The sequence below is a fragment of the Cornus florida genome, unplaced genomic scaffold (assembly GCF_030987335.1).
Source record: "Cornus florida cultivar Cherokee Brave unplaced genomic scaffold, ASM3098733v1 CherokeeBrave_3.0.0_Hap2_Chr01, whole genome shotgun sequence".
In the NCBI taxonomy this organism is placed as follows: Eukaryota; Viridiplantae; Streptophyta; class Magnoliopsida; order Cornales; family Cornaceae; genus Cornus; species Cornus florida.
In genome coordinates, this window is record NW_026775571.1 from 115,196,300 (window position 1) to 115,249,960 (window position 53,661).

At 37.8% G+C, this 53,661-nt stretch overlaps 1 protein-coding gene and 1 long non-coding RNA gene across 2 annotated transcripts; one reads left to right on the forward strand and one right to left on the reverse strand.

Annotated features, from left to right (window-relative positions):
• Window positions 1-28,309: 28,309 nt before the first annotated feature.
• LOC132268321 (glutamate receptor 2.8-like) lies at window positions 28,310-47,735 on the forward strand. Its single transcript, XM_059769197.1, has 4 exons — window positions 28,310-28,743; window positions 45,896-46,196; window positions 46,395-46,735; window positions 47,042-47,735. The coding sequence occupies exons 1-4, from the start codon at window positions 28,390-28,392 to the stop codon at window positions 47,399-47,401; spliced, it is 1,356 nt and encodes a 451-aa protein (XP_059625180.1). The 5' UTR covers window positions 28,310-28,389; the 3' UTR covers window positions 47,402-47,735.
• Window positions 47,736-47,812: 77 nt separating this feature from the next.
• On the reverse strand, window positions 47,813-48,255 carry LOC132268413 (uncharacterized). Its single transcript, XR_009469297.1, has 3 exons — window positions 48,235-48,255; window positions 48,083-48,148; window positions 47,813-48,000 (listed from the first exon to the last, which is right to left on the reverse strand). It is a non-coding gene; the product is annotated as an uncharacterized LOC132268413 (long non-coding RNA).
• Between the last annotated feature and the right edge of the window lie 5,406 nt (window positions 48,256-53,661).

The following is a 53,661-nucleotide window of genomic DNA, read 5'->3' on the forward strand; positions in this document are numbered from 1 at the left end:
ATCAGCCTAATCCACTTTGAGGGTTGTTGCCTGACACGTCGTGGTTGAGATGTTTTGTTTGAAAGGGAAGAGCATGATAGAAGATCAGAAAAGACACGACATCTCAGATGCACCAACAGCATTACATCAATGGTCAGCTAAATCCGCTTCTTTCTCTTTACCTGACCTGGATTTTCGAACTAGCTTAGCTTCTATTCTTTGACGACTCTACTTAAACAATTCCCAATGTCATTTCCAGAAAGCTGAAACAATCAATTAAAAGGGGTAGTCCGCTGGGCTACGAAGGAGTGCGCCAAAGATCTCCGATCGAGAAAGCGTTGTTCGATCAAAAGCAAACAAAGCGATGTTTTGCCCTTCTATCAGCACTAAGGCAGGGAAGATCCAATGAAACAGCTTCTCTCCCTAAAGCAAAACCTATTCTTTGATCATCTATAGCATCACTAGTGAGATGGGTATAACAGGCCTTACAGCTAAAGGAACCTAGCCTACTTTGTAATGTTTGATCTTGTGGAAAGCAAGCTAAATGAAGGATCAGAAGTTTGTGTACTTTTTCCTTAATATTCTATATTCTTAAAGTATATACTTTATATTGTATAGATTAGAAGCTGGGGTTCTGAATATGATATGTATTTGCTATAGTTAAGAGTCTTTCTTTTCCAATACTTCTTTCTTGGCCTCTGACTCAATCCCTTCCGTAGGCTTACATGAATCAATTCCGTAGGCTGAAAGGTTACCGGATCTGTAAAGAGTCCCTCATTGCTTTTGTTCTTACTAACCAGGTTGCAATAGAGGAAAACCTCCGCATTGATAAGATAAGGGTGATTCCCCAAAAGATGTATTTAACTGCGGTTTATCCCCTTGGAACCACAGCCATAGCTACAATGTTTTCTTGATGGGGTTGTGCATCTCTTAGCGACCGAAGATACAAGGGTTGGGTTGAAAAAGAAGAAACGTACGCACCACAATACGGGTGTTATTCCCTGAATGCGTTAGGAGAGCCGGGCCGAGGGTAAAGGTTTGTTCACCCATCCTTGAACCATTTAACCCCTTGGTCTTGTACTGGGACCTCATAACCCGTCCCTTCCTTTGGGGGTTCTCTAAGCACCCCCCTTAGAACTAGCTTTAAACCCACACCTTACCCCGTACGTCGGTCGAGCTTACGCCCCATTTGCAGTCAGCTTTGGCAGAGTTGGGCAATTCCTTTAGTCCAAACCAATGTCTGCTATTACTCTGGTGAAACCAATAGTTATAGCTCTCGGGCAATCCAAGAAATTAGGTGCCTGTGGTGAGATTTGATGAGTTTGCTTAACAGCGAGATCCTCTCTTGCTTTCTTGGCATGTTGGTGACTCTCGGAAGATTCGACTAGGCACCTTGCCAATCACACTCACCATGAAGATTGAAAAAGAAAAAAAGCATTTACTGAAATGACACGAAAGTTAGAAAGACCTTCTTTCTAAGGATCAAGTGATGAGAATTTCGTCTAAAATGATTACATCAATGGGGACGGATATTCACTACTTTTTACAGGTTATATCCTTTGAGCCGGACCTTAGAGACTGTATTAGGAGAATGAAGGCTTGGATCTTCTCATTTGAGATCTGCTTGAAAACATTAGCTAATAGCCCGTGGTTCCTTCTGAGCCAGGATCAAACTCAAAGATGAAAGAAAATTACTTATAGGAAGTGGTCGAAGGAATTGCTTAGTAGAGGTTGCCTTTGTTTTTCTTCCTTTTCTTTCATTGTGCCTATATCTTAAGTGTATGCCCTGGGCTTGGATAAGTCATCTCTTTTTTCCTCCGCTAGATCTAGGACGACTGCATCCCTAACAAAGAAAGACGAAATCTCCCATCAGGTGGGATACGCCCGCGAGAACCAAGTCTTAAACCACCAAGACAATACCACTAGCTTGCATCACCAACCCATGCCCCTGCAAACTGCACTATTGGTAAGGCGGGAAGTGTCATCTCCCTGGATTCATTTCATAGACGACCGATGCCTAAGCCGAATGGTCACAATCACTATCTTCTCTCACGTGGTTCCTTTAGCGTACTTATTATACACTAGCTTCGAACCTACCCGGTCAAACCTCGTTAGCAGATGACTTTCTTTATCCAATTAAGAATGTTATAGGCTTATTGAGGTTATTGAAAATGGTTTATTAGGTGGGGTCCACGTGAAACTACGTCTCGATTGTCTAAATGGCTAGGACGGTCCACGCCGGTTTGGGCGCACGGAATTAGACCTTATAGTAGTATAGTACGACACCAGTTAAGGTTGAAGACCAAGCACCCCAGAGCTTCCAATTTCCTTTTTTGAGACTGGCAGGGGCAAAATTACCATGTTATTAACCCGATCGCTTCTTGCGGAAGTGCCCACCAAGTCAAGGAGGGCTTCACATTTATTCTAAAAGCGCCCCATAGCTATAGCTCTTGAAGATGATTAGGTTTCAAGGGAGGAGATGGCCTATACGCATAAGACATGCATATTTGAGTGCATATCCTCTTTGACCAGCAGTTGTTGAAGTATAGCTTGCTGCTAAGAGATAAGGAGTGAGAGAGTTTCTCCTCTTTGATTAGTAGGCGGTCTTAGGGACAGTAATAGGGAAAATCCCAATTGAATAATCTACATAGAAAAAGAAAGAAAATAAGAAGCTATTCCATCTTAATAAGATCTACAACCAAGCTTGCTTCATTTCTCTGGTAGTTTCAGGGTAGACCAAGCCAATTATAATAAAAAGGCCGGACCCCTCACTCCAGCAGCTTCTAAGGCATTGTTTTATTGTAACCATCTTTTCAAGCTGGCTTCCTTAAGTTTAATTGAGAATCAGATCTTTGCCGCTGTGTAGGACAAGTTTCACACCTTTTTGAGATTTTTCTTCTTTTTGATGTACGGCAATGAATGAGCCTTTAAACTTACGTTTGGGGGGACAAATAGCTCCCTTCCCATTCCTCTACCTTTGGTCAGTATTCTTTGGAGTGGAAGAAATGAACCTGCTGGGGACTGTGAGCAAGTTTCTACTAAACCTACCTTAATTTCAGCATTTGCATTTGAAGCTAGATTTGAATCATTTGATCCACGCACCCCGCCAACTAACTTACATTCTTCATGTAAAAAGCTCCGTGAGTAAGCTCATAGACAATCCTTGAGATTGAATATATCCCCATAAAATGGATTATGGAATGGATTTTGATCTTGACTAGCCATTAAAGGAGCAAAGTGATCCCTTTCCTTCACAAGGAAGCAGTCTAAGGTAAGCGGCAGCATTTCCTTCATTGGTCTACTCCGCTTTTTCATTGACGTCTTTTGTCTTGTACTCTGGGGTATTTTCTTTCTCAGCCAAACTAATAAATAAGCCATTAGGCTTGTTGAGAACTTCTTCTCATCGCCCTGGCATTCATTTCTCGTTGATAAGTGGGGTAGAACCCATGGCTGGACCCTTTCCTGGTATCAACTCACTCATTTTTAGTGTGAAAGCTCTCCCACAAGTCAAATATGCAACGGTTAGCTTACAACGGTTCATATTACTTATTTGTAAAGGGGGGTTCGAAAGCTAGATTGTGCCATTCTTTCTTCTTAACAACTCAACCCGCCTGAGAGTCATGTTTATTCCACACTACATGACAGTTTCCTGCAGTCCAATCATACGTCAAATCAGAATTGGATCCTGGCGCTAGTTTCAGAGGTTGCAGATGCGTTTTCCCTTCATTGGTAATCAAAAACCATTTTTGAATGAGGCCAAAATACTATATGGGTTCTGCTTATATGGCCACTTCCGCATCATGAATGTCTCATTCCCTGACCTATAGTGTCTGTGGTCTGGTAGACCGAACCTATTAATAAGGCCTTTGAAAATGGATCGCATCATTCGTTCTGTTTACACTTCCTCTCGTTCTTTAGCCTGGGATGTACGTGTTTTTCTTCTCCTTTTTGTTATACCTGCGAGTAGAGATAGAGACCCCTTCTTCACTGGAGCTTTTGGAATGAATAAAAAGAGATAGAACTTGAGCAATCATGTGCATATAAGCTTTTTAAAAGTTTTCCAAATGAAACAATGTTCAACTTGCCTGTGTTAAGCAAAGTGTTCTCGCTCATATCAATATATGGATTTGACGTCAATTGAGAGCTTTCATCAGTAAGACTTCCATCACGCTATCCAAAGAAGCGTTTCTTCTCCTACGATCTACCTTGTTCTCAATCCAATCCACTCTTTCTTTCAGGCGTAAAGATCCAACTCATAAACACTGCAACAAGAAATTTCGTTTCCTGTGCTATCACCTACCATAATGTGACTTCTTTGATTTTCCACTGACATCTACATCCCCTATGAAATAAGAAAGAAAGATTCCACATCTACGAGACTGGGGTTCAAAAGGTGTGCCTCAAGGATACCGCTTTTGAGAAGATTTCGCAAACCAGACAATACAGCTCCAGACTGATCACTAGACCGGGGTTCCACATTCACAGATTGAGAGAAAGGGATTTCAAGAATAAAGTCAAGAGGTAGTGAACTATTGAGACACCCATTTCGGGGGAGACTCTTTGTTAATTGCCCCCTATTTACGTTACGGAATTAGAGCCTGCCTCTTATAGAGACCCACCGCTTGCTGCTTTTGCTTTCAGTTCTTGGTTCTACCCTGGACTGGCAGGAAGAACATATTTGATTCATAAATGACATCTAAATGGAACTTTCCTTTGAATGAAGCCCATGAAACTCTCAGCTACCTCGATAGTTGAAGCGAGGGCATTAACTCGGATTGATGCTGGAAATGTGAAACTTTCATGATTGTCAAATTCCTACTGATGCTGCTCTGCGAGATCTCGGGCAGCTACCTTTGTCAGGTTTGAAATCCCTTTATGCCTTTTCGTGGAGAGACAGAGTCAGGGCGCGAAAGATGGTCGGTGTTTCGGGTCCTGTAGATTTGAAATAAACACTATAAACAAACCTCATCAAAGCCAGTGGATGGAATGGATCTTTTTGAATAGCGTAGCTTGGCAGGAAGAACATATTTGTTATATGGATTTAAATGACTAAACTGACTTGAATAGCTCATTTTAGCTCATGTCTTCCTCTTCTCTGACAGCAGCAGAGGGGTTCTTATACCACATTGACTTTCAAGGTAAGAATTGAGAAGCGGTTTGGAAACCCTTTCTTAAAAAGCTGACTCCCACCTTACGAGAGGCTTAAGACCGATCTCGACTAATGGGTCTTCTTTGAACCTTTAGTTGTGGGCGTATGCCTACATTACGGAGTTTGTCAACGCTGTCAACTTCGCAGTTGACACACCGCTCTTAGGACACTTGGATATGAAAGCTAACGCCAAACTGACATCGTTCGAAGGAGCCCTTAATGTTGAATTACATAGTGCCTGGTCGAGAACCAACGAACGCCGGTTGCTCCTATGATGCTCACTCAATTGTCGCGGACCTGCCTGGCTCACTTGCAGCAAGCCGGGACACGTGTGCTCTGATGATGAAAGGGGGAATGAAAATAAGTATGTGTGGTCAAACCTGTTGAAGTTGAATGAATTTCTTGTAGACTCAGAATTGCTACTTTCCAAAAGAAGATCAAGAGCGCGAGGAACTGAAAACTTCTATGACTGGTAGAGCGAAGGACAAAACAAAGCCATTTTCGCACCTATTCCTATTGCGCAAGCACCTATTTTAGGAAGATTTGAGAGTCAAGGTTTAGATGCACTACGTACCATAACCGCTTTCCTAGCCATCAACTCCGCCACCAACTGCTAAATTCGCCCTGAAACGCACTCCGATCCGCGTCTAAAAGTGGAAGGCATTCTTTCGTAAAGAGTTCCCCAGTTGGTGTGTCAAGTCAATCTCTAGTGCGTAAGGCGAAGTGAAAGCTTAAGCTTACTAGCGTGTTAGAGTTAAAGTCTTTTCACCGGTTACACCTTTTTGGAGGATCCATATAGCAATTGTGCAGCTTTATAGATCGAAAACGGTCAATCGGACCAAAAAGCTCGACGAACGGTCGACTGGACAGAGGAGACGTAGCACGAATGAGAGAAGCAAGCCAGATGACTACGAACAAGGTCAATATTCTAAGGCAGTAGGTTTAGGGCCCACTGCCTCACCCATCAGTCACGAAAGATCAAGCATGGGAAAACTCACTACCCTGTCTCTTCGCTTGAAGCATTGCTAGCGCGAAGGATTACAGTCAGCCCAATCTCTCTCAATATGAGGTTGCCACCAAGACTGGAACCCTTTTGCGTCCGAGGCACGCGTTCTTCGTTCTTGCTTTTCTTTCTTTGCAATTCACCCTCGTCTAGTGGTTGTGTACCTTTAGAGTTCCCTGTCATTCCGGTATTCATCCTTGGTAAAGGGCATAGTCCAAATAGAAGGGAGCCGGAGGCTTCCTAGAGCGAGGTCTTCTGAAAAGCCTCGGGAGTCTATGTAACTCGTAGATCCAATCACCTAGGATATCAAACTTTAGGTTCAAAAGAAGACACCTCCTCAATGCACCTTTACGCTAGCTGGAAACCAGTTTTGATCCCTCTTGCAGGGGTTGTTTGCCCCAAAGAGTATTCAATCTAGGGTTTTTCTTCCGTCGTATAGGTCTCTGCAGTGAAGTTCTTGAGATGGATTGGGAATAAAAGAAGAGTGTCTGGACTCAGTCCATTCCTTCACTTCCCTGTAAGTGTGCTGGTAGAAGGGGCAATTTCCCAAGTTGCTTGCTCGACAAAGATTGGAACCAATAGAAAGTTCACAATGAGCTAACCAATTTCCCAAGACTCTTCAAATGAAGAAGATCGCTTCTAGGTGAGAGGATGTTCCCGCTGCGAGGTGATCCAGAGTTCCAGCTCAAATGGACTCCTAACAATGTCATCACGTGTAAGCTCTTCAAAGGAGAAAAGGAGGAGAAGCGACTGGCCCTTAGAAAGGGCAGGCCGATAGACTAGTTCGCTAATTGAGGCAAGTACAACGATTGATTGAGTCAGTAGCTCCGAAGATTGAAGAAGATGAAGCCATTTCCTTCTGGGTAAGCGCCGCTTTCATTGAAACCCGACCGATCACATTTCATATATCATATAATAAGTGAGAACTCCGTAAGTGTGCCTCTTCTGCGCTCGGGCGATAAAGGAAAGATAGTAAGCAAATATCAAGAAGTGGGTAGAAGTGTCCACCCCAGCAAGCTACAGCCTCGGTTATCTCATATACCTTTTGAGATCCTCAAATCGAGTATCATTCGACTTCAATAAAGTGTTCCCTCTAGACGGCGGCTATCCAATACGAAATCCTCTTTTGTTGGTTTTCTCGAGTTCATGTAACTTTACCACCAGCTCTACTAATTGCATTTGGCTTTTTATCGAAAAGATCAGCCGTGGTTTAATCAAATTAGCAAGTTAGGCGAGAATCTTCCTCTCATTTTTGACCCCGAATTCGACTATTCATTTTCCTACCACAGGTGGTGAATGGGCCGGCCCAGTACTTGCACTTCAACCATAAGGCTTTTTCCTTCGGCAAAGATGAGATGTGTTATTCGCACCATTTCGTATTCATTCAATGTGGCATGGATAGCTCCTATTTGATCTGTCCACATTCTTCCATTCCATACAGTCGGCAATGGCTGGAGATCAAAGATCTACTGGTCGATGATAGAGTTTCTCAAGTCATCCTTACTTTCAAGCTGAAAGGCGCAACCCATCAACTAAGATTAGAACAAGAAGCAAAGAGATGAAGAAAAGGCGAAAGGTGCCCTCGAAAGAGTACGGGTAACTCAAAGTTCATCATGAATTTCAAGAAGGAAGCCTCCGGCTCCCTGTCTCCTATGTGTTATTAAATAAAAAGCCTCTCTTACTTACTATATATTGGTAAGCTTGCTAGCATTCCGTACTTATGAGGGGATATTGAGTGAACAGTCTTGTAAGGGGGTAGCTTGGAGTAAGTTGACTCACGCCCGAAATAGAAAAAAGTGAATCCATCCTACTTACTTGAGCTTTAGCAAGCTATTAATAAGAAACTTCCAAAAAGGACCAACTAAGAGCCTATCCTAAAGGCGAGCGGGAGCCAAGCCCAGGTGACAGCGGATCTTCAGCCATAGCTACTCTCTTTGAGAAGTTGGTCGGTGAGGAAAATGCACATGGTATAGAGATTTATATGAAGAAACGGATTCAATTCCACCTCAAGATATGCATTAGAAACCCCTTATCTCGAACTGAAAAAGAAACTATAACATGGCCTTTGGGAAACTGCATTCTATCATTCTTCAACTGAAGAAATGAGTTTCTGCTGAGTCCATATTGAGAGAAAGATGTGAGATCGATAACTGTAGTTTTGGGTACCGCTCTATCAGGAGAGATTTCTTGTTTAAGTTACCTTAGTTCTCATTCTTTTTCAAAGAAGGTCTATTCAATGAAATATGCTTGAGCAAGAATAGAGCTTGACTTACCCTTCTCAGCTGGGGATTTTTCCGATTAAGCAGATGAGGAGTCATATTTTGCTTTGTTTGCCTAAAATGAGTCGTTATTTACAGTGGGATGTCTTTCCTTTTGTTTTGAAATGTAAAACCTGGCCTATTTTGCAATGTTTGATTGTTATTCCTACTATTAGACCCATAAGTCAGCTCCAGTTAGTTGAGTTAGTTTTCATTGAAGTCAGAGGTTCATAGGGAATCTCGTGCAAAGTAGTCAAAAGGATTCCCGTCCAAAAGAAAGAACTGCCACTATAACTGCTACTACGCCCATCTCTTGGCGCATCTATTGCATGGGCTGTAATCTTTGAACATTCCCAGGTGTCCAGTTGTCAGTATCGGCAAGTCAAAGCTCATTCTCCCTTTGAGGGGTTAAAGCTTAACTTGTATTGAGGAGGTCTTGAAGAGCCTCTTACATAGGTGAAATTCTGACATAGAGTCAATGTTGGTTTCTTTTCTTCGAGCGTAGGTTGGTCTTCACTGAGACTTGAAGAGGTCAGACCCGAAGGCGCCCTTAAATCAGGTTGAAGTCGTGACGGCCTTCGTCTACCCGGCCAGGAAAGGACTAGATACGAGGAGGACTCGGTCCTTAGTAGAGAGTCTGCCCCCGACCACGAGAGGAGATCTGAGGAATGGATTCGAATGAGATCCATAGTTGGAAATACGTAAAGGAGGAGGAAAGAAAGTAAAGATGTTGTAGTCCTTTGCACCTTATTGTTCTTGGATTCCCTGTTGAAGTGAAGTAGTTCCGTTGTAAGAAACTAAAAGAAGTGGTTCACAGAGTAGTGCTAAGGCTCATTTATGGATCTTTTCGCGTGCATTTCCGTCATGGATGATCATTTTATCTATATATGGAAATAAAGAGAATGAAACTGACGATCCCTGAAATAGAGAGCAATTAGCGATTGAGTTAGATGAACCGATCCATTCAACCCGTATCAAAAGTCAGATCGCATTTCTACACCCAGCTTTAAGTGTTATTTACTGCAATCCTTGTAAGCTTAAAACATTCTATTCTGTCACCGTACTAAACCCTGTTCACCCCTGCTCATAGGGATAATCCGGAACCTTTAGTCACTTGACTAAGGTTACCTATCAAAGTCGAACCCTTATTGTCCGGATGTATTGCATTTGGTAATCGTGCTTCTTGGTAACCCTTCTAATTCACCCTACAAAAGTCTAACAAGTTCAAGAACTGCAGTCTAAATGGTGCCACCTCTGCTTTCTCCATCACTTGGGCTATCCCTATCCTTCTGATCTTTCTCCGCGTGAGTCATCTTCGGTTCTTGGGTAGATAGAATCTTTGACAGCTGACGCAAGAAAAGAATATCTTACCACGTATCGCTCCGTACTCATATTATGCACTATAGCGAGTACTCTCTACCTTGGCTGCCATGCCAGTAGAGGAGATGGATGAGACTTTCGCCTCATCAAGAGTCGCTATGGCTAAAGACATTATTGATACAACGGCTAGAATGAGTGAAATGTGCCCTTAATGGATTGTAAAGAGTATAATGCAAAACTCCTTGTCAAAAGGTAGACTTTGCCCGCGTACAACGAATAGTTAGTGTGTCTAGTACGGCCTGGTTGATATCTTGTAGGGTTGTCTTTCCTTGGAAAATGCTATCATCATCAAAACTTACAGAGTCAGAAGCTAACTTCTAGAAATTCTTTACTAGTCCATAGCTAGAGGACATAAACGGAAGCATATGGGAACAACCGCAATGGGAACGTTTCCATTTGAAATTGGAAATCAACATAAACTGAATAACAACAAGAACGAAATAAAAGTCAACAAATTATGCAAGGACTTCATCTCAATTAAAGAAGAATGTCTCCGGTGTCCCATTGGGTCCAATTATTCTATTACCAAATTCCTGTCAACCTTCCTGTAGCTAAGAAAAAGGTTTGTGCCCATATCAACAATTTCGAAGCCAAGACCACACAACAAGCGTACCAATATATGGCGTCTATCTTCCAGGATACAACGGTCTACATCCACCAGTAACAGCACTACAAACTCATGGATACGGCAAACCTCCTCTGTGTAATACTCTCTCTGACTCAAAAATGCATCTATACTATATAAATGTGAAATTGGGTGCAATCCGAACCAAAATGGTTCGAACCAATCTTAATATGGATCGATGAAATTAGATTAGGATCTAAGTGACTCGGACCACTTAGCCTATAGTTTGAACCCACATGGGTTGGGTTCAAGTCTAGAGAGGGAGATAGAAGAAAATGAAAATGAACAACTTGCAAATGATCCAAAAGGGGGTATTTATAGAAACAGAAATGCCTTTTCGGATTGGGTGCGTCTCTTCATCATTGGACACAACCATTGCAATAGGTTGCAATGGTTCACATGGTGTCTATTCACCACTAGACACATCCATTCCAATAGGTTGCAATGGTTCACATGGTGTCTGTTCACCAATAGACACATCCATTCCAATAGGTTGCAATGGTTCACATGAATAGTTATGTCTATTGGTTTTGAGTTGCAACCCTTTAGAAACAGATGTAACTCTTTGAAAAACAGATACAACCCTTTAGAAATAGATGCAACCTTTTGGAAAAAAAACTAACTTTTAATTTAAATTCAAAAACCAACCACCCATTTAAATAAGCCCAGCCCAAAATTAAAGACCCAATCTAAGATTCCTTTTAGTAAAAAGAATAATTGGACTTTACAATTAGACGCAAGCCCAAGCCTAAGCCCAAGCCCAAGCCCAAGTTTGGCTTATTTAAATTTCAATTGGTTTCAACATTTTTTTTTCATGTGGGACAAACACTTCCTACATTTTGCATACCCATTTAGGCTTATCAAAACATCACACTTTGGAGCTAATTTCTCATTCACCCGGAAACGGATTTGAGAAAGTAAATATACCACATTCATCTCCTTGCGGAGAGAAACGCGCTTGTCTAGAGATCCATAAAAAATTATTAGCGGAATCTATTTCAAATCTCATCCAAAGTTTATGTTTTTAATGCCCCTATTTCCAACAATCCCCCACATGAATGGAAATTTGCGTAAAATGTAAAAGATGATCATGCAGACACTAGAGAGAGTATAGTCGAAAAGTTACTGCATCAGGATAGGTGGCTTTTGGCTTTGAACCTTCCCTAGTGTATTGCTATCGGATTTACTGGCTAACCAGTGAACGCGATGTCTTGAACTGTTTATCCATTTGTGTAAACCAAGACAATAACAAACACACAGTAGCTTTCCTCACAAAGTTGGTTCTCATTGTTGTGTTCATTTTGGCCCTGAACAAGTCCTGGTATTCAATGAGTGCTCTAGAAAACTTAGCCTTTATAGTTCTCATAGAAGTGGCCCCACTTTACACTCATATAGGTGACTTCTTATTAAGAGTATCCTACCAAACCCCACTTGAATTTTCAGGGTATAAGAGTCATTAAAAGCGTAGCTTATCCTGATCATCACTGTAAATGGCACTGTCTCATCATAGAAATGGGTAGAAGATTTATATCTTCCCAGTGCTTCTGGTGAGTCACTCAGAATTTCTATTATCCCTTTGAACCTAGATCTTGGGATCTCCAGTCAACCAGGTTGGGTTTCCATTACGGTAACTCGTTAGCTTTCGGCTTTTAATCCTATTCCCCTCGATGATCTGTTCAATTGCTTTCTAGTACAACCTTCAATTTTATACGTGGCCATAAGGTTGTGTTTAGAAATATTACACTCTGCAGAGATTTCTCCAGGTGAGAGCAACTGTATACTTTGTGCCCCAAAATTGCTTATTGTTAGCAATATCATTTTCTTTAATGGCACAGGTGTAGACTTACTTTGAAATGTCCTCTATATGAAGTCTATTGACTTTCCTATTTGATTTATTCAAAGTTTCTAACTTAGAGTTATATTAAGAATATACAACTACACCTTTAATATAACAGATATATCCACTCTTGGATTTGAAGTTTTTAATATCCCATATCCAGATTGCATCACTGTTACACCTCCAATTTTGTTAGATACCTCAATCTATGTAATATTGGGTTTAGGGTGCATCTCAACTACCCAATTTATTGTTTTTCAGTGATCCGATCCTGGATTGAAAATGTGCAATTAAACACAGTTATTAAGATGTCTTGCAATCTCAACCAATGATATACTTTGGCTAGTATTTATATTTGAGATTTACATCTACAAAAGTTAGCTAGGCTTTTATTATCATAACTAGTATTATCTCAATCTCACTTGTTTGAGAATATAATATGTTATCAGATATTAAATCTTTCATATCAAATATACTAATTAGTATATCATTAATTTTTTTTTTTTTTTGAAGGTATACAATGACTTATATATCACATTTATGTTATTGTCTTGGTACCAGCTTTAATCCACTCAAGGACTTATAAGCTTGCACACTTTACTCTTCAACTAGAATAAATTACTCAGCTCTTCCGCTAGAAAAATAACCCTTCTAGTTGTTCCATAATATTTTCCTCATAGGAAACAACATGCACTATTGTTATAATACTATAAATGATTTTTGGTTCTATCCAAAACCTCTTAAGATTAGGAACCATATATTTATAAGTATTTCTTATCTGGTGAGGTAACTCATAGCTAATTTCATCTATGGACAGTATCCCCCCACAACTTTAGGATAATCCTGAAATTTTATATATGATATATTTCTTATGGTTTTCCAACTCTTGAAATACCATATATTAAATATTTCACCTCATCTACTTTTCTAAGGTTCTATATTCGTTTTTCAACAAGCATGTCTAACAGTCTCTAGTGCATATGTATTCACTTTATCTCTAACTTGTTTTTATAATATGTCACTGACGTTACTGTGAATTAATGTTAGAGATATGAGCTTTAATTAATATTTGCTTCTACATCTCTTGTATTTATGAATTGAGTTATTTATGTTAAGTTAGTCATATTAACATGTCATAACCTTTCATGTGTCACACATCACATAACTCAATCATTTAAACAAATAATTATCTTATTATTTAAGTTTTGGATACAATCACCACAGAGTGAGCATTCACTTCTCAAGTATTATTACACACTCTTCTCATATCTCACTACTAAGTTATGATGAGCACCCACTTTTCAGTTATTACAGCTAGCTTGAACTTAAGTTTGTTTAGCTAGCAATTTTAGTAGCTTATAGCTTTAGTACACACTTATCTAAGTGGTCTATCTTGGTAGTAGAGTAATTTTTTTTGAAGAATATTCTTCAAAAACTACTACTTTACAAGTAGTATTATTCCCTCCTACATGAGCAGATATGATGTATAACTCAAATAACTTATGGCTAAAATGGCTACTCATCACCCTCATGTTTTTTACTATCAAGTTAAGAACTAGAACCAATTGACAGTTTTTCATCTTCCTCTTAGGTTCTGTGCACCTCATTAATCATTTTAGCTTATACCTAAGCTAACTAGTTTACAACTCAATAACATTTTAGCTTTTACCTAAATTGTATATTAGAGTTAACTAGCTTGATTTAGCTTGTCTAGGTGTACTTGCTTAGTGTATCCATAACATTTTCCATTAAATTCTTTCGATTTATTAGAAAATTTTCTCTGATTCAGCCCATTTACAGCTATACGTGTTTTAAACACTAGTATAGATCGTTTTCCTTTGACTATCAGAAGAGTTGACATAGTTGGACTAGTCCATTCATACAAAATTCAATAATATCACATATTAAATAAATTATGTTGTAAATTTGAATTACAATACACATTGAGTAATTCAACTACATAGTTCAATATTATAGTATCAAATGAAAGTAAATATTTATAAAAATAATATTAAACTTGCATAACAATATAGTTTCATATTATATCACATGATTAATTATATCACATAATTAATATAAGAAATAATAATAATCAAGAGAAGAATTTGCTTCCTTAAAGCTTTGTGGCTTATTCTCCAATAAACATGCTAGAAAATCAGGAATAAAAGATTTAGACGTTCTAGCCTTTTTACTACCTCTAAGCTCATCTTTATTTTCACTGTATGATTTATGCACAAGGAAACGATATACAATACTGTTATGAGCATAACCTATCAAAGGTTTTATGTGTAGGGACTGTGCACTTGTAGCTCGCCTAGTGTGGTAGCCTGTTAGTGCCTCTTACACCCGTCCACGACACACTCACCTACAAGGTTGTCACATTTTAGGTCCACTCTAACCTTTCATAGGAGTAGGATCTACAACCTTAAATAGACACCCCCACACTTTTAAGAATTTATAGAAAGGTTTTCAACCTTTCCATAATTCATATGATGTCACATTTCTAAGGTTTCATCTTTGCTCGTGGCAAATACACATAACGGTATCTTGTGCAACCAATGATAAAAGTAACGAAGTACTTTTTTCCACCTCTAGTTGGTACATGTTTAAAGTAATGTCATATACTTCATAATATCATATTACAAAATTAAATAATTCAACTAATATTGAATAATTCAATAATCTACTCATATAACATGCTTCAATTTCACATAACATTAAATGCATTAATATTTAACATATTATCATATAATAATGTATATAACATTATTTTATTATATCTCATTTATTAGTATGATCTTTACTTGTTTATATCTTAAATAGAAGCATATAATAAAACATACACAATGAGTGAATCTGTCTTAAGATTGTTGATAAAATATATGCTTCATGTGACATTTAAGATATAACAAATCTTATACTAATATGTCATGAGATAATTAACAATATGCTAAGAAATCATTAATTAAATATGCAACTCTATATTTAATTAAATATGCAAGATAAATTAATAAAATAATAATAATAAATAAAAAACCTGAACCGAGGCTAGTATTGGATACTATGTCCTTAAGACAGATTCGCCCCGCTATGGTGCTAACGGACTTAGTGGCGTCTATCTTCTAGGATACAACGGTCTACATCCACCAGTAGCAGCACTACAAACTCGTGGATACGGCAAACCTTCTCTGTGTAATACTCTCTCTGACTCAAAAATGTGTCTATACTATATAAATGTGAAATTGGGTGCAATCCGAACCAAAATGGTTCAAACCAATCTTAATATGGATCGATGAAATTGGATTAGGATCTAAGTGACTCGGACCACTTAGCCTATAGTTTGAACCCACATGGGTTGGGTTCAAGTCTAGAGAGGGAGATAGAAGAAAATGAAAATGAACAACTTGCAAATGATCCAAAGGGGGGTATTTATAGAAACAGAAATGCCTTTTCGGATTGGGTGTGTCTCTTCATCATTGGACACAACCATTGCAATAGGTTACAATGGTTCACATGGTGTCTATTCACCACTAAACACATCCATTCCAATAGGTTGCAATGGTTCACATGGTGTCTGTTCACCAATAGACACATCCATTCCAATAGGTTGCAATGGTTCACATGAATAGTTATGTCTGTTGGTTTTGAGTTGCAACCCTTTAGAAACAGATGTAACTCTTTGAAAAACAGATACAACCCTTTAGAAATAGATGCAACCCTTTGGAAAAAAAACTAACTTTTAATTTAAATTCAAAAACCAACCACCCATTTAAATAAGCCCAGCCCAAAATTAAAGACCCAATCTAAGATTCCTTTTAATAAAAAGAATAATTGGACTTTACAATTAGACGCAAGCCCAAGCCTAAGCCCAAGCCCAAGCCCAAGTTTGGCTTATTTAAATTTCAATTGGTTTCAACATTTTTTTTCATGTGGGACAAACACTTCCTGCATTTTGCATACCTATTTAGGCTTATCAAAACATCACACTTTGGAGCTAATTTCTCATTCACCCGGAAACGGATTTGAGAAAGTAAATATACCACATTCATCTCCTTGCGGAGAGAAACGCATTTGTCTAGAGATCCGTAAAAAATTATTAACGGAATCTATTTCAAATCTCATCCAAAGTTTATGTTTTTAATGCCCCTGTTTCCAACACCTACTCCCCTTGAGCTTTGTTGAAAGTGACTTTCTATTCTTCTGATCTGATTGCTAAATGTTGTATATAGACATGAGTCTCTGCCTTTCCTTTGATCTCAATTTCCGCCACAGGGTTCGAAATAGGGTAGAGAGGATTTAGAAGTCAAAATGACCTAGCCCTTCTGGACCATAGCATAGGTCTATTTTGGTGGCTGCTATAGTTACGAGTTACATTCTTCTTTGTTGACTTATGGGCGGATAAGGCGGATGAGAGCCCAAGAGGTGGTAATCTCGTTTGTTTTTCAAGGAACCGTGGCGAATCATATTGATTGTCTGGATTGCCTTTGTTGTACCTATCTTTTTGACTAAAAGGAAGAAGTATGAGAGCCGTGGCACTCTTATTGTACAAATATGGTACATTGGATTTGTAGCCTTAAATTAAGGCATTTGATGCCTTAGTATGTACTGAAACCCGAAGTCCTCTGAAAGTTAGCTCTCTCTCTTATTTCATAACTGAACTTCAAGCTAAAGATTGACTCTACCGTAACAGGTCTGGAACAGAGTGAGAGCAAAGCTCACTAATCAAATAAGAGACCCGCCGCTCCTCTTGCATCTCTAGTCAAACAATATTGTAAATCAAAAAGCTTTCTGTCTCGATCCTTGCAGGTGAATTCCGCAAAGGTCTCTCGTATCTGGTTCACGGTGGGAGAACCCATGTCCGGACGAGCCCACACTGCGGCATGAAAAGGTAAAAAATACGGAGCATGACTTTCCCTACCAATCACGACAAGTAAACAGCTAAAGAGCCTCAGCAATCATTCTAAAATGACATGCTATTCCCAGCTTTTGGTGTTGAACTCTTTCAGTAAGCACCCCTTCCGTGAAGGATTTCCAGGTGAGTAGGACCACCTTTGCTCTTAGAGTAGTTCACTCATTATGTTCAATAAACCCCTGCTTTTTGCGTTATTCATGAAATCATGATCTTTGTTTCCTAGCCCTTAGGAGTGGACCCTTATCTAATCACTTACTTATGTAAGGATCAACCACCCATCAATGCACAGGGTCTTCTTTGTTGACGCATACTTCCTGATTTACTACTTTAAGCCTACCTCTTTCTTCAATTAGGAGAAGAAGCGCATCTTCCTGCCAAAACGGTAGCCCAGTTTTGAACCGAGGAGAATATCTTTTACAGTCCTAAAACTATCTAAACAGGATCATTTTCTCCTAACTTTGCCTCATTCACGCCCTTGGAGCTGTTTTTTAAACAACGGAGACTAGTTTGGCTCCACTGTAGAAGTTGTTCACTTTATTCTTTCAATCCGCTAGGTGATCTTGAAAAGCTCCGACCGGGATAGTTTTAACGTCACTTGCTCGACCAAAATAATAGGAATGGGAGAAGTAAAATAGTGGGAAAGAATGACACTTCTCTAATGGGGGGGCTTGCCTTCCTTTTCCATCGGTCTTGAAGGCCTTAGATCAGCGGAATACAGGTAAAGAAAGAGGGGGATCCACTTCATGACATATAACAAAATAGAATCTTCCCGCCCTTTGAATTGAACTAGCTAAAGTAGCGAGCGCACTGTTTTCTTTCTCTTTTCTATGTCTTGTATTTCTTTCTACAGAATATGCGATAAGACTCGGTCTTAAAACAAGAGCTTCTTATCCCAATCCCATTCATAGTGGCATGTTTCAAACAAATCTAAATCGAATAGGAAGCTTGCTTTCCTTAGGAGTGAGAAGTTCATATTGTAGAGGCGATAGTTGGGGAGTAGTGAAATAAAAGATTATCCGAAACATGCCGATCTACACCAAAAAGTAGGGAGAAAAGGTACACCGTTCGAACGGCTAGAAAGGTCTAAAAGTGAACTTCAACTGGGATTCCGAAGAAATTCAGCAAAAAGCGGAGAAGGAGTTGTCTTAAAGGAATTACAAGCACGCAAGATTACCAATACTAAGTAGTAAGATGACTAAGATTCCAGCACACGAGGCTGAGATGGGCGTCTGTGGCGTCTCTTTTCTTTCCAACTTGAAACTCATAAAGAACTCATCTTTATATCCTCAATCAGTGTACCGGGAGAGGGGGTGGAATCTGAGAGTTCTCCCCCAAGCAGATATGTGACCAGAAGAGGTGAACAAAGATGGAACCTTTACCATAGAAGAAGTAAAATAGAATCAATATTCTTATAAGTAAGTCAGAGTTGACTCCAGCTTCCAACAGTCATCTAGAAGTTCCATAGATGAACCTAGGTGCTCATAGCAATTAAGAGCTGAAATGGATTGCTATGAGCCGGTAACTGCCAGCCTAAGATCCTATCTTCAACTTGAAAGAAGTCAAGCTCTACTCCATTAACATCAACAGGATAGGAACAGCCCCAACCTTCTCTAAAGATTCGACCTTCTGACTTATACCGCATTCTTATGTTCGGTTTGTGAATCGCTCGATACTTGACAACGGGGAAGGAGGAAAGAGCACTCACAAATCCATTCTTTCTTGAAAGCTTAAAGCGTCTTCCCACATTCTGATATAGACATAGGTCTCTCTCCCTTCCCTATATGGATGGGTTTCAAAGGCTAGGCTTTACAGTTGACTGACTGGGCTTCTTCAATAAATAAGTAAGTGCCAGGGCAGTATACCCAGAGAGGGAGGAACTAAGTCCAACATTCAGGTTGAGCTGGTGAATTAAAGGTCTATTTGGTAGCCAAAAGTCCATCCACATCATTGTGTATGTGCCTTTTCCCACCTTATACTTCAACAATCCCCTTACCATGCCCTTCAACTTTAGTAATCTTCTCCAAAACCCTAAACTTAAGGCTGTTAGATTCACAGCCCAAAAGCTCCTAGCTTTAATCAAGTATCTATAAGCCCAAGCAACCCATAAACTATCCTTCCTTCTGGCAAACAGTTTATAGATATGTTTCAAATTAGCAATGATGTTAGCCATTTCAAGGTTAGGAAAACCCAAACCTCCATTAATCTTGGGTCTGCAAAGCACCTCCCATACCACTTTAGCACAAGAAATCTTTAGTTCAAGGCCTGACCATATGAATCTCATCAAAATTTGATTAACTTCATCAATAACCTTTTCAGGCAACACAAAAGTCTATGCCTAAAAGGATTGCATTGAGCAAAGGATGGACTTAATGAGGACAGCCCTCCCTGCAAAAGAGAGGAATCTAGCAATCCACCTCTTCACCCTTACAGTAATTCTAACAATAAGTGTAGTACAGTCAGCTACACTAAGGGTCTTGGATGAGGTGGCAAACCTAGGTAGGTTACAGGAAGAGTGCTAATTCCAAACTGCAGTAAGGCAAGTATATCTACTTTCACCTGATTATCAACCCCGGCGAAGAAGACTAAACTTTTGGAGACATTAATGCTTAAACTAGAAATTTTGAGGAAGTTATTTAGGGCTTAATAAAGTGTTTGAACTGAGGAGAGGCTGCCATGTGAGAATAACAACACATCATCTGCAAATAATATATAGATGGGAAAGAGCCAGTTTGCTACATCTCCAATGATACTTAAAGTCTGGGTTATTGCTTGTAATATCCCTATTTCTCAAAAGGATATAATTGAAATTTAATTATTTGTTTTATGTGCATTTGAATTGAATTTTAATTGATTAATTGATTATTTGTTTGATGTGCATTTAAATGTGATTATCTGGCTATGTGTTTAATTGTAATTGTTTATTTATTTTATTATTTGCTTAATTGATTAATTGTAATTATTTTAAATTAATTGTTTAATTATGATTTAATTTACTTAATTGATTTAATGGGTGTTTTAATTGACGGGTTTTATTTGATGGCTTGTATGAATTAATTGGTTATAATTTTTATGGTCGTTTATATAGTTTAGGTTTAGGGTTTCTTTTATGACGATAGAGTAGCCAACTTATGATTTATTTGGAATTAGAAGTAGGTTTAGTAAAGGCCTATATACATAGAACAGTATACGTCTGCTAGGGTTGGAAAAACCCTATGCACGTAATAGTTCTTGAGAGAGGAAAACAGAGGGAGCTGGAGAGGAAACTGTGAGGACTACCAGTTAGGTTTTTAGTCGTGGACTGAAGGTCGTATCAAGGAGGAAGGAATGGATGGCTGGTGGGATTGAACCGAGCAGTAGGAGGTTTACCGGTGGTCGGTAGACGTCGGAGAATTTAGAGACGACGTTGAAAGGTTTCAAACCGAAACCTAAAGGTAAGTTTCATTCTGTCTCTTTCCTATAAACTTGTGTTCTATGCATTCTAAATAGTCTCCAGGAATCTAATTAAACTTTCAAAATGGGCGTTTATGCATGTTAGATTAGGCTATAATCTGTTTTACGTTCTTGTAACTGAAACTGTGTTCCTTGCATAAACTGTGTTAATTCGGTTTTAAATTTTTGTCAAGCAATGCTTGTTAAAATTTGAGGAGTTTTTAGGACTGTTGGAACTTAATTGAACCCTAAGAACTTTTCAAAAAATTGGAACAGAGGGTTGAACTTCGCCAGAAGTGAAGAAGACAAATAGAGGAGACGGAGAGGGGCTCTCAAGGAGAGAGCGGCTCCCTAAGGGGAGAAAATAATATTGCTCTTCTCTCATTATTCTTGCTCTTCTATAATTCGTCTTTTTCTCCCCTTTTTCTTCTAGCCTCATTTCTTCTTATTTTCAACCCTTCTTTCTTTATTAGCTTGCATCATATACAGTTGCATATGTATTTACATGTGTGACCAAGAAATGCTAGCGTTTTCACCACTAAGATGACGTTACAATTGTTTTGTAATTTTAAGATATTTCAATTGGCCTTCCTATTATATATTGATGTAGTCTTGAGTAAAGACTTCTGTTATTTCATTCAAATCCAATACGTTGAAACTTGTTAAAACATTTCTTTCCCGGGTAAAATGGAGGCTTTTCTTAACATTCTACTCTAGGCATCAAAACTTGTATTACATGAATAGATTGGGTTAACAAGATTCTTGAATGTAGAATTCCAATTGTATTGACTGAAAATATGGAATGCTAGTTATTCAGTGAGTTTTTATCATAAGGAATTCACCTAAATCATGCCATCTCCCATGCTTGCTTCCTTACTTGGTAACCAGTCTTTTCTTAGTTCCCCAACTTTATTGATCTAGAAGATTGCCCCATTCAAATAGCTTCAGTTCTGTGTTTGCCTAATCGCCTAGTATGAGTGGAATCCAATAATAAGATTCTCCTCTCTTCTCTCTTAGTTCAGATATGGATGAATGTTTCCAGTGATATTGAAGTACATTGATGATTTAAAAGTGGTAGACTTGTTGGCCGCTTTAGACACTTCAATCATTGACTTAGGCATGCTCATTATGTTTTCTTTAAGTTATTAGGATGCTCCTGTATAGCACCAATGTAAGTTATTAGGTGCAATCCTGTATAGCACTTTCTAATGGATCCTTATTTACATAAAAAAGTAAGTTATTAATAATATAGGGTAATAAATTTAAGAGTGTAGAATCCCAAGTTTAGTTTTTTGTTAAAATATTATCCCAATTGTCTTGTGATCTTTCTGAACATAAATTTAAAAGTTCGTTTAAAAGAATGTAAGTAATATTGAGGAAGGACCTAGCCTAGTTATGTCTCAGTGCCTAAAACCCTTGAACAAATTTTATTGAAGTATCAGGTGTTTGTTTAGGCACAACAATATTTCTTCTGTTGCTATGCTTTTAGGGATTCAAAAAAGCTATAAAGTACCGATTTGATCGAGCTTGAAGATCTTCTGCAAATTCAGTTCACTAAGACAGTTTAACCAATACTGTCATTTATGTTACCTTAATGCTTAATGTAACTGAAATCTGCAATCTTGATCTACCAGTTAAAAGTAAAACATAAAAGAGAAGTCTCTTGAAATTCTATAACAATTGCAGAGTTATTAGATTGTGATGATCCAGCAGTTTATATTTATTTCATATTTAACCATAGGAAGTTTACATCTCAAAGGGAATTAAAGAAACAAAAAAAAACCCTCATCAGAGTCTAAAAGTTCAAACTGATTGGTTCCTACCTCAAAGTATGAGATTCTAATCAGGCACTAGTTAATTTGTTGTTATGTATATGTACGTAAAAGGAAACTGTATCATTGTCTCCTAGATTATAAATGGAAGGATGTGTGAAATGAGGCATCCCTGAACACCAACTGTTTGAGTTTAAGTTAAATTTAAATTACCCAAAAAATTGCAGGGTCGGGAGGGTTGTACGGCATTGGTCCCATTATGTACATATATACACTATAATATGTTTGTGTTTCTATGTGGTCTGCCTTTTGCAAAAGTTTTTTAAATTTTTTATAATATTGTTCTTAAGTGATGAGATAAAATGAATTGAATTGTGTTTATTGTTCATATATATATATATATATATATATATATATATATATATATATATATATATATATATATATATATACCATGGAATAATCATATGTTCCATAATTTACTTTTTTTGTGATATGTTCCATTCTGTTCTTCCACCACTTGCACCACTTATTATATAGATGCTCATATCTCCCTAACATGGCATTTGTTTGTACCGTCTAGACAATTTTTTTCCCACCTTGCCTACCGCCTGACCTACTTATACTTTGAATATTACAGACATGCAATTTTCATTTTCTATTATGGCTTTCCATGATAACTATGTCCAATCAGCTGTCTCATCTGATGTGTTCTTAACCAATTTTTCTTATCAAATAAGAATTTGGAGTGTCAATATTCTCCGTTTTGCATCCGTTAAAAGAGAGTATGAATGTGCCTTTTTATTTTTTTATTTTTTTTTCTGGGAAGGGCGTGTTACATATAGCAGAGTCAAACGGATACATATCATAACATCATTAAGGATTATAAAAGAAGATATAGAAGTTGGTGCTGTAAATTCTGATATATTATTGCGCCTTATTATTGGCTATCAGTTTGCCTTGCAATTTTATTGACTCTAGTTACCACAAGATAAAACAATTCCAGCATCTTATGTTCTAAGAGAGATGGTCCAAGCAGGAATACAGTACCATGTTTAAAAACCTAACTACTTAGATAAAATCAACTTCCAAATAAGATTATTCAACACCATTGTTATAGATAACACGGTACTTTTTCTTGTTCTCTAATTTTCTGAACTCCAAAACAGTATTGATGTGTTGGATATATGGTCTGACATGTGTGATGGAGTTCATTTATAGATTTGCCTTGTGTTATTGTCATCATGAGCTCTTGTTGTTTTAACTTGATGTTATATGTGGACATTGATTTTGTTGCCATTTAGTAAACCTGTATTGTTACCTAACTTTTACCGGTGAGGCCATTGTTTGTTATTTCCAGATGTTATGGGATTGAGATGAGTTGGCACTCAGTTAAGTTCTATATACGTGAAGGCTTGACGTAGTGTTACATATGTAAGGCCCTCACCTTTTGATAACTAAGAAAGGGTTAGTGGTAGTAGTTGGACCGGTAGTAGTTAAAGAACAAAAAATTGTTGAAGGAATAAAAATGATGAGCATGTTTTTACTTTTGAAATTAAAGTAATGATACATGTGAGTGTGTTACAAACTAGATTGGCACGAGGCTATGCTAGTAGACTATTAGCGGCCACATTTTGAAGATATGAAATTAAGAATAATTTTTTTTTTTTTTTTTTTTTAAGTCTCATTTTATTGATCATAGGCATTTCAGCAGTTGTACTGTAGTAGTAATCATACTCTTTTTTCTAATTTCACCTCATTCATTATCTTTTTTTTTCTTTTTTTTTTTTTTGTAATGCAAGTACCTGCTTGGATTTTGTACCATGGACAATGAGGTGGAGGAAGTGTGAAAAATTGAAAGTCAACTTGTGCCGATGATTAAAGAACAATGTGAAGATTGACTTATTGATGTGTTTTTGTCAAACATTGAATTTTCTTTTGCAATTTGGCACATTAAACCATGATGAATTATCTTTTGATATGTTTAATAGTGTATGAATTGTGAAATCTTTTGATATGTTGAATAGTGTATGAATTGGTGAATTGAAAAATTGTCTTTTGATATGTTTAATGGTATATTTGGTTATTGGTATCAAGTGGAAAGTGTTAGCTTTATGAAGTACTGTTTACTTAAAATTGTGACCAATATACAGGTTATATATGAATGATTGGGTAGCATTAATTGAATGTTTTATTAAATATAAATAAATATGTTATTTACGGGGTCTTCACAACCCTTGAATAAAAGTTTTTACATTATTTACAAGGAGAGAATCCCCTATAAAAAGTTTTTTACGGCTTGCAGCGTATCTCATAAATATGTATTAACGAGTGGCTAGTGACACCGTAAATTAATTATTAATGAGAGGCTAGTTACTCGTAAATTCATTATTCACGAGAGGCTAGTAACATCGTAAATTAATTATTAACGAGAGGCTTCTCACATCGTAAATTAATTATTAACGAGGTTACTTCATGAATTAGTTATTAACGAGACGCCTGGTGTCTCGTGCTTTACTATTTTACGAGAATTGCTAGTCCCCGTAAAAAACTAAGAGCATTTACAAAGGCATAACAGACAAGGGTGTCATGTGTGTCGTGAATATGTTTTCACGAGGTGTTTGGGCACTCGTAAAAGACCTTTTTCTTGTAAATCTTTATTTTGGTGATTTCTTATAGGTGAACTTCAATGTTTATATTATTTTTGCTCTGATTTTTCTATTATCAATTGTAGGTTAAAATACACAGAATGCTTTTACAATCGAGATTTCGAACAAGAAAGAAAGAGGAAACAGATCTATACCAGACTTAACACTAAACATTTTAGAGTCGGCCTTAGTTGGGGAATGCTTGAAAATGGTTAAGTATGCCTTATATAGTTAGGGAATGTTTGGTTTTAGTTTTAATTATATTCAAGTTTAGATTATCCCTATTTTATACAATTTAAGATTTATTTTATTCTTCTGCCAAACAAACACAATTTTATACAAATTTGGACAAAATGGTACATAGCCGGTATTTATAATCATTAATTTATTCAAGTGAGAGTATTATCGTCATTTTATACCACACAAAGACCTATTTGCACCAAATTGAAAGTATAGGGTTTTTTTTATACCATACAGTGATCGATATGCACTATATCAATAATAGATGGGGGTTTTTTGCACTTAACCCATTTATTAATGAGTATAAAGCTTCGGAGAAATTATTAAATACTCCTGGACCATTAATATTTTGTGGATCAGTTAAATATAGATTTTTGGATTGAGAAAATGGTCTCATAAGAGTGTATTAATAAATTACAATGCTTTATGATTGGAGGTCTTTACTGAATTAGTCCACCAAATATTAAATAGACCATGACTATTTAATAATTTCTCAAAGTTTGCTGATAATATTATATATATATATATATATATATATATATATATATTGTTGGTAAAATATATGTTTCATGTGACATTTAAGATACAACAACCCTTATACTAATATGTTATGAGATAATTAACAATATACTAAGAAATGATTAATTAAATATGCAACTATATATTTAATTAAAATGCAAATTAAAGCAATAAAATTATAATAATAAATAAAGAACCTGGACCGAGGCTAGTAATTGATACTATATCCTTAAGACAGATTTGCTCCACTATGGTACTAACGGACTCAGTGGCGTCTATCTCTCAGGATACAATAGTCTACATCCACCAGTAGCAGCACTACAAACTTGTGGATATAGCGAACCTCGTCCCTGCAATACTCTATTGGCTCAAAAATGCATCTATACTATAAAAATGCTAAATTGGATGCAATTCAAACCAATCTTAATATGGTTCGATGAAATTAGATTAGGGTCTAAGTGGCTCAAACTACTTGACCTATGGTTTGAACCCATTTGGGTTGGGTTCAAGTCTAGAGAGGGAGAGAGAAAAACAAAATTGAATTGAATGAATTGCAAATGGCAGCCAAAGCAGTATTTATATAAATAGAAATGTCTTTTCGGACTGGGTGTGTCTCTTCATCATTGGACACAACCATTTATATATGCCTCTTTATCACTAAACACAACCATTTAAATGTGTTTTTCCATTACAAGACCCAACCACTCTAATTGGTTTCGATGGTTCACATAGCGTCTATTGGTTTTGAGTTATATCTTTTCATTCCACAACCAACCATTGATCACACCTGTTCAGTCAAAGGCATCTATTGATGACTAATCACACAATTTTCATTCACAATTTCTAACACACACACACATATATATATATGAGTCAAATGCAAAAAAAAAAAAAAAAAAAACGCCCCTATAGTATGCTTATAGTGCATATTGCACCCCTCTCGTGCAAAAAACACCCCTAAACTATAATATTTGTGCAAATAGGTCATATTTACAAAAATTGGACTAAAATGCCCTTAGCAACACATTTTATAATATATATAAAAAAAAAATTATTTTGTGAAATGACTAAAAAGGGTTTGCCCGTCTTCTTCTTCTTCTGCATCAGCCATCCCATAATCGCCACTAACCACACAATCCCAATCCCAACCCAACGCCTATTAGAGGATTAGTTCATTCCCATCGTAATGTTCCTTTCGATTTACAATTGACTGAAATGGAAAAGAAATAGACAACCCCTTTAATGGAGGTTGTCCTCTCTTCTTCTTCTTCTTCTTCTTTGTTTTTTTTTTTTTTTTTTGTCCTCTTTCAAGATTAGCCCAATAACTCATTCAGCTTTTAATATGCCATTAATATCCTTCATTGCAATGTGTAACGACATAAATAGTTATCAAAATTATATATATATATATAATATATATATAAGTTCTTGCCATCTCCTCCACACAACATGGAATACTAATTCTCATTACTGAATTTATATTTATATATTATTTTCTCCATGTACATTAATTACGTTGGAATCACACAAAATCCATATGTAATTATATATTATTGTCTCTAGGTACGTACCTATTCAGGGGGAGAGAAAAAAAATGCATCCCAAATAAGTTTAATTCTCCCTCTCTATATATAGTATCCATTATGTATTAATATAGAACATAATTATATATATATATATATCTTCGATGATTCGGTCTACTCTTGGTATTATAATTCAGAATCATACGAACTAGCACAAATTATATAAAAAAATCCGAGATATGTAAGTTAAAAAATCATATTTTATGAGGTTTGACATGCACTTGTTTCTTGGAATTTCAAGTCCTTGGGATCAAACTCTGTTTGCTGAAACCCAGACAGGAGAATTAAAGCTTGAGATAATGTTTGTAATCTTTGAAATCATGTATCTCAGTGGTTTTGCAATTGAGTTGCTCTGCTTGGTGCCTGCGAAAATGTGAGTGCCATAACCTGTACCATGGTGGCACGGTGGTTACCATTTTGGGGTGGAGAATTAGGGTTGGTAGGGGTATTTTTGGAAGAATAAAAAGGTAAAATGGACATTATATTAATTGAGGGGTGTTTTTGCACAAATTAAAAAGAATAGGGGTGTTTTTTGCACACATTTTTAAATAGGAGGTAAAAGTGTCCTGAAATGTATACTTAAGGGGTGTTTCTTGCACTTATTCCATATATATATATATATATATATATATATATATATAGATGTTTATATATAGCTTAGTTGTCGTTATTTAATATATATATATATATATAGATGTTTATATATAGCTTAGTTGTCGTTATTTAATGAACAAATCATTTTCTAGAAGCCATCCGCTTTGATTTTTCCCCCCTTGCTGCTTGAGGGGGGGGTTTTTGTTTGTTCTGTTTGGTGGTTTCTCTCTGGTTCGTTTTCTTCTCAGCTGAGGGGAATGTATAGGCCTGAAGGTAATTGAGAGGAAATATCCGAGAAAATTCTATATATTTTATTAATTAATTGTTGAAACAGATCGAAAAGTGATATAGCCGTTGACTTAGCCAAAAATATTCCAGAAATTTCAATCTACTCGACTGCACAAATATCTCTCTTTATCTCTCCTCAAGATTGTGAAATTGTTGCTAAAATTAATCAAAAGATGGGTTTGTGTTTCTCTCTTAAGACAGCTTGGGTACCTCTTTATTTCTTATTCCATGCTGTACTCATTCTCACTATCTCCCCAGTTAACTCCAACACAGAAACTAGAGCTAGTTACATAATATTTTGGACTTCATCAAGACCAATGAAAATCGGAATTCCAATCAGGACCTTTTCTGACCGGTTTGTGAGGATAGAAACATCCATCAACAACCCAGATGAGAAGACATATACTGGTTTTAGCATCGATTTGTTTGTGGAGGTGGTGAAGACTTTGAGTTTTGATATTCTACCCTACGAGTTTGTCGAGTTCGATGGCAGCTACGATGATTTACTTACTTGTGTCGCCAACCAGGTAATAAACCCTTCTCCAACCTCCTCTTTATCTATTGTGTCAAGACAACAAATACAATCATCATCTCTCTTCGTTTATTCATCGTCAACTCAGACCAAATCTTTTTCACTTTCATATATGCATCTTGAATTTTTTTCTTTTTTTGTCATGAAATTCTTTTCAAACTAGTTTTAGCAGATAGAGGCTTAACTTTTTGTTGGCTTTGCTAGAATACCACTTTGTTGGAATTAAAGGGACTAGTTTATCTATATACCCAACTCAATAATTTTAGAGGAGAAGTGGACGGAGGAACACATGTAGCATTGTTTAGGGACATGGTTATATAGGCCTTTAAGACATACTCCTCCTGTAAGTAACTAATTTACATATAAATGCCTAATTACTCCCATTAACCCACCAGCATCTCATTACTCTTGATTTTGCATAACTTTCACAATCACTCTAATTTCCATATTAGCCAAATAACTATCAATAACATAATACATGCACACATGCATAATGTATACCAAATTCTTGAAAAAGACTGAATACTAAAATCAATTTTATTTTTCCAACACTTTTTTCCCTGATAAGTTATAAGAACACATTTGTATTATGCTTAAAACTGATTTTATATTATAATACGTTATTGTGACTTATATTATTCAATATTCTTTCATAAGAATTAATTATTAATTAGTCATAGTTTTTTTCAGCAACATAAATAAGTGTTACTTTTGAAAATTTCAGCAGAATTAATACAACATCTATTCAAAAGTTGATATGCAATCCAAATTTTTTGTTTAGAAATTTAAATATGCTTAAAATTTTATACTATAAATTAGGGCTACAACTCGGCAGGTTAGGCAAGATGAAGGTACAACAACTTGAGCCCAACCCGATATATGAAATATTCAACCATAACTCAACTCTAACCCTAACTCTTCAACCCAAGCTCAACCTATTTTTTATTTTTATTTTAAATTCGAATTTGTAATTCGAGTTAAAAAGTCTAGTTAATTCGGGCTTAAATTTCGGGTTAACAAGTGAGTTAATTCAGATTATTTAAATGGCCAACCTCCATACTGAAAATTTAATGTGATTCCAGATTAAATTATCACAAACACAAAAAGTTGTAAAAACTCTTTGCAAATTTTAATAAATTACAAGAAAAGTCTTAGAAAATTAAATTCTCCCAAGTGACATATAATAAATTAAGATTTAAACAAAGGAAGTTGAAAAGAAAAAAAGTCATCATAATTTGAATATTATATATAATGTATTTAAAGTAAAAATATATATATATAAATATAAATATATATATATATATATATATATATAATATTAGAATTTGGGTATTGGACTCAAGTTGAGTTTGGGTTGCTTGCCCAAGTTGCATCCCTACGGGTGGTACTTGCCCATTTATCCAAAGGTTTAAGTTATTGGGTAGTACTGCATACTCACCCATTTATACCCCTTTCATTTTCTATCTGGATCCGATGTGGGACAAATACCCATTGTAACACCTACTATAAATTTGAAACGACCCGAACTAGGGGTCCAAATCACTAACCGAGTCCTTACCCGAACCCGAGGACACACTAGGGGTAAAATGGTCATTTTACAAACAATCATTCTAGTCATTCCATGACATTAGAAGGGGTTCTACGGTCATCGATCATGAATTCCCAAAAGTACCCTTACTCGGTTCAAGGAAAATTTTGACACTGCTCCACTAAAACAACCATAACTCTCAGCATGAATAGAATTTGAAGATGAGGTTGGTCTCATTAGAAATCTAACTCAAAATCCTTGAAAATGGACTCAAGAATGACCTAATTTGGGTTCGGAACGAAAAAGTTATGACCGCCCGAAGTTAAGTGATCCAAGCTGTCAAACTGAGGAAGCCAAAAGGGTGCACTAGGGGACTTGAACCGGTTCAATGGGGCTGAACCAGTTCAAGTTGGGCAGTATGCCCAATCATGAACCAAAAGCACCTCTTGAACCGGTTCAATGGGGCTGAACTGGTTCCAGATGACCAGAACCTAAAATTTTACCCAGAAAAGGCCTAAAACTGTGAACTTGCACATGGGCAACCCATTTGGTCCCTTGGTGACTTTATTCAAAGTCCAAACCTATCCCAAATCTTTCATTTGATGATGAAATTAATACAACTAGGTAGTATTTCATTCAAATAAAGCTATACATGAATTCGTTACACCATTAAAATTAAAGAAGTCCGTCATACATCAAAATATGTCCTTAAGGCCTTACATAGATATTGAAATCATAATGAGACCACAAAATACAAGAGAATGGTCTTAAGACCATTTCTAACGATGAACTAGAAACCAAAATGTCATCTATGACAATTTACAACAAAAATGGTAATATACACATCAAGCACAAAAGAAGTCCAAGTCTCTTTCAACACGACTAAACTTGTGATGGATTGTCGTCCGCCACTTCCTTTCCGTATCCTGAAAAATATTATTAATAAAAGGGTGAGCACAATGGCTCAGTGGAAAGTGCCTACGACATACCTCTTGTGACTCCGTGAATCCAAACAAAGTATAGGAAAAATACAGAACGGGATCATGCCATTTTCGGGAAACATATAATTAATCACAATATCAACAACAATAATCCAAGTCATAATGAACCATGACATGCAATGTCGCTCCCCATTTTCAAAACATTTTCCATCATCATTCTTCCAAACCGTTAATGCAACCCATCCCATGACGGCACTAGAGGAGAATTAGCTAGCTGTCCCTGACCACAAGACAACTCCAGGGCTTCATTTGGGGCCCAGGTAACTCAACCACGCTAGGGCAATCTCCATAGTCCTCTCTAGGTCACATTAACGCCACGGACCCATAGACAACTCCTATGCAACCGGGTTTTCGCAAACCTTTCATAAAAAAAACCTTTTTCCCAAAATAATTTTCTTTCATTTTCAAATTACATTTCCCATTTTCTTGCCCAATATCATGCATGAATGTACCATGCTTATCATGCCATGCCAATAGACAATTTCATATCTCATAAGCCCAACATTAACAACACAACATGCTTTGTAGGAAAATTATTAGAAATATTTATCATACTTCCATTCTACGAAATATAGCAATTTAAACACAATAGGCATGAAATACCATCACTTAAGCATACTTTTTCTTTAACGACCAGAAAAGATACCAAAATAATAATAAAAATCTATAAAAATTTCGGCATGACCTCCGCAGAAAATGTCCCTCAATCAACCAACTGTAGGAACAACCAAGAAACCCCTAAACCGTACACCTCAATCTGCAAGTAAGGTCCAATCATTCACGGTCTCGCCACTGGAGATCAAAGTGTAAATGGCATCCAAATCTGAATCCTGTCTCTATGACTCAATCACCCGTCTAACAAGAGTGGGTTAAGCCATAAGACTAAACAAGAATGCTGACTCACAAGCAATACAATCCCATTTCAGCCAAATCTTCCAGCATCTTCCATTTCCAATTGGCTAAACTAGCCAAAGTCCCACGAGATTTCTGGCTTAAAGTATCAGCTACCACATTTGCCTTGCCAAGATGATATTGCAAATCAAAGTTGTAGTCTTCCAAAAACTCAACCCATCGCCTCTGTCTGTTGTTCAAGTCCTTTTGGGAGGAAAGGTACTTAAAACTCTTGTGATCCGAAAACACCTCGAATCTCTCACCATACAAATAGTGTCTCCAACATTTCAAGGCAAACACAACTGCCGCTAACTCCAAGTCATGAGTAGGGTAGTTAAGCTCGTGAGTCTTCAACTGTCGAGACCCATAAGCCACTACTCTACCATCTTACATCAGTACACAACCCAAACCGTCATGTGAGGCGTCACAATAGATCACATAACCCAAGCCACACTCGGGTATCACCAACACTGGAGTCGTAGTCAACCTTATTTTCAACTCTTGAAAGGATAACTCACATGCCTCATTCCATGCAAACTTGGTCCCTTTCCGGGTCAATCTGGTCATGGGAGCTGCCAAACAGGAAAAATCCTTCACAAATCTTTGATAATACCCCGCTAGGCCAAGGAAACTTCGGATCTCAAAGACATTCTTGGGTTGCTCCCAATTCAGAACTGCCTCTATCTTTGAAGGATCAACTGAAACCCCACCTTTCGAGACAACATGTCCCAAAAACTTTACCTCTTGTAGCCAAAACTCACACTTTTCATATTTGGCATACAAACGGTGCTCCCGTAGAATCTGCAACACTATACTCAAATGGACCTCGTGCTCCTCCCGAGTCCGTGAATACACAAGAATGTCATCCACAAAAAACACCACAAACTGATCCAAGTAATCATGGAAGACGCGGTTCATCAAGTCCATAAATGCCGTTGGCGCATTAGTTAAGCCGAAAAGGCATAAGAAGGAACTCATAATGTCCATACCGTGTACGGAAAGCAGTCTTTGGAATATCCTCCTCTCTAACCCGCAACTAATAATAACATGACCTCAAGTCAATCTTCGAAAAACAACTGGCACCCCTCAACTGATCAAATAAATCATCTATCCTTGGCAAAGGATACTTGTTCTTGATAGTGGCATGATTCAACTTCCAATAATCAGTGCACAACCTCAAAGAACCATCTTTCTTCTTAGCGAACAAGACCGGTGCACCCCACGGTGACACACTCGGTCGTATGAAGTCTTTCACTCTCAAATCGTCAAGTTACTTCTTTAATTCTTCTAATTCAATCGGTGTCATACGATACGGTGCCATAGAGATTGGCGCGGCACCAGGTATCAAATCAATAGCAAATTCCACCTCTCGATGTGGAGGCAACTCAGTCAAGTCCTCCGGAAACACATCCACAAAATCATGCACAACTGCTGGATAATCAACCCCATAAAACTCAACGTCATCAGCGGTGAAAAGGTTAGCCAAAAAGAATGTTTGCCGATCCCGACCCCTAACACCATAGAATGAATGAGTGAGAGGATCACACTGATCTCCCCCAAAACATAAACAATCCCCATCTAGGGTACACACTGAAACTCTACTCCTAAAACAATCAATGACAGCTCTGAAGGATAACAACCAGTCCATCCCAAAAATGACGACAAATCCTGTCATCTTGAGAATGATGAAATCGAACTCAAGAACACGTCCGACAATCATGATGGAATAACTCCTACAAACTCTACCAAGAGTGACTGAATCCCCAATAGGTGTGTCAACACAGAGCGGTCTGTCTAATTGACTGACCTCCAAACCCAATACTCGTGCAAATGATAAAGCAATGAATGAATAAGAAGCACCAGAATCAAACAATACACGTGCCCAAGAATGGGACACGAGAAACATACCCCTCACAACTGAAGGACTGGATGGTGACACGGCTAGAGTGAGTGAAAACACGCGACCCTGGGTCCTCAGCCCCTGAGAACTACCTGCCTGAAAGCCAGACTGCTGGGTGGGTGCACTAGAAGAAGCTCCCCTACCCGGTAGAGAACTCTGGGCTGACATGACTGGCTGAAACGGCTGAGGTGGTGGTGACGGTCGAAACCCTAACTGAACTGTGGCAGACTACATCTGCCTCTACTGGGAACCTTCACCTTTACCCAAACCACTACCCCGCTGTGGATAATCTTTCACCCTGTGGCCCTACTGGCCACACCCAAAACATCCACTAGACGCCACCTGAATCTGAGTACACTGGGACTTGTGATGCCCTGGCTACCCACACTTGAAACAAATCATCTGAGCTACCTGTGTCTGAGTGCATTGGGACTTGTAATGTCCCAGCTGTCTACATCTAAAACAAGTAACATTCGGTGTAGAAGACCCCATGGACACTGAAGCTGTGGGGGCGGATTTGACTGGCTGCTGTCCTCTGAACCCTGACTGCTCATGCTTCTGCTTCTTACTTGATTGACCCTCAGAGAAAGCACCCATACCCCTGTTGTTCTTGTAGGATTCTGTAATAGCCTTACTGTGCCTGCTTTCAGCCTCAACTACTAAGGCCTTTCGCAATGCATTTGCGTACTCTGTCAGTTCTGAGGCAGCTACAATTGGCCTGATGGTGAGATTAAGACCATCAACAAACTTCTCTATATTTCCTTCCTCATCATTAGCAATCTCCGGTGCAAACCTCAAAAGCGATGTAAACTTGTTCTTATACACTGTAACTGTCATGTTTCCTTACTTTAACCCATCCAACTCCTTCTTTAGTTCCCTCCGCTTAGGCGCCGAAAAGTACTTCTCATAGTACAATTTCTTAAAAGTACCATATGTCATTATATCCAGATTATGGGGGTGAGAAACGGTCTTCCACCATATCTCAGCATCACCAATAAATTTGTAAGTCGCCAATATGATCGCCAACTTATCCGTTGCCAAATTCATGGCATTAATATGCTTCTCCACCCTATCCATGAAACTATCCGCAACAAGCTGATCTGGGCCGCCCTCAAACAAAGTTGGCATCAATTTCACAAACTTTGCAATGTGGTAAAGAGTATCGTCTAACTTATTTTTCTTTGGAGGTGGTGGTGGTGGTGCCGGTGATGGCACAAACTGTGACGATGACGCACCTGTCGGTCAATATGCATCAAAAATAGCTGCCTGAACGGCTAACCTCAACTGTTCCCTATTCATTTGAAAAGTTGGATCAACGGTCCCCCTCGCTTGTCCCCCTCTTGGTGGGACCAAATCACGCAAAAAGATATCTTCCTCAACTTGCTCCTGATCCCTTTCCACGGGATTGGAGTTAGAACATTCCCCGGGATCCCTTCGTGGTGGCATGATGCTATAAGAAAAATAAAACGGATCAATAATGATGACACTAAAATACGCACGAGAACGGAATTCTCACACGAATGATTTGACAAGAATGGAAACACATAAACACCTTCCATACTCCCAGAATACCCAACTAATGATAAACATAATCATAATAATATACAACAACATTAACCATTTAACATGTAATGATATAAACATTTAAACAATTAAGCATACCTTCCAAATAGTTAAACACCTTAACACATAAACATATAAGTATGCAACCACGAAAGTAATTAAGCAACTAAACATATAACTCAACTCCCCATGCAATCCTAGGTAGGCCTCTACCCGTCATCCTAATGGTATTCGAACCATCGCTCTAATACCAAATTTGTAACGACCCGAAAAGATACCAAAATAATAATAAAAATGTATAAAAATTTTGGCATGACCTCCGCAGAAAATGTTCCTCAACAACCTGTAGAAATACAAAAAATAAATGCAATGGCCTTACTGGGCCTTAAATCTAACTTATCATGTCCCAACGCACAATTTAGATATTATATTACATTCCCAAAATGGCTACATACATACAGAAATCCCGTTCCTCCATCTCGTCCAAACAAGGGATACACTTTAGTTACATCAATTTACAGTCCAAAATGTAATAAGAATTTAAAAGTCCATAACTTATAACATTATACTAATTAAACTAAAGTGTCACAAGGTAGTTAATATTACATTTACAAAATACTAGAGTCTAATACAAAAGATAACAAAATAAAATTGGACTTCAAGCTCATCTAAACCTGTGGTGGACCGTCGTCCGCCACCTCTTTTCCATATCCTGAAATATGTTAAAAATAAAGGTGTGAGCATAAGCTCAGTAGGAAATGTCTAAGACACACTTCTTATGTCCCCGTGAATCCATACAATGAATAAATAAAAAGTGAACGGGATCATGCCATCGGAAAACACACATTCTCAACCACAATAACAAGTATATAACAAATATCAACCAATCACAAATTTACCACGATGTCATGAAGTGCAATGTTATGCAAATGTCACTCCCCATTTCCGAAACAATTCCGTTTCAACAACCAAACCGTTAGTGTAATCCGACCCAAGGCACTTCCAAGGCGTCACGAATGGAGGGTTGGCTAACTATCCACGACCACAAGGCACCTCCAAGGCATCGCATCCAACCTAGTTAGCTCAACCATACTCCCTTTTAGACTACACTAACAACACGGACCACTAGGCACCTCATAGGCGTCCGGTTTTCGCAAACTCCTTTTTAAAAAAAAAAATATTTTTTTCTCAAGAACAATTCATTTATTTTAAAACATTTTTCCCCCTATTTCTTCCCCAGTGGATGCATGAATGCTTCATACTTCATTTCATCAATTCCACTATAATGTTCCCACACACTTGTTCAAATAAATTAATAAATTACTAAAAGTACACAATTCATTTTCTCATCCCACATTTTGATAGTAATTTAAATATACAATTCACAAATTTATTTCCATAATTATACCATAAATTTTTTTTTCATAGCAATTGAAATCATGAAAACAAACCAACAGTAAGCATGCTTCTTTACAAGTTAAAACTTATCATACTATTAAGCCAATTAACACACAACACACATTTATCACCATCAACATAAATAACCCTAACAAACATAATCACAAAAAAAAATAAAATTAAGCATGCTTAGAATCAAATTAAAGGAAAAAATTCACAAGAAATTCAAGAACTAGTGGATTAGAGCACCCCTACCTCAAATTGATGAAAACCCCCAATTTGAGCCCAAGAATCTTAGAATTTCGAACTCCCTAGACTTGGCCAAACGGTGATTGGCTCCAATCAAATTGACGGCCTCGATGAGCTCTCCAACTTTGCTTCATAATGTTCTACCAAAATCCAAAAGATTCAAGCTAGATCAAAGCTTGAAATTGCAAAAAAAAAAAGAAACTGCCGAGACTGGACATAGAGAGAGAGAGAGAATAGCTAGGTCATAAAATGGCCTTATGGCCTTTTGTGGTGGTTAAAACATTGGTAAGGCCCATCACTTTATTTCTTTTTCTTTTATACTTATTTTTAATATCATATATATATATATATATATATATATATATATATATATTTATATTTATATAAAGCATAACATTACATTCTCCCCAACTTTAAAAGATTTTATCCCCGAAATCAAGCCATACCTGAGGAAGAAAAATAACTCTGAATACTTGGAGCGAACCTCCTGTTCGAGCTCCCAAGTAGCCTCCTCAACTCCGTGATGCCTCCAAAGAACTTTTACCAACGGTATCGTCCTTTTCCTCAACACCTTCTGCTGTGTGTCAAGGATCTGAACTGGTCCCTCCTCGTGGGAAACATCCTCATTAATGTCCACATCAACCTAACTCAAAATGTGAGACGGATCTGGCTCGTACTTCAGTAGTATCGACACATGAAAGACATTATGAACCCTGTCCATCTGTGGTGGCAATGCTAGTCTATAGGCAACCTCTCCTACACGGTCCAAGATCTCAAAAGGTTAAATAAATCATGGCGACAACTTGCCACTCTTCCTGAACCTTATTAACCCCTTCCTTGGAAACCCGAAGAAAAACATGGTCTCCCATCTCAAAGGATAGCGGTCGTCTCCGCCTATCTATATAACTCTTGTGTCGGCTCTGAGCTGTAAGCAATCTCTGTCCGATCAGTTTAATCTTCTCGGTAGTCTCGAGTACAATGTCGGGTCCTAAGGCGGCTGTCTCGCCCACCTCAGTCTAACAGACAAGAGACCTACAAAGTCTACCATACAACATCTCAAACGGAGCCATCTGAATACTCGTCTGATAACTGTTGTTGTAGGCAAACTCAATAAGTGGAAGGTGATCCTCCCAACTACCACCCAAGTCAAGTACACAGTCTCGAAGCATATCCTCCAAAATCTGGATGGTACGCTCTGACTAGCCGTCCGTCTGTGGATGGAATGTAGTACTAAGGTGCAACGCTGAGCCAAACGCTGCTTGAAGTCCTTCCCAGAACTTCGAGGTGAACTTAGCATCCCTATCCGACACAATAGCTACTGGAACTCCGTGCAATCTCACAATCTCTTTCACATAAAGTACACTGAGTGCCTCTGCGTCATCTGTTGCCTTAATAGGCAAGAAGTGAGCCGTCTTGGTCAATCTATCGATAATGACCCATACGGCTTCATTTCCCCTCCGTGACCTAGGAAGACCCGTCACAAAATCTATTGCAATCTCCTCCCATTTCCACTGCGCTACCGGCAATGGCTGCAATAAACCAGCTGGTCTCTGGTGCTCGGCCTTCAACTGCTGACAGGTAAGGCACTTAGCTACAAACTGTGCAACATCCTTCTTCATTCCTTTCTACCAATACTGACGTCTCAGATTGTGATACATTTTGATACCACCCGGATGAACTGCAAAGTGGGAAGTATGAAACTCACGTAAGATGTCCTCACGACAAACTATAGGAACAACCAAGAAACCCCTAAACCGTAGACCTCTATCTGCAAGTAAAGTCCAATCCTTCACGGTCTCACCACTGGAGATCAAAGTGTAAATGGCATCCAAATCTGAATCCTGTCTCTATGACTCAATCACCCGTCTAACAAGAGTGGGTTGAGCCACAAGACTAAACAAGAATGCTGACTCACAAGCAATACAATCCCATTTCAGCCAAATCTTCCAGCATCTTCCATTTCCAATTGGCTAAACTAGCCAAAGTCCCACGAGATTTCCGGCTTAAAGCATCAGCTACCACATTTGCCTTGCCAGGATGATATTGCAAATCAAAGTTGTAGTCTTCCAAAAACTCAACCCATCGCCTCTGTCTGTTGTTCAAGTCCTTTTGGAAGAAAAGGTACCTAAGACTCTTGTGATCCGAAAACACCTCGAATCTCTCACCATACAAATAGTGTCTCCAACATTTCAAGGCAAACACAACTGCCGCTAACTCTAAGTCATGAGTAGGGTAGTTAAGCTCGTGAGTCTTCAACTGTCGAGACCCATAAGCCACTACTCTACCATCTTAAATCAGTACACAACCCAAACCGTCACGTGAGGCGTCACAATAGATCACATAACCCAAGCCACGCTCGGGTATCACCAACACTGGAGTCGTAGTCAACCTTGTTTTCAACTCTTGAAAGGATAACTCACATGCCTCATTCCATGCAAACTTGATCCCTTTCCGGGTCAATCTGGTCATAGGAGCTGCCAAACGGGAAAAATCCTTCACAAATCTTCGATAATACCCCGTTAGGCCAAGGAAACTCCGGATCTCAAAGACATTCTTGGGTTGCTCCCAATTCAGAACTGCCTCTATCTTTGAAGGATCAACTGCAACCCCACCTTTCGAGACAACATGTCCCAAAAACTTTACCTCTTATAGCCAAAACTCACACTTTTCATATTTAGTGTACAAACTGTGCTCCCGTAGAATCTGCAACATTATACTCAAATGGACCTTGTGCTCCTCCCGAGTCCGTGAATACACAAGAATGTCATCCACAAAAAACACCACAAACTGATCCAAGTAATCGTGGAAGACGCTGTTCATTAAGTCCATAAATGTCGCTGGCGCATTAGTTAAGCCGAAGGGCATAAGAAGGAACTCATAATGTCCATACCGTGTACGGAAAGCAGTCTTTGGAATATCCTCCTCTCTAACCTGCAACTAATAATAACCTGACCTCAAGTCAATCTTCGAAAAACAACTGGCTCCCCTCAACTGATCAAATAAATCATCTATCCTTGGCAAATGATACTTGTTCTTGATAGTGGCATGATTCAACTTCCGGTAATCAATGCACAACCTCAAAGAATCATCTTTCTTCTTAGCGAACAAGACCGGTGCACCCCACGGTGACACACTCGGTCGTATGAAGTCTTTCACTCTCAAATCGTTAAGTTGCTTCTTTAATTCTTCTAATTCAATCGGTGTCATACAATACGGTGCCATAGAGATTAGCGCGGCACCAGGCATCGAATCAATTGCAAATTCCACCTCTCGGTGTGGAGGCAACTCAGTCAAGCCCTCCGGAAACACATCCACAAAATCATGCACAACTGCTGGATAATCAACCCCATAAAACTCAACGTTATCATCGGTGAAAAGGCTAGCCAAAAAGAACGTTTGCCGATCCTGACCCCTAATACCATAGAATGAATGAGTGAGAGGATCACACTGATCTCCCACCAAACATAAACAATCCCCATCTGGGGTACACATTGAAACTCTGCCCCTAAAGCAATCAATGACAGCTCTGAAGGATGACAACCAGTCCATCCCAAAAATGACGACAAATCCTGTTATCTTGAGAATGATGAAATCGAACTCAAGAACACGTCCGGCAACCGTGATGAAACAACTCCTACAAACTCTACCAAGAGTGACTGAATCCCCAAAAAGTGTGTCAACACAGAGCGGTCTGTCTAACTGACTGACCTCCAAACCCAAAGCCCGTGCAAATAATGAAGTAATGAATGAATAAAAAGCACCAGAATCAAACAATACACGTGTTCAAGAATGGGACACAAGAAACATACCCTTGACAACTGAAGGACTGGATGGTGACTCGGCTGGAGTGAGTGCAAACATGCGACCCTGGGTCCTCTACCCCTGAGAACTACCTGCCTGATAGCCAGACTGCTGGGTGGGTGCACTCGAAGAAGCTCCCCTACCCGGTAGAGAACTCTGGGCAGACATGACTGGCTGAGACGGCTGAGGTGGTGGTGGCAGTCGAAACCCAGACTGAACTGTGGCAGACTACATCTGCCTCTGCTGGGAACCTACACCTCTACCCAAACCACTACCCCGCTGTGGACAATCTTTCACCCTGTGGCCCTGCTGGCCACACCCAAAACATCCACTAGACGCCACCTGAATCTGAGTACACTGGGACTTGTGATACCCTGGCTACCCACACTTGAAACAAATCATTTGAGCTACCTGTGTCTGAGTGCATTGGGACTTATAATGTCCCAGCTGTCCGCATCTAAAATAAGTAACATTCGGTGTAGAAGACCCCATGGACACTGAAGCTGTGGGGGCAGATTTGACTGGCTGCTGTCCTCTGAACCCTAACTGCTCATGCTTCTGCTTCTTACTTGATTGACCCTCAGAGAAAGCACCCATACCCCTGTTGTTCTTGTAGGATTCCGTGATAGCGTTACTGTGCCTACTTTCAGCCTCAACTACTAAGGCCTTTCGTATTGCTTTTGCGTACTCTGTCGGTTCTGAGGCAGCTACAATTGGCCAGATGGTGAGATTAAGACCATCAACAAACTTCTCAATATTTCCTTCCTCATCATTAGCAATCCCCGGTGCAAACCTCAAAAGCGATGTCAAGTTGTTCTTATACACTGTAACTGTCATGTTTCCTTACTTCAACCCATCAAACTCCTTCTTTAGTTCCCTCCGCTTAGGTGCCGGAAAGTACTTCTCATAGTACAATTTCTTAAAAGTACCATATGTCATTGTATCCAGATTATGGGTGTGAGAAATGATCTTCCACCATATCTCAGCATCACCAATAAAATTGTAAGTCGCCAATATGATCATCAACTTGTCCGTTGCCAAATTCATAGCATTAATATGCTTCTCCACCCTATCCATGAAACTATCCGCAACAAGCGGATCTGGGCCGCCCTTAAACAAAGTTGGCATCAATTTCACAAACTTTGCAATGTGGTAAAAAGTATCGTCTAACTCATTTTTCTTTGGAGGTGGTGGTGGTGGTGCCGGTGGTGGCACAAACTGTGACGATGACGCACCTGTCAGTCAATATGCATCAAAAATAGCTGCCTGAACAGCTAACCTCAACTGCTCCCTATTCATCTGAAAAGTTGGATCAACGGTTCCCCTCGCTTGTCCCCCTTGTGGTGGGACCAAATCACTTAACAAGATATCTTCCTCAACTTGCTCCTGATCCCTTTCCACGGGATTGGAGCTAGAACTTTCCCCGGGATCCCTTTGTGGTGGCATGATGCTATAAGAAAAATAAAACGGATCAATAACGATGACACTAAAATACGCACGAGAACGGAATTCTCACACGAATGATTTGACAAGAATGGAAACACATAAACACCTTCTATACTCCCAAAATACCCAACTAATGATAAACATAATCATAATAATATACAACAACATTAACCACTTAACACGTAATGATATAAACATTTAAACAATTAAGCATACCTTTCAAATAATTAAACACCTTAACACATAAACATATAAGCATGCAATCACGAAAGTAGTTAAGCAAGTAAACAAATAACTCAACTCCCCATGCAATCCTAGGTAGGCCTCTACCCGTCGTCCTAATGGTATTCGAACCATCGCTCTAATACCAAATTTGTAACGACCCGAAAAGATACCAAAATAATAATAAAAATTTATAAAAATTTCGGCATGACCTCCGCAGAAAATGTCCCTCAACAACCTGTACAAATACAAAAAAATAAATGCAATAGCCTCACTGGGCCTTAAATCTAACTTATCATGTCCCAACGCACAATTCAGATATTATATTACATTCCCAAAATGGCTACATACATACAGAAGTCCCGTTCCTCCATCTCGTCCAAACAAGGGATACACTTTAGTTACATCAATTTACAGTCCAGAATGTAGTAAGAATTTAAAAGTCCATAATTTATAACATTATACTAATTAAACTAAAGTGTCACAAGGTAGTTAATATTACATTTACAAAATACTAGAGTCTAATACAAAAGATAACAAAATAGAATGGGTCTTCAAGCTCATCTAAACCTGTGGTGGACCGTCGTCCGCCACCTCTTTTCCATATCCTGAAAATTGTTAAAATAAGGGGGTGAGCATAAGCTCAGTAGGAAGTGTCTAAGACACACTTCTTATGTCCCCGTGAATCCATACAATGAATAGATAAAAAGTGAACGGGATCATGCCATCGGAAAACACACATTCTCAACCACAATAACAAGTATATAACAAATATCAACCAATCACAAATTTACCACGATGTCATGAAGTGCAATGTTATGCAAATGTCACTCCCCATTTTCGAAACAATTCAGTTTCAATAACCAAACCGTTAGTGTAATCCGACTCAAGTCACCTCCAAGGCGTCATAAATGGAGGGTTGGCTAACTATCCACGACCACAAGGCACCTCCAAGGCGTCGCATCCGGCCTAGTTAGCTCAACCGTACTTCCTTTTAGACTACACTAACAACACGGACCACCAGGCGCCTCCTAGGCGTCCGGTTTTCGCAAACTCCTTTTTTTAAAAAAATATTTTTTTCTCAACAACAATTCATTTATTTTAAAACATTTTTCCCCCTATTTCTTCCCCAATGGATGCATGAATGCTTCATACTTCATTTCATCAATTCCACTATAATGTTCCCACATACTTGTTCAAATAAATTAATAAATTACTAAAAGTACACAATTCATTTTCTCATCCCACATTTTGATAGTAATTTAAATATACAATTCCTAAATTGATTTCCATAATTATACCATAATTTTTTTTTCATAGCAATTGAAATCATGAAAACAAACCAACACTAAGCATGCTTCTTTACAAGTTAAAACTTATCATACTATTAAGCCAATTAACACACAACACACATTTATCACCATCAACATAAATAACCCTAACAAACATAATCACAAAAAAATAAAATTAAGCATGCTTAGAATCAAATTAAAGGGGAAAATTCACAAGTTATCCAAGAACTAGTGGATTAAAGCACCCCTACCTCAAATTGATGAAAACCCCCAATTTGAGCTCAAGAACCCTAGAATTTCGAACTCCCTAGACTTGGCCAAACAGTGATTGGCACCTATCAAACTGACGACCTCGATGAGCTATCCAACTTTGCTTCACAATATTCTACCAAAATCCAAAAGATTAAAGCTGGATCAAAGCTTGAAATTGCAAAAAAAAAAAAAAAAAAAAAAAAAAAAAAAAAAAAAAAAAAAAAAAGAAGAAGAAGAAGAAGAAGAAGAAGAAACTGCCGAGACTGGACGCAGAGAGAGAGAGAAAATAGATGGGTCATGAAATGGCCTTATGGCCTTTTGTGGTGGTTAAAACATTGGTGGGGCCCACCACTTTATTTCTTTTTCTTTTATACTTATTTTTAATATCCTAAATATATATATATATATATATAAAAAGCATAACATTACATTTTCATACCATTTCAACTAACATATAATCACACGCTTCTTGTACAACAAATAGGCCATTTTGCAAAGAATTAACACAAATCAAGCATGCTATATAACAATTAAATATGTATTTTTATGATACATCAATTAACACTTGACCACACACTTCATATATAACAATTAAGCTATTTTGTAAGAAACTTACACAAATTAAGCATACTAGGTTTAATTTATGGAGAGTAATTCACCAAAAATAAAAAGATTATGTATTAGAAACCCCTACCTCAAAAGATGCAAAAAGCTCCAAAAATTGCCCAAATTTTCGAAATCCCTAAGTTAGCCAAATGGTGATTTGGTTCTATCAAAGTGTAGATCTCAACGAGCTCTCCAATTTGCCTCAAACGGTACCTACGAATTCTCAAAATTGAGAGAGTAATTAAAGCTTGTATTTTGTGAAAATAGAAAAAGAAAAATGAGAAAGAAGAGGGAGAGAAAGATAGTGCCGGGGAGAGAGAAAAAGTGAAGCCAAAATGGCCTATTGGCCACTAAATTGGTAAAGTGGGGGTGGGTCCCACAAACATAAAAATATCCCACTACTTTTTTTTTTTCATTATTATGTAGGTCATATGTGTGTGTGTGTGTATATATATATTTATTTATTTCTTTACAACCACATAAATCAACTTACCACCATGAAATTATGTACAAAATAATAGTGCATGAAATGCAATGAACCCGTGACACAACTCTCGTATACAACAATCCTGATAGCAGGTCTCACCTGGGACCTTCCGGCTCGAAAAACAGAAAATACCGAAATGGCAACCATTGCATTTCCAAGAATCCTGAACTCAATGGAATTCCCCAACCAACTCTCAAACACACCAGACGCACCTCATGGTATCCGACACGCAAAACGAGAAAAGACAAAAATACTCTCGAAAAATCAGAAAATTCCAGTAATTGGAAAATGGCGAAAAACAAAAACATTACAATTGGACTTTTTGTCATTTTATAAACTTTAGTTGCTACATAATTAATCTAATTTTCAAAATTACAGAAGTTGTACTACTTCTAAAATTAATGATAACATTTAATTTATTGGCTTTTCATAGAATTTGTAGCATTTTTTTTAGTTAATGTCAATGTGAACCTTTTAATTGAGTTCAAATACATTTTGTTAATGATGGAAGACATTTGATGCTGCGGTGGGTGATATAACGATAACTGCTGACCGTTCAAGGGTTGTCGATTTTACTTTACCATATACCGAGCAAGGTCATCTATGGCTGATGGTTTCAATGAAGCCCCAACCTCCCAACTTATGCTTGTTTTTGAAGCCATTCACCATGCAATTGTGGTTTGCCATTTGGACCCATATGATGTGCACAATGTTCATGGTTTGGTTATTTGAGCATCGCTCCAATCCAGAATTCCATGGCCAACTCGGCAATGTTCTTTGGTTCACCTTCTCTTCACTTTTCTTTGCTCACAGTTAAGTATCCCTCGCATATGTTTTGCACCAAAGTATTTCATTCAAGATATATTGGTTGTAGGAAGGAAAATCATAGTTTTCATGGTATAAATCATAGAGGTCATCTCCTTGTAGCGTTGGTTGAGATGAATTGAAATGAATCACACACAGTAGCTAAGTTTTTTCTCTCTCATACAGACAATGAGTAAATTTTGCAGAGGAAAGGATTCAAAGCAACTATAGTCGAGTGGTGGTCGTGGTGTGGCTTATTGTGGAGGTGATCTTAATACAAAGCTACATTACCAGCCTCGCTTCAATGCTCACCGTCACAAGGCTTGATCCGAATGTTGACTCATCAGGACCCAGTAAATTTGATTTTAAGGAGTTGTACAACAGCAGGGAAGACATTGCCACTGAATCTCACTACCTCGACGCTTTCAAGAGTGGCAAAATCTCAGCCGCATTTCTTGAAGTCCCTTATGCAAAAGCTATTGACAGCCACTACTGCAATCAACTTGCGGTCACAGAACCAATACATGAATTCGGAGGGTTTGGCTTCGTGAGTGCTTGCTTCAACTCTTCTAATTCCTTGAAAATTGAAAGTCAATTTCTGTGGTAGTGAATTACCAGACATATATTATATATAGATATAGATATAAAAAGAATAGAAGTTTTGATGAGTAGGAAAACTCACCAACCAATTAGTAAAACAAACAGTGTCTTTGAATCCTTTTAGTTTCTTGAACACCATCTTTCTTCATCACTAATCCATAAGCACTAGCTAACCACATATTTATTATTAACTCCACTTAAAATCAAATACAAACTGTATGAATATTAGATTTTCCTCTTGCTCTAAGTGCAGGTATTCCAAAAAGGTTCTCCGATTGTTGACAATATCTCTACAGCCATTCTAAACCTAATGCAGGACGGCACACTCAAAAAATTGGAAGATGAGTACTTCACTCCCTCCTCGGATTGTTCTAACTTCCAAACAGCCAAAAACAACCGTGGCCTGAGCGTCCAGCACTTCCGGGGTCTATCCGTATTTTACCTAGCCATTTCCACCATTTGTATACTATTATTTGTTCAGAAACACCGCCGTGAAGTACTTCAAGAAGGCAACATCACGCCAATGCTTGGAAAAAATAACATTGCAGATTCAAGATATCCTGGCAGGGCTCCAATCTCAGGTCATGCGCCAAATTATCTTGAAATGCATTAATTAAACACAATAGTTAGTTATGTTGTTTATCTAGATATAAAAATAAGAAGAATGCAAAGAACATACTGTTTTTCTGTACATTATCTAATATGTTTGTAAGCACAAATTTCCTGTCTGAATTCGATCCTTCGCATCCGGAGGAGGGATTTATAATTAAACACAACAACTAGTTATGTTGTTTATCTAAATATAAAAATAAGAAGAATGGGAAGAACATACTGTTTTTTTCTGTACATTAGCTAATATGTTTGTAGGCACAAATTTCCTGTCTGAATTTAAGAACAATTATTCAATTTTATTATGAGATGTGGTGGAACCACATTCGTAGACTTCAGCTTGATAAAGAGATCTTGACTGTTTGATAGATCAAAGGGGTACTAAACCATCTCAAAACGTTAAGTGTCCACAATGTCATAATCCATTTATGAAATGTAATAATTATTGTTATTTTGTATCACAAATGAAAAAAATGTGGACTAGAATAGAATGTAAGTATGATAGACCTTCAAATGCCCTATTAGGAAGGGTTTCACTGCTTCTTTCCAAGATAGATTGATTCTCTTATCTCCAGTGAAAGAAAGTGATTTTGAATGCAATGGCTGCAATATTAAAAATTGTAGAAAAAATCAGTTTGAAAACACAGACATCTTCTAATAAGCCATGGGAGTTTCATTCCCTCACCTGTGTCATTGCCAAAATGTTATTGCAGGTTTGTAGTCTGGTAGTAGTATTCTGCTTCTGAGTTTTCTGCAGATTACATAGATTGCGAATCAGATATATGCTACTAGAATTGCTTGGCAAGACACGATTCAAGATCTCCAGAGTGAACTCACAATGCTAGCCTTTGCTTCATCGAATGGTGGTCCTAGCTAGCTCTTCGACACTCCTTAACCTGTCTCAATGACATAGCACAATTAGGATGGAGAGATCAGTTCCAACCATATTCCATGTCAAACAATATAACACAGACAGTCAATTTATCATCCCCACTTGTTGCTATTGCTATTTAAGTTGGTGAGAAACATATACATGAATTAGAAATAACAGAATAATGCTGAAAATATAATTTATTAGGATTACATGCAGTGACTGATTGTAGGACAGGTCAGGAAAGGGAACCCTATCAGATACTGACTGATTCTAGTAAACGAATCCAAACCCCATAGCAGGGGCAGGTAAGTCCATCACGTATAAAGGTGATAATAAACGTAAGAATTGATTCAATACTATCAAATACCTCACGACATGAAAAGAAAAAAAATATATAAAAATGAATAAACAAAGTGATGATTTCCAACATGTTCATAGACGAGCCTTCAATCATACAGAGACAAGAATTATGACAATTGATGATATCTTAATCTCGATCTTGGATATGAAATGGTAGATTGTAATATCTCCAGTGTCGCAGCTCTTCTTATTTTGAAAATGGCACTTCATCACAAATTAAAACCATTACAGATAATGAACTCTGGAACCTCCACTAAGAAAACTAGTGGTCGGAAAGTCAACGAACAAGGCCCTCTGGCAGGGTCACCTAGCAGCGAAGGACCGGAATTCAAACCACCTCAGATTTAGTCCTTCTTTTAACCATCAAAATTAAGTAGCCAAAAATTATATAAAGGGGGCAGGGTTCTCAATAATAGCTAGTACTGGGGCAGGTTTGCAGCTGGATGCCATGGAAAAGCACTAAACCAAAGCCCAAATCAGGTAACCTAATACTCGTCCAATTAATGGTCACCCAGAACTGTCTCAGTGGGGGCATCTCAGGCCATAACATGGAACTAAAAAGCCTCATTGCCATCCCTAGGTCATCATTAAAACTGGTGTCACTAAAGCACTAGGGCTTTTGAGACTTCCCCAAGCAAAATCTCTTTTTTTTTTCCCAATGCTAGCATAGGAGACCCTCAAGTTATTGTTGCCCTTTACAAGATTGATGCACATCCATGGTGAAACAACGAACTATACTGTAAAAAATATACATCAGGGAAGGAAATAATAATAGAAATTTGTAGGTGATGGATGCATAGTGGGGCAAGGAGAATAAGGTAGACAAGAACCAACAATGGGATGATAAAAGAAGTGAAGCAATAATAAAGAAAATTGTAAATCTGAAAGTGGAATAGAGAAAAAGGTGATTGATTCAATTCAATGGAACCAAAAAAATCGAAGGCAGGCCATAAAAACATTTGTCTTTACGGTGAGGAAACATGATAACTTTGATTTCATAGAATGTAGTGACAAGATAGAGCTGAATGGCAAGATAGGATCTCTTCAACTGAGCACACTGCTATATTTGGAGAAGAAGTCTTTTCTAGGTTGAGTTGTACTACCAATCACCAGTCGCACAGTTTTGACATCAACAGAATGAAAGGGGCGATCTCGTGGTTCTTGGTTTGTGAAGATGCGTTGTTAGGTGCTCCATTTTATTTTCACATTGAGGCCAAACCTAAACCTGTGCTCTAGAGATTGATGTCCATACACTGATAAGGAATGTATGGATTCTCGAGAAGAGAGGAGCCGTGGTGGTCCTCCCCGGACATCTTCAAAACTGAAAGCTAATGCATATTGAGAGAACTGACAAAAAGAAGTAAATAAAGTGCAACCGGTACCATGCTGATGCAACCTTGTGTAATGATGGAGAAAACCATCCACCAATCAAACTATATGATTCAAATTTTGGGTCCACACTCCAACCTTGAGGCTTATTTTCCTTTAGCAGAACTGAGCCTCTGGCACTATCACTCTCTCCTCCCAGACCATAGTGGCTTTACCTTCTTCCCAAGAGAAATGGCAATTGCGCAGCTAACAGTCTGACATAGAAAATATCCATAATGCTTAACATGTGTCCAAGTTCCAATAATCAATGAAATAAACAAATTATGAAAGTTAACTGAGTGGTGATTTCAATCCCCTGTATCAACAAAATTATACGGACTAAAATCAGGAGCTGTTTCTAGAATTGCATAGATAGAGGTCTGTATTAACAATTAAATCCCCTGAAGAAGAGAAACAACAGGAGTGTCTAAGAGACACTTGTTTCCTCCCAGTTGTACTTGTACCTGAAATTCTGACCATCTTCTACATTGTCACTTCCACCATTTGCATACTACTATTCATCATTCACTCACTCAACAATCAGCAACAATGCCATGAAGTTCAAGAAGGCAACATCACATCAACTTGGAACAAGATACTTCCACACACGCGATTTTTGAATAATGCAGATTCAAGAGATCATGGAAAGACTCCAAACTCAGGTCATGCACCAAATTATATCGAAATGTGTTAATTAAACACATAGTTGTGTGTGTGAATACTTACCTAACACACACACACAAAACACCTAGTTATGTTGTTTAGCTAGATATAAGAATAAAAAGAATGAAAAGCAAGTACTGATTTTCTGTTATTTAGCCAAAATCTTTGTAAACATCCAAAAATCTAGGAATAAAATTACAAAACAGATATTTAGTTTTATTAATTTCAGAAATATGTACAATTCTCTGTTGCATAACAAAGAATGTTCCTGAGATTAAATTTCCTCAATATTTTCGGATGCAAGAGCTGCAAAGACCTTGATCATAAACTGGTTAGGATTAGCTTTCTTCAAAATTTCAAGATTGAATTCAGAAACTTTGATGGTTGGTATAGTCAGAGGTTCTCGTAGAGCAACTCTCTGTGTGTCTTGAAAGTTTTAAGTGACCTACTATTTATAGGCCAAATGGTGGACCCGCACTTGTAGACTTCAACTTGATCAAGAGAACTCGATTTTTATCAATCAGACGGTGATTAAACCATCTCAAAACCTTAGTGTCTACAATGTCATAATCCATATAATATATGTTACTTTATTTTGTAGCACAAATGAAAAATGTGAACTAGAATATAAGTACAAGGTTCATGTAGGGCTATAATTCAAATTAACTAAAATGTTCATAAACAGCTCAGGATCAGTTTAGGCTCGTTCATTAAGTTAATGAGTTGAGCTTGTGCACGATTTTTGAGCTCGTTTAATAAAAAGTTAATCCCAAACATTGTTAAACTCAGTTCGTGAACATTAAGGTCATGTAGACTCGTACGTGTTCATGAAGATGGGATCATAAACATAAGCATACATAGATTCATGAATGTAGGCTACGTGGACTTGTGTAGGCTCGTATAAATTCATGAACAAGGCAAAGTGATAGCTTAAACATAGTCCGAACACAAAATCTTAGCTCAACTTTTCGAGCTCGTCACCATTCCAAGCTGAATCCATGAACGAACTGAAGCCAAATAAACTGAATGCAACATAAAACTCTTCCCTTATTTAAGTGGCATATAAGTCTCTCCCTGCACATGTAAGTGTCATCAAACCTTCCTTTTTGTTCTTTCCAGTAGTTTTTACTGAGGGTATGCGCTCTGTGCGCCTGTACATATATTTTTTCCTTTTTTTTATACATCATCCAATTATGAAAAAAAAAAAAAAGTGTCATCAAACCTCTCTCCCTAGGCGATGTGGGACGTCACAGTAAATGTGTGTGTTGATTAAGAACTGTAAACTTCGTTTTCCTCTATTCATTTAGTACATTGTTGACACAAAATACAAAGTAACTAAATGCGACATAAAACTGTTCCTAAAGAATAAATTCTAATGTTCCTATGTCCAGACTCCAATGGTGTTGAATGATTTATTTAGCTGTCCAGATTGCGACTCTTCAACTAATCATACATCCCAACTCGCAGAACTTAATAAGAAAATGAATAGGATTGCCAAAAGAGTTAATTATGAAGTCTTTAATACTGCTCAATTCTTTGGTGACTATATGTAATGTATTTGTAGAGACAGTATTTGTTGACTATATGTAATGTAATTAAAAATAGACACACATAGGACATCAAGAAACCTTAGCAAATTACATGGACGTGGAGGAAGCTACCTCAATAGAGAAGTGTAACCAAGCCTATGGTGAAAAAACCAAAGTGGGTAATGGGGGAGCATACCTTCTTCTTCTGGCTACATCCATGGTGTCTCAAACTAGTCCGCTGATTGATGGAACTAGTGATGCAAATCTCCACCTTCCCTATTTTCCCAAAAATGTCAAGCTCACTTCTTTCATCCATTGACTGGGAGCCGCCGTGGCCCTCTTCCAGGCCTCATGATCGCCCGGGTGGTTAAATTGCTCCACCGTTGCCTCGTGGTGGAGGTCGGATTCCAAGAGGGGTTGCTTGTTCGTTTGAGTTGGGCCTAAAATCTTTCACTTTGTTCCTTAGCTGGGCTTTGTCCATGGGCCTTTGGACTTTTCTGTATATTTTTTCATTTATACCATTTTGGATTTTTTTTTTTTTTTTTTTTTTTTTTTTTTTTTTTAAGAAAATGATATACTTAACAATTGTTCAACGGACTTGATGTGACAATTAAAGATTCTCATATGCATTTAAAAAAACAAATCGATTTTTGTAGCAGTACTCAAATCCATAAAAGTATCAATTAGGTACACTATTTTGGTTTAATTCTCTTTATCTTTTCTTTCTTTGTGGGTATCATGAGTCATGATCAGAGTGCAATACTAATTTTTTTCCTTCTTTCTAGCATTCGAATACGGAAACATTCACTCGCAAAAGAGAATCGGATATTATTGGTTGCCGGTAGAAGAGAATCGGATTTGATTCAGAAAGGGGTACAATTTGCAGGCTGTTTGGAGTCCAAATGTCAAATTGGTTGTCGGTAGAAGAGAAATTCTTCAATTTCTTTTTGACGATATGCGGGGGAGTTAAGGTTCAGATCTTCTCGGGCCATCAATGGAGGCCGAAGTGGCGACGGAGAAGAAGATGACGAAGGAGATGCCGTTGGTGAGATGCAGGGGAGAGAGAGTTATATGTTAATTTGTGTCTAAATAAATGAATGAATGGATAAATGAATGTTTGATTTAAATAGTAAAAGGGGTATTTTAAGTAACAAAATATAATGAACAGTGAATATTTATGTCAGGAATTCAGTAAATCTCATTTTTAGAAATTTTAAGACTTTGACTTAATCATACGGTAAATATGAGTCTATAAGTACATTTAGTGTAAAAATTCCTTATTATTATTATTATTATTTCTTTCTTCTTCCTTTTCCTTTTCCTTTTCCTTTTCCATTTTTCTTTTTTTTTTTTGAGAATTGCTCCCTTTCAATAATTTTATAATAGGTTTTGTTTATTATATCTTATAAAATGAATAGTTCTCGGTATGACTTATTTGTAATTCTTACAGATAAAAATTTAAGCGGAGTG

Bases quoted from the DNA above. Each gene is read 5' to 3' on its own strand.
- LOC132268321 (XM_059769197.1), top strand. From the start codon at position 28,390: ATGGGTTTGTGTTTCTCTCTTAAGACAGCTTGGGTACCTCTTTATTTC. The intron at 46,197-46,394 runs GTTAAGTATCCC...TAAATTTTGCAG, and splicing joins TTCACTTTTCTTTGCTCACA to AGGAAAGGATTCAAAGCAAC. The intron at 46,736-47,041 runs GTGAGTGCTTGC...CTCTAAGTGCAG, and splicing joins AATTCGGAGGGTTTGGCTTC to GTATTCCAAAAAGGTTCTCC.